General features: G+C 35.6%; 1 long non-coding RNA gene and 2 other non-coding genes across 4 annotated transcripts; 2 read left to right on the top strand and 1 right to left on the bottom strand.

Annotated features, from left to right (window-relative positions):
• The first annotated feature begins 38,856 nt into the window (after positions 1 to 38,856).
• Positions 38,857 to 38,963, top strand: LOC128285900 (small nucleolar RNA R71). Its single transcript, XR_008276447.1, has one exon. It is a non-coding gene; the product is annotated as a small nucleolar RNA R71 (small nucleolar RNA).
• A 2,548-nt stretch (positions 38,964 to 41,511) lies between these two features.
• Positions 41,512 to 41,618, top strand: LOC128286071 (small nucleolar RNA R71). The gene has a single exon (XR_008276616.1). It is a non-coding gene; the product is annotated as a small nucleolar RNA R71 (small nucleolar RNA).
• A 22,582-nt stretch (positions 41,619 to 64,200) lies between these two features.
• On the bottom strand, positions 64,201 to 68,021 carry LOC128285260 (uncharacterized). 2 transcript variants are annotated; one of them, XR_008275722.1, is made up of 3 exons: positions 67,750 to 68,017; positions 67,197 to 67,280; positions 65,252 to 65,447 (listed from the first exon to the last, which is right to left on the bottom strand). It is a non-coding gene; the product is annotated as an uncharacterized LOC128285260 (long non-coding RNA). The 2 variants fall into 2 exon arrangements; XR_008275721.1 differs by lacking the exon at positions 67,197 to 67,280 and having other exon boundaries at positions 64,201 to 65,447; positions 67,750 to 68,021.
• Between the last annotated feature and the right edge of the window lie 4,068 nt (positions 68,022 to 72,089).

The following is a 72,089-nucleotide window of genomic DNA, read 5'->3' as shown; positions in this document are numbered from 1 at the left end:
TGATGAATGGTAAAGATATGTTGTATATTTATTTATGTGCAACTTACTAAGCTTTATGCTTACTCCCTCTCCTTTTCCACTTTCTTATAGTGCCGCCTATCTAGCTCAAGGATCAATGGAAGTTAGAGATATCGGTCATACTATCAATCGAAGCTTTCGGTATAGTTTGATTTATATTTTTGAATATGGCATGTATAGGGCTTAGACTTTACTATTTTTGTGTCATTGAAAACTGGCCAAATGTGTTGGCTTGGGTTGGGAACCCTTCATTTTGTATTAAGCCTTGAATGATCGCTAATATTCATTTCGATTTATATGCAAAGATGTTATTTTCATAGATGAGTAAAATGCTCAAATGGAATGTTGTTTATTATGGCTGATTGGTTGCATGGGATAGTCTTATCTTAATTGTGGTTGCTATTATGCAGGTTGTGTAAGTAAGGGTTACAAATAGGCTTGGTAAATAGCCTTATATTGTCCACACGGGTAGACACACAAGCGTGTGTCTAGATCGTGTGTGACACACGGTCTGTGCCATGGGCGTGTGGTCTGGCCGTGTGTCCCCTGCACGTAAAAATTTCAAGTCAGTATGCATGATAGTAAACACACGGGCAGAGACACGACCGTGTGTCTCAGCCATGTGTTGGACACGGCCTAGCACACGGGCATGTGCATTGGCCGTGTGATATTTTGGGGATGCTGATGTCAGAAACAGAATGTCCATGTTTTTGCGCACGGGCTAGGACACGGGCGTGTCATGGTCGTATGAAGGACACGGGCCAGGCACAAGGGCGTGTGCCAAGCCGTGTGAAAGCCCCTGTAGGTGTGCATTTAGAATTAATTCCACACGAGCGTGTCCCTATATTACCTAGGCCTTGTGAGCCACACGGGCCATCAACATGACCATGTTGAAATGGCCATACGGGCGTGTGCCTTGTTATAAAGTCAAATTTTCATTAGAGGGTTTAAGGACCTAGGTTGATTCCGAACAGTTTTCAATGGTCGATTTGGGGCTCGTAGGCCCATAACAAGAAGTTTTAAGTAGAAATTGAAAATTTTCTATTTTGGATTAAGTCTCGGTGACTTAGGGAACGTTTGTGTGCATGAGATAGAGTTAAGTAATGCCTCATATTTTGCTCAAGCGTGGGTTACGGGTATGGGGTATTACAATTTGAATGTATGTGATTAGGCAAGTTTGCTAATTTGTTGGAAAGCATGATGCTGTTATGCTTATTTAAATAAATATGATTGGTAAGTTTACTTCCCGTTATATGAACTTACTAAGTATTAAATGCTTACTAGGTTTTATTTTCTCTATTTAATAGTGCTCAGAAGCTTGCAAAAGTTGGAGATTGGTCGGAGTATCATCACACTATCTACCAGCTTATTTTGGTAAAAATAGTAAACTTATTTTGGTATAATGGCATGTATAGATTAACTTGGCCAATTGATGGCTTGTAAATAGATGTTTGTAATCTATCCATTAGAATGGATAGTAATGGTTTGATCCGGTATATTATTATAAGTTTATATCATGTTAATATATATGTATATGGTATGGTTTAGTTGAATTAAAGTAAAATATATGCCTTTACAAAAAGGGGTAAGTTTGATTATATGAAAGGTGATGTTATATCACACTTGTTAATGATGTTGGCTTTGTTTAATGCTTGGAATTTGGTTGTTAAATATGTGCAAGTGTTGTTGTAGGTTAATGGAAAATTTTTGGTGAGAAATAAAGCTAGGAAATGACTTTATTTTCTCTACACGGGTAGACACATGGGCATGTGTCTTGACTGTGTGTGACACATGACCTGGCACATGGGCATGTGGTTTGGTCGTGTGTCCCCTGCATCTTAAAATTTAGAAACAGAATGCTTAGAATTGGGCACGTAGACAGAGACACAGGTGTGTGTCTCAACCGTGTGAATACACGGCCTAGAGTATAGGCGTGTGTCTTAGCCGTGTGAAACCTGCACCTAATTTGTGAAAATTAAATTCACCACAAGGCCTAGTACACACGTATGTGGCAGGCTGTGTGGCACAAGTCAGAGAGTTTCATGTGTAAAGACATGGGTTGGGACACAACTGTGTGCCTCACATCGAATGCTTACACGGCTTGAGACATGGGCATGTCATTTGGCCGTGTAAGCTACACGGCCTATTCACACGGACATGTGACCTTTGTATTAAAGAATAATATTTAAATTTTGCGAAGAATTCCCTGAGATCCTGATTTAGTCCTGATTTGATTCTAATGTTTAAATTGGGCCTTGAGGGTCCATTCAAGGGACAATTTGATTAGTTTCAGATATGAATAGTAAATGACATGAATTACATGAAATTATTCTGTGAACTTTGGTTAACTATCACACTCTGACCTAGTGGATTAGTAACTTGAACCTCATAATCAGTAGATTCAATAGGTAATTTCTTTTCCATTACTAATGCAATACAAATATAAGATTGAGTTGACCCAAGGTCAATCAATGCATACATAGTAAAATCAAAGAGATATAATATAACAGCAATCACATTTGGAGCAGTAGCTTCCTCTCTGGCTCGAATAGCATAAGTGCGAGCACGTGCTCTAGCCTCTGACAGAATGATAGTGTCTTTCATTCCCATACGAGTAGTTCGAGTAGCACTATTCTTACCTGGACGTCTACTTTTCTGATAGGTAGATATTTGTTTTTCTTTATATTTTCATCCTCTTTTGATGATTTAGGACAATTCTGAATAAACTGATCAGTCGATCCACATCTACAACAAGCTTTCGGTTTATCTCTACACTCGCAAAGATGATTTTTCCCACCATAATTAAAATTGGGCTTCGGAGCATTTCGTACACTTCCTACACTATCAGCTGGTTTAGTAGGTACTCTAAAATCCTTCTGAATTGTCCTGTGTTTGTTCTAATGCTCGAACACTAAAGTAGCTGGCTAAAATCATCTTTAGTCTTCTTCGTCAATGATACAAAATACGACTTAGAAGAACCTCTCTTGTAGAACTCTTGAATCCGTCTATCCCATTGTATCTTGCAATTGTACACTTCTTCCATTTTCTGTGCACCATCAGATAAAACAACAAACTCTCAAATTTCATTACCTCCGATCATCATTTGGATTTCATCATTCAAACCATCTTCAAATCGGATACACATCTCTTCTTCAGTAGGCACAATTTCTTGATCATATTTACTGAGATATACAAGTTCTCTCTCGTATTCAACTACCGACCTAGTTCCTTGATGTAACTCAAGAAATTCTCTCTTTTTCTTGTCCAAATACCTTTTCTCGACATATTTCTTTTTAAACTCGGTCTGAAACAATTCCAAAGAAATTTTCTCCCTCAGTACCATAGCTACCATCGTAGACCACCAACTATACAATTCCTCTTTCAATAATGAAACAACACATCTAAGAAAATCATCAGGAGAGAAAGCATTTCTTCAAAAACCCGTAAGATATTTTTGAAGCCAATACTCAGCTTTAATCGGGTCATCCTCTGATCTTTCTTGAAATTTTTCAGCACCATACTTTCTAAGTTTCTCAATCAGAATATGTTTATTAGGCTCAATTACATGGGGAGGTGGAGGTGCAACCGATGGTACAGCAGGTGGTATAACAGGTGGTACAATCAAGGATGGATGTCGTTGAGCCAGATTTTCATTTGCATAAACTTGTTGAATCACTGGTTTATATACCCAAAGAACATATTTTTAACCTCATGTTCTAGAGCCGGAGGAATCGGAACATTACTACTCGTCCCATGATCAGAAGTTGGTACATTATTGTTAACCTCATCATTGTCAGTACGATCAGATCCGTCTGACATCATTACAATCTATAAGAAAACAAAGGTTAGATCGGATCAAACATATCACACGATCACATATTTATATCACATGTAATTCTATACATTTCACACGCTACGTTCAGTTCGAGAATCGACTAAATTTTAGCTCTGATACTACTAAATGTAACACCCCTAAACCGTATCCGTCAATGGAATAGGGTTACGAAGCATCTCTGAACCAACAGAATAGTAAACCATTCAAATCATACATGAATACAAACATAATTAAATTTCATTCAAATACAATTATAATGTCCATTAATCAAGCCCTCGAGGCCCTAAAAATACTATAGAAATAATCCGGGACTAAAATGACAACATTTGGAAATTTTAGGAAAAATTTGAAAAATTTAGACTGCAGGGGTCAATGGCCGTGTGGCCAGGCCGTGTGACTCACACAGCTGAGACACACGCCCATGTCTCAGGCCATGTGGACATTCAAAATAGGGACACACGGTCGTGTCCCACCCGAGTCTCAGCTGTGTGAGTCATTCGAAATAGGGACACACGGCCGTGTCCCAGCCCGTGTAACTCACTGACTTGGGTTACACGGCCAAGTGACACGCTCGTGTGCCAAGCTGTGTACCCCTCAAAATGACCTCACACGCCCATGTGTCAGGCCGTTTAATTGCCCTACTTGCATGCCTTGAACCTAAAGGGACACACGACCGTGTCGCATAGCCGTGTGTCACACACAGCTAGGACACATGCCTGTGTCTCTGGTCCTAAAATGAACCTTAAAATACAAGTTTACCATTTCAAGTTGCTTGGATCTAAAGAAAATCAAGTACCAACCAAAATACAAATTCAAAATGACATTATTCGAGTAAAAAACACATCAAAACCATCCTAATAAGTGCCTAACTAATGTACCCTCATTGGTACCACATGTATATACAATTTTACAACAAAATAAATATTGATTCAATTCATCAATTCACACAAGCAATACCTAATCAAAATACCTATCAAAGGTACCACAATCACAACAATTCAATTATATATATACCAGACATACAAACATAACAACTATATCTCATTCTCATATAATATGTAAGTTGGTTATTTACACAAAATGTCATTCATAATATTTACATAAGTCAAACATTAACCAAAATCGCACAAGAGCCTATACATGCCATATAATCTAAAATAAATATTGCAAAAACTATCGAGATAAGTTTGATAGTGTGACTTGAGTGTCGATCCGATCGTTTAACCTTCCGAGAATCTACAATGACATTAAACAACACAAGTAAGCTAAATGAAGCCTAGTACGTTTGACGATTTAAATCATAAATCTTACCAGACTAACTCTAATAATTCAAACAATAATAATCATCCAAGAGAACTCCCTCTCATTCACAACCTCAATCGATAAATTCATCCATGTTCAAATTAATATGAAATAAATAACATAACTTTCAAATTCATTAAAAGATTACCTTACCAAAATTTTTCAATCGAAGAACCACTTACGGGTAAGAGTACATCGTCAACAGAAGCTCATAGAGATGGTCCACCCGAACATGCCAACAGAAGCTCGTGAGAGCTTAACAGAAGCTCATAAGAGCTGATCCACCCAAATCACGCTAAACAGAAAGTAAAACACGAGAAATCAAAACAAATGCTGAACCCAGATTTACTTGGGTAATATGCCAATATCTCTCTCTAATACCATCTCCACTCCAAACCCCTGTCATACACCAAACATAAATGTACTCAAATCCTGCGTTCAATCCAAACCAAGTATTAAAATCGATAATATAATTCCAAAAATAATTCATTTCCAACAATAGAACATATAATATCAATCAACCATACAAACTTACTTGGACTAAATTATAATCGTTGCAGAGGTTCAGGGACTAGTCTACTATTTTTCCTTTTCTACGAGTATATACGGGATTTTAATCTAAAATGTAAAATTCTTCATTTATTAGCACATATTTAATTTCTAAACCATTTTACAAATAATACCTTCTATTTTTCAAAATCAAACAATTGCCCCAAACTTGTACCATTTTTTGCAATTTAGTCCTTTAACTCGAATTTCATCAAATTAATCAATTTTCTAAAGTCAATATTTTATCCACAAATACTAGGCCCTCCAACAGCCCCTAATAAACATCAATTTCACTATCCAACCCTAATATTTTAACATTTTTACAATATAATCCTAAAAATCAAAATCTAACAAAAATCTCTTTACAAATTCATCAAATAACATAATCAAAGTTCAAAATACATGGTATTCATAAAAAATATCCAATATTAATCAATGGAAACTTCCAAATTTTTTAACAGAATCAAAAATGGAGATATGGGCTAGCTGGTTGATGACGTCACGAACTAACTAAAATATGAAAAAGGCAAGCGCACCTATTGAATGGTATTATAGCTATAGTGAGTCAGGAATATCGTATCCAAGAGGACTAAAAGAACTAATAGTTACTATCTTTTTATTATTTAGCTAAATAAATTGAAAGATTTGTTTTAAAATCTAATTCTAACTAAACTAATTACTAAGTGACAGAGAGCGAATTGGAAAAAATACTTGAAGAGAACTTATGAGGGAGACAACACCCAGGAAAGAATCCACCTAGACTTCAGTTATTATTCTAAACCTGAATTAAACAATTTATTCATTTGACTTGATCCGTAGAAATCCCTAAATTATATTAATATCTCTTTCGAGAGTAAAAATAGCTGACTCTAGGTTGATTAATTGAAATCTCTTTCTAATTAAAACCACTATTGTCGCATTAACTCGATCTATGGATTTCCCTATTAGATTTGACTCTAATCTAGTAGATTTATGTTGTCCTATTTCTAGGGTTGCATGAACTCCACTCAATTATGCAAGATCTACTCTGAGACAGGGACTTTTGCTCCATTGAATAAGCAAATCAATCATGATCCTGAAAACATTAAAAACATGGAATAAGAACATATAATTGAGATCAAGAACAAATATTTATCATTTAATTCAGAACAAATCAAATAATAAGATCCGTTTTAGGTTTCATCTTCCCTAGGTATTTAGGGAATTTAGTTCATACTGTGTAAGGAAAACATCACAAAAATAGGAAAATAACAAAACATAAAGAAACCCAAAAACTTCAAGAGAAATTGAATGGAGATCTTCAGTCTTGAAGGAATTCCTGCTACCGAGCTGAATCTGTAAAACCCCGTACCCGAGACCGTTGCCGGAGTCGAACACGAGGTATTTACAGACTTGTTTCATTGTAAAACACAGTTCATTTAAAATTTCCAGACAAGCTGGCTAACTGCATCACTGTAACCTTAAAAATCATATCTCGAGTTCCAAAACTCGAAAACCAGTTCCATAAATTTTTCCTGAAACTAGACTCATATGTACATCTACAAATTTTTTTCTAGAATTTTTGGTTGGGCCAATTAGTACAGTTTATTAGTTAAAGTCTCCCCTGTTACAGGGTTCGACTACTCTGACCTTCATGTAATACGACTTAGATATCTTCCTGTACAGGGCTTCACTACTTATGCCGTTTATTTCTAACGAAACTAGACTCAAAAAGGAATCTATATATATATGGAATGACTTCTAATTATCTCTGGTTAAGTTATAGTGAATTTCCAAAGTCAGATCAGGGGATCCAGAAATCGCTCTGGCCCTGTTCCACGAAAACTTAAATATCTCTTAAAATACGACTCATATGATCGTTTCGTTTCTTCCATATGAAAATAGATTCATCAAGGTTCGATTACATAATTTATTAACTATTTAATTCCATTCCTACTATTTTTAGTGATTTTTCAAATTCACAACACTGCTGCTGTCAGCATCTGCCTTTAAGGTAGACTTTACCTATTTCATAGTTTCCATGAATCAACTAGAACTTGCCATACATAGCACCAAAATGATCATGATTAACCATTCCAATGGCTAATCGTTACCAAACATTTCCATACCTCTCAATGGACAACATACAAAACGATTATAATGCTATGCTCAAAGTATATATAAGCCATTTTCGCATGGCTATCCAAATTTATACAAAACCAAAGGGTACATGACCAACAACAAAAAGGGGTAGTCCTATACATGCCATTTTCAGAGTTCAACCAAAATTGTACCAAAAGGGCTTTGATAGTGTGGACGACTTCGACTTCGACAATCCCAAGTCCGATAGCTGACGAACCAAAATCTATAAAACAGAGTATCTAAGAAACGGAATAAGCATTTAATGCTTAGTAAGTTTTGAGCAATGAAATTAGGCACAACTGAAGTATAGCATTCATATAACTAAACGGATAATCACATATACACATATTTTCAAAAATCAGTCCTACTTCACATTTCCAACCCTTCTTAACCAAAGGCCGGAAGCTCATTAATCGACTGAGCGAATAATATTTAAACGGAATCACTACTCAAATGCATATACGAAACGTACCTCATCGTTGGGATTTTACGAGCGTATTAATTGAAATTATTACAGCAAGATCGCTCATTCCCAACCAAGTACCTTCGGGGTTTAGCCGGATATAGCTACTCGCTCAAATGCCTTCGCGACTTAGCTCGGTTACAGTAACTAGCACAATTGCCTTCGGGACTTAGCCCGGTTATAGTAACTCGCACAAATGCCTTCGGGACTTAGCCCGGTTATAGTAACTCGCACAAATGCCTTCGAGACATAGCCCGGAATTAGTCATTAGCACAAATGCCTTCGGGACTTAGCCCGGTTATCATCCGAATATCCATACACATATCAATAAATCATGACACATCTCTATTTCAATTTCATAACTAGAATTCAAACGCAAGTCACTTATCAAGCATTATCATTTTCGGCTCAATAGCTACATACAAGAGCATGATTTTGATTTACTTAAAACATGATCTAATCGAATCATAATCTAAGCTCCATTACTCAAAGACTTACCTCGGATGTGGTCGAACGATTTCGGCGGCTATTCGATCACTTTTTCCTTTCCCTTATCCAACTTTGATCCTCTAAGCTCTTGAGCTTAATAAACAAATAAATTTATTCAATTACTTATCCAACTTTACTGTATACAAATATCTATTTATTTAGATTCATTTCGAACTAATATTAGGCAACCGATCATATATTCTCCCCATGGCGATATTCAAACATTGTAGCCAAAGAATCACAATTATTGAATGTTTAACTATGATCGGACATATGATATTACCTGTATGTCTTAAGCTAATTGCCGAACCTATTGCCTCAGTTCATGTACATATCAAATATAGTAATCCTTACTTGAACTATTAACCAACCTTATCAATGAACAATTATACTTAAAATACCATATATATATATATATATATTCATAAGTGCATAGATACTATGTTACCAACAATTATTTCCTTGCTTAGCAGCCGAACCAATATACACATTACTTCATATCTACCCGTCACGTTTACTCTACTTAGACCGAATAAACTTGCACATAAGGTCCTTGGCCGAACCTCACTAAAAACAAGTCAACCAAAATCTTAGTATTTATCTTGTGTATAACCTTATTTACCTTCCAAAAATCACAAAAACATCAAACTCTTAATGTTTATGTACAAGGCCGAATCTTAACATGATCCAACCTCCAACTCATTCATTTCAATCACTCACACGGCATTTGTTCAATTCTTTAGACAAATCTATGTTTGGCCATTGTACTCATGAGCATTAAAATTTATAATTTGACTACTTAAACCCTTCTCTTCAACAATTCTTCATAAAACATAAAGATTATAACCCAATCTCATCCTTAAATAACTAAAACTGATTCCTCAAGCCATCACCAAGATTTCGAAATTTTGCCATGGGTTGTGTAAGAAATTAGCTAATTAACTAGAAACAAGTTTAAAATTTAAGAATCTAACACAACATACTAACCTCCCCTTAAGCTCAAGGTGACTGAAACCTCTCTTCTTCCTTTCTTCAATTCGGCCAAGAAGAACCAAAGAATGAAGCCCCTTTTTTTCTTCTAGTTACGGCAAAATGGGGGAACAACCACACACATTTTTTTTGTTTCTCCTCCTACTAACACTAATATTTTATTGCCCGTGTTTTTTATTTTATTATTCCTAACATAAAGCATTAACCCAACATGTTTATGACATGTTTTAGCCATAACATTTTGTCCACCCTCATGCTCATGGTCGGCCACTACTAATTAGGGGGGAAATTGACATGCAAGTCCACCCTTTTGATTACATGCACTAATAGATCCTTATAGATTAACCTATCACATTTCAAAAGTGTCACACATAAGTCCTATTAACTAAATTCACATGCAATTAACTAAATCGAAGCTTTAAACTTTCACACATTCATATTCACATATTTTAGACAATAAATATCATATTTAAATAATTTGGTGACTCGGTTTAGCGGTCCCGAAACCACTTTCTGACTAGGGTCACTTTAGGGCTGTCACAACTCTCCCCCACTTAAGAAATTTTTGTCCCCGAAAATCTTACCGGTAGCTTCTTCGATTCCGTGTTTGAGCCATAACACTTTTACTAACGGAACCCTTCTGTTTCGCAACTCTTTCACTTCACGAGCTAGGATACGAATCGGTTCTTCTTCATAATTCATGTCGGATTGAATTTCAACCTCTGATGGATTAATTACGTGTGATGGATCAGATCTATAACATCGAAGCATCGAAACATGAAAGACGTCGTGAATCTTTTCAAGTTCAGGGGGCAAAATCAATCTATACGCAACTAGACCAATTCGTTCGGATACTTCATATGGCCCTATGAACCTTGGACTCAGTTTTCCCTTACGGCCAAATCTGAGTATCTTTTTCCAAGGTGACACCTTAAGAAATACTTTGTCTCCCACGATACTCAATATCTCTTCGTTTTAAATCCGCGTCGACTTCGACGATCCGATGTCGCCTTTAGACTTTCACGAATTATCTTTACTTTCTTCAAAGATCTTTGATTAAATCAACTCAAAATTTTACTTTCACCGAGCTCGGTCCAAAACAATGGTGTTCGGCATTTTCGACTGTACAAAGCCTCGTAAGGCGCCATCTTAATGCTTGACTGAAAACTATTGTTGTAGGCGAACTCAATCAAAGGTAGATACCGTTCCCATGAACCACTAAACTCAAGGATGCAGCATCTCAACATATCCTCGAGTATCTGAATTATCCGCTCGGATTGACCATCGGTTTGGGGATGAAAAGCGGTGCTAAAATGCAACTTGGTACCCAAGGCTTCTTGCAATTTCTTCCAAAATTGCGAGGTGAATCTCGGATCTCTATCCGATACAATAGAAATAGGTACCCCGTGTAATCTCACAATCTGAGAAACATACAATTCAGCAAGTTTATCTAATGAAAAATCCATACGCACGGGGATGAAGTGAGCCGACTTAGTCAGTCTATCAACAACAACCCAAATCGCATCTTTCTTACGTGCCGATACTGGCAACCCAGATACAAAATCCATCGTGACTCGATCCCATTTCCATTCAGGTATCATGATCGGCTGAAGTAAACCCGTCGGCACTTGATGTTCCGCCTTCACTTGCTGACATATTAAACACTTCGAAACAAAATCAGAAATGTCTCGTTTCATACTATGCCACCAAAACTGACGTCTCAGATCGTTGTACATTTTCGTACTCCCCGGGTGAATTGACATTCGGCTACAATGAGCTTCGTTCAGAATCATCGAAATGAGTTCTGAATTTCTTGGAACACACAAACGACTTCTGAACCTCAAACAATCGTCATCATCAATTTGAAACTCTGATTCCATATTCGGAACACATTCAGCCCGTTTTGCAACCAATTCATCATCGACTTTCTGAGCTTCACGAATTTGATGAATCAATAATGGTTTTGCCTTTACTTCAGCTACTAACACATTGTCGAGTAGAACATACAAGTGTGCATTCATCGCTCGTAAAGCAAACAGTGATTTCCAGCTTAAGGCATCCGCAACCACATTAGCCTTTCCCGGGTGATAATCAATGACAAGCTCATAATCTTTCAACAACTCAAACCAACGCCTTTGTCGCAGATTCAAGTCTCGTTGAGTCATCAAATATTTGAGACTTTTGTGATCCGAATATACATGGCACTTCTCACCAAATAAATAATGTCGCCATATTTTCAAGGCGAACACGATGGCAGCTAGTTCGAGATCATGGGTCGGATAATTTTTCTCGTGTGGCTTCAATTGTCTCGACGCATAGGCCACAACTCGACCTTCTTGCATCAATACGCAACCCAACCCAAGTAGGGATGCATCACTATAAATGACAAACTCTTTGCCTGATTCGGGCTGCACTAGAATTGGAGCTTCAGTCAAATAAGTTTTCAGTTGATCAAAACTTTTCTGACATTTTTCCGTCCATTCGAACTTAACATCTTTTTGAAGTAGCTTCGTCATTGGTGTGGCTATCATCGAGAAACCCTTTACAAACCGTCTGTAGTAGCCAAGAAGTCCCAAAAAGCTCGAACCTCGAATATTTCTGGAGGCTTCCGATTAAGTATGGCTGAAATTTTGCTCGGATGAACTCGAATATCCGATGCGGATACCACATGACCCAAGAAGCTCACCTCTCTTAACCAGAACTCACACTTACTGAACTTAGCGTATAATTGCTTATCTCGTAAAATCTGTATCAGTAATCTCAGGTGCTCAGCATGCTCAGTTTCGTCTCTTGAGTAGACCAAGATGTCATCAATAAACACAACTACAAACCGGTCCAGATACTGTCTGAAGACCCGATTCATCAGATCCATAGATACCGCAGGGGCATTAGTGAGCCCAAACGGCATCACTAAGAACTCGTAGTGACCGTATCTCGTTCTGAAAGCTATTTTGGGTATATTTGAATCTCGAATTCGCAACCGATAATAACCCGATCTCAAATCTATCTTTGAAAACACTGAGGCTCCCTTTAGTTGATCAAACAAATCGTCAATGCGTGGTATCGGATATTTATTCTTTATTGTCACCTTATTCAACTGACGATAGTCGATGCACAACCTCATGGTTCCGTCCTTCTTTTTCACAAACAATACTGGTGCACCCCAAGGTGAGAAACTTGGTCGAGCGAAACCTCTATCCGTCAACTCTTGCAACTGAGCTTTCAATTCCTTTAATTCTGTTGGTGCCATACAATACGGAGCTATCGAAATCGGTGTAGTCCCAGGTACAAGCTCAATACCAAACTCTACCTCCCGAACGGGTGGTAAACCCGATAATTCTTCGGAAAAACATCCGCTATTCACAAACCATCGCATGATTCAGCTTCTTTTCTAACTCTTTTCATCAAGTACATACGCAAGGTATGCTTCGCACCCCTTTCTTACATATTTCTGAGCCAACATCGATGATATTACAGCTGACGACCCCTTCAAGTCAGTAGACTCAACTCGAATCATCTCATTATTTGCACACCTCAAATCGATAGTTTTTCTTTTGCAATTCACAACTGCATCGTGAACGGTTAGCCAATCCATACCGAGGATAACATCAAATTCATCAAACGGTAAAAGAATCAAATTGGCCGGAAAGCAGGAACCTCTGATTTCTAAGGGACATTTCTTACACACTTTATCGACAAGCACATAACGGCCCAAGGGATTTGACACCCGAATTACGAACTCAGTAGACTCAACAGGTAAAGTCTTATTGGTTGCTAAGGTTTCACATATATAAGAATGAGTAGAACCAGGGTCAATCAAAGCAATCACATTAGTATCAAAGAGAGTAAAAGTACCGGTAATAATATCTGGCAGGGAAGCATCCCGGGTGCGCATATGGCATAAGCTCTGGCAGGAGCACGAGCCTTAGATCTGGTTGTAGCATCTCTAGATCCTCTCTGACCACCACTAGCATTGCCCGTATTCCTAGATGGTCTACCCCGAGCAGTAGTAGCACCAGGTTTCCCACTCTGATTTACGTTCTGTTCAGACAATCTCGGGCAATCTTTAATAAAGTGGTCAGTTGATCCGCACTTGTAACAGGAGCGGTCATGGAATCTACAACTCCCCGAATGCCATTTACCATAATACTGACACTCCGTTCTGTCTCGACGATCATTTCCAACACTGGTGATCGAAGTGACTCTTGCACTCATAGGGGGTCGATCACGATCTCGTCTAGAAAAACTCGAAGTGTCTCTAGAAAGGCCTAAATCATCTCTAAATTTCTTCGATGACTGTTGAAAGGGCCTCCCCGAAGACCTCTTAATAAACTCCTTTGCTCCCATATCAGCTTTTCTTTTCTCCATACTGAGCTCCTCGGCTTTGCAAGCTCGCTCGACAAGTACCACAAATTCTCGGTTTCTAAAATGCCAACATACAGCTTTATATCATCATTCACCCATCCTCAAACGCTTACACATCACGGCTTCAAGAAATACATTCTCGGCGTCTGGCTAAGCCTTACAAACTTTCGTTCATAATCGGTAACCGACATGGAGCCTTGTTTGATTCAAGAAATTCCTTCCGTTTTGATCCATGAATCTCGATCGATATACTTTTTCCAAAACTCGGTTTGGAAAAACTCCCAAGTTACTTGCTCTCTGGGCTGTGAAGTCAACGTATTCCACCAATAGTAGGCGTAATCACGTAGCAAGGAGATAGTACACTTTAGGCACTCATCGAGTGTGCAAGATAGCTCATCGAGTACCCGAATAGTGTTGTCCAAACAAAATTCAGCTTGCTCGGCATCATCGCTGTCCGTAGCTTTAAATTCAGTTGCCCCGTGTTTTCGGATTCTGTCAACTGGGGGCTTATTTGACCTTATTTGGTTAGTTACCGGAGGTATTGTAGGTGCTTGAGGGTGGTATTAGTCGGGAATGGAGGTTGTGGAATCGCCAGTATTAGTTCGAATGTATTGGTTGAACCAATCATTCATCACGCTATAAAAAGCTTGCCTAGCCTCATCATTCGGATTGCTAGCAATAGGTTGAGAGTCCGCTGTTGTGTCCCTTGCGCGGAGCAGCGCTACACTCTCAAGATCATCACTACCGCTTCGGTCGGGATCGGGATCCATTACTATAAATAAACACATTTTCAATTGTCAGAAATCACCACACTATCAAATAATCACATAATGGCATGTATAGCTAGACCCAAACGTATTACGGTAGTCCTAGAATCGACTAAACCGTAGCTCTGATACCAATAAAATTGTAACACCCCGTACCCGAGACCGTTTCCGGAGTCGAACACGAGGTATTTACGGACTTGTTTCATTGTAAAACACAGTTCATTTAAAATTTCCAGACAAGCTGGCTAACTGCGTCACTATCACCTTAAAAATCATATCTCGAGTTCCAAAACTTGAAAACCAGTTCCGTAAATTTTTCCTAAAACTAGACTCAAATGTATATCTACAAATTTTTTTTCTAGAATTTTTGGTCAGGCCAATTAGTACAGTTTATTAGTTAAAATCTCCCCTGTTACAGGGTTCGACTACTCTGACCTTCATGCAATACGACTTAGATATCTTCCTGTACAGGGCTTCACTACTTATGCCGTTTGTTTCTAACGAAACTAGACTCAAAAAGGAATCTATACATATATGGAATGACTTCTAATTATCTCTGGTTAAGTTATAGTGAATTTCGAAAGTCAGATCAGGGGATCCAGAAATCGCTCTGGCCCTGTTCCACAAAAACTTAAATATCTCTTAAAATATGACTCATATGATCGTTTCGTTTCTTCCATATGAAATTAGATTCATCAAGGTTCGATTACATAATTTATAAACTATTTAATTCCATTCCTACTATTTTTAGTGATTTTTCAAATTCACAACACTGCTGCTGTCAGCATCTGCCTTTAAGGTAGACTTTACCTATTTCATAGTTTCCATGAATCAACTAGAACTTGCCATACATAGCACCAAAATGATCATGATTAACCATTCTAATGGCTAATCATTACCAAACATTTCCATACCTCTCAATGAACAACATACAAAACGATTATAATGCTATGCTCAAAGTATATATAAGCCATTTTCGCATGGCTATCCAAATTTATACAAAACCAAAGGGTACATGACCAACAACAAAAAGGGGTAGTCCTATACATGCCATTTTCAGAGTTCAACCAAAATTGTACCAAAAGGGCTTTGATAGTGTGGACGACTTCGACAATCTCGAGTCCGATAGCTGACGAACCAAAATCTATAAAACAGAGAATCAAAGAAACGGAATAAGCATTTAATGCTTAGTAAGTTTTGAGCAATGAAATTAGGCACAACTGAAGTATAGCATTCATATAACTAAACGGATAATCACATATACACATATTTTCAAAAATCAGTCCTACTTCACATTTCCAACCCTTCTTAACCAAAGGCCGGAAGCTCATTAATCGACTGAGCGAATAAGATTAAAACGGAATCACTACTCAAATGCATATACGAAACGTACCTCATCGTTGGGATTTTACGAGCATATTAATTGAAATTATTACAGCAAGATCACTCATTCCCAACCAAGTACCTTCGGGGTTTAGCCGGATATAGCTACTAGCTCAAATGCCTTCGGGACTTAGCCCGGTTATAGTAACTCGCACAATTGCCTTGGGACTTAGCCCGTTATAGTAACTCGCACAAATGCCTTCGGGACTTAGCCGGTTATAGTAACTTCGCACAAATTCCTTCGGACTTAGCCCTAATTAGTCATTAGCACAAATGCCTTGGGACTTAGCCCGGTTATCATCCGAATATCCATACACATATCAATAAATCATGACACATCTCTATTTCAATTTCATAACTAGAATTCAAACACAAGTCACTTATCAAGCATTATCATTTTCGGCTCAATAGCTACATACAAGAGCATGATTTTGATTTACTTAAAACATGATCTAATCGAATCATAATCTAAGCTCCATTACTCAAAGACTTACCTCGGATGTGGTCGAACGATTTCATGACTATTTGATCACTTTTCCTTTCCCTTATCCAACTTTGATCCTCTAAGCTCTTGAGCTTAATAAACAAATAAATTTATTCAATTACTTATCCAACTTTACTATATACAAATATCTATTTGTTTAGATTCATTTTGAACTAATATTAGGCAACCGATCATATATTCTCCCCATGGTGATATTCAAACATTGTAGCCAAAGAATCACAATTATTGAATGTTTAACTATGATCGGACATATGATATTACCCGTATGTCTTAAGCTAATTGCCGAACCTATGGCCTCAGTTCATGTACATATCAAATATAGTAATCCTTACTTGAACTATTAACCAACCTTATCAATGAACAATTATACTTAAAATACCATATATATATATATATATATTCATAAGTGCATAGATACTATGTTACCAACAATTATTTCCTTGCTTAGCAGCCGAACCAATATACACATTACTTCATATCTACCCGTCACGTTTACTCTACCTAGACCGAATAAATGTGCACATAAGGTCCTTGGCCGAACCTCACTAAAAACAAGTCAACCAAAATCTTAGTATTTATCTTGTGTATAACCTTATTTACCTTCCAAAATCACAAAACATCAAACTCTTAATGTTTATGTACAAGGCGAATCTTAACATGATCCAACCTCCAACTCATTCATTTCAATCACTCACACGGCATTTGTTCAATTCTTCAGACAAATCTATGTTTGGCCATTGTACTCATGAGCATTAAAATTTATAATTTGACTACTTAAACCCTTCTCTTCAACAATTCTTCATAAAACATAAAGATTATAACCCAATCTCATCCTTAAATAACTAAAACCGAATGCTCAAGCCATCACCAAGATTTCGAAATTTTTCCATGAGTTGTGTAAGAAATTAGCTAATTAACTAGAAACAAGTTTAAAATTTAAGAATCTAACACAACATACTAACCTCCCCTTAAGCTCAAGGTGACTGAAACCTCTCTTCTTCCTTTCTTCAATTCGGCCAAGAAGAACCAAAGAATGAAGCCCCTTTTTTTCTTCTAGTTACGGCAAAATGGGGGAACAACCACACACATTTTTTTTTTGTTTCTCCTCCTACTAACACTAATATTTTATTGCCCGTGTTTTTTATTTTATTATTCCTAACATAAAGCATTAACCCAACATGTTTATGACATGTTTTAGCCATAACATTTTGTCCACCCTCATGCTCGTGGCCGGCCACTACTAATTAGGGGGGGAAATTGACATGCAAGTCCACCCTTTTGATTACATGCACTAATAGATCCTTATAGATTAACCTATCACATTTCAAAAGTGTCACACATAAGTCCTATTAACTAAATTCACATGCAATTAACTAAATCGAAGCTTTAAACTTTCACACATTCATATTCACATATTTTAGACAATAAATATCATATTTAAATAATTTGGTGACTCGGTTTAGCGATCCCGAAACTGCTTTCTGACTAGGGTCACTTTAGGGCTGTCACAGAATCCATTGGCATTCTTTGAGTAATTTCTGCATTCTACTCTACGTCCCCCATTTAGGTCCTCTTCTAGTGTGTATTTATAAACTTTTGAATGCTTAGAAACCCCAAAAATTGGCTTTTTCTTCGTGTTTTGGAAATAGAGAGTGATATCGACACTGGCTGGCACATGGGCATGTGGCCATCCCGTGTGGTTCACACGGGCATGTGCTCAGCCCCTGTGGGATTGGCTTGCCCGTGTGGATCCTTAAGGCAATCCATTTTGTCTGATTTTGGCCCTTATTTGCTCCTTTTGCTCCCTTGTGCTCACCTAAGTATATAAACATGAAATTAAAGGATTAGGAGCATCAAATTCACTAATTTATGTAATAAATCATCCAAAAACATGCCAAGCATGGGATTAAAACATGCTACATTTATGTTTTATCAAATATCCCTACACTTAAGCATTTTCTTATCCTCAAGCAAAATCCTCAACTCACAATTAAAATTAAACTTTGATAAACCGTAATTTATACATATTTATATCCCATGCTTAGCACATTTTATGGATGATTTTTCCTCAAAATTGGTGAATTCGATGATCTTAATGCCATAATTTCATATTTTATACTAAGGTGAGCATAGGAGAGTGAAAGGAACGAGAAACAGGCCAAAAAAGGAGAAAATGGGCTAACGTATGAAATCAACATGGCCTGGACCTCCTCACACGGGCAGACCACACGATCGTGTCAATTTGGCAGAATCGAAGCATGACTCACACGGGTGGACCACACGCCTGTGCCTATTTAGCAACTTGACCACAGCCTGAAGTAATCGCACACTAGCGTGTCACACGGGCGTGTCTCTGTCGAGCCCAAATTGAGGCTAATTCAGAAAAGGTCAATTTTGAGGGTTCTTAGGCATTCTAAAGCCTATAAATACACTCTAGAAGAGGAGGAAAAGGGGTGACAAAGAGAAGGAAGCTGGGAACTGCTCAAGGAAAGCCGATTGATCCATTTCAGAAGCCGGATTCATCATCAAGACTGAAGATCTCCCCTCAATTTCCCTGCAGGAGTTTTGGGTTTTTCTTTATGTTTTGTATTCATTATTCTTCTGAGATGTTTACCTTTTTAGTTATGAACCTAAACCCCTAAATACCTAAGGGGAGTGAAACCTAAGACAGATCTTGTTATTATTATCTAAATTGTATGATAAATATTTGACTTGTTCTTAATTATGTGTTCTTAATTCTTGTCTTGATATTCCAGGATATTGATTCAAGTTAAGCTCTTATTCAGAGGAGGAATAGACCCTATCTAAGAGTACATTTTTCATAATTAAGCGGAGTTGATTGCACGCCTAGAGATAGGGTGACAAGATTTTGCTGGATTAAGGTGAAACCTACTAAGGGGATCATAGATCGAGTTAATGCAACCCTAGGGAGTTAATTAGAAAGAGATTTCAATTATTCAACCTAGGGTTAGACATTGTTAGTCTCGAGAGGGATAATAGTATAACTTAGGGTTTTCTACGGATCAAGTCAAATGAATAAATAGTCCGATTCAGAGTCAAATAACAAGTGAAGTCTAGGTGGATTTTTCCTTAGGTATTGTCTTAATTCAATCGTTTTTCCAAAAGTAATTCCCTAATTCTATTTTCTGTGATTTCTTAGTTTAGTTAATTAGTTAGATAAACAAAACCCTTTTATTTTTTAGGCTAGATAAAAAAAAAGTTAATACTAGTACTTTTAGTTCCTTTGGGTTCGATAATCCGGTCTTGCTAAAGCTATACTATTGTTCGATAGGTACACTTGCCTTCATCGTGATAATAGTTAGTTTCAAGAACGATTCATTATAAATATTTAAAACCTGTCACGAATATCACGTATCAAACTTTTTGAATTCATAATTCTCATCAATATGTTTTATCATAATTCACAAATAATTACACATTAATAAGTCAACTAAAAGAGCCCTAAAGATTCAAACAATCCAGGTCACACAATTTTTTTTAGACATGAAGACATAGGTATCTCCCCTTATCTAAGTAATTATCTTTAATTCAAAATCACAAGATTTTACATCCTCACTAAAGATTTACTCAAATCACTCCAAGTGTTTAAGGTTCAAAAATTAAGCACTCAAAAGTTAATTATGAAAAGTCATTACCATAGGCTTGCACGAAAATCAAATCTCCACCACTATAAAATGATGTGACACATAAATCAAAAGGTCTTTAAAGGGTTGTAACGGGGCTTGGGTTAAATGTGTGGATAAAAGCTGAAAAAGAGGGTTAGAATCGAGATCAAATTGATAAATTACCTAAGTAGAAAAATAAACTAATACTGAATAATTACATCAATCAAAATTATTTAAGAATAACACGAGCTTCTTCTCAGAATATGAAATTAACTACTTAAGCTCAAAAACATAGAACTAGTAATAATCAACATAACTTCTTTTTTTTTTTTTAGATCAATGGATAATAAGAGAAAATTTAACAACTGAAATAGAAGAACATAGTTAAGCAACTAATCAAATAAAATCTCGACAAAAAAGGAGTCAATAAGACAAGAAAAATTCTCAGTGAATCAAAAAATGATTTATGGGTTAATATTAAGGGTAAATTAAAAAATGGTTTGTTAGGCTCAAAGGGTTCACTAAAGGTTAATTATGAAGGTACGCTTTTTATGGTATAAGTGGGGTAGAACCTAAGTGCCTTTATCATCTCAGTATATCAAGTCAAAGGTATGATCTCGACATATATAATCGAAGCAATAATAAAGTGAATATGTGCTCTAAAGGTTCAAAATCTCACAAAAATTATGGTTTTTGATGTCGATCTTGTAAATTTTAAACTTCAAGGAAATACCTCAATTTAGGGAAACAACCTAAAAAATTTTAATTCTAAAAATAGGCTTATCATGCTTGATTCTTTAGTATCTTAAAGTTTAAACCATCAATGCACAAATACCTATGAAATTAATCTAAAACATATCAATAAGAATCATAAATCAAGGAAAAATTCATTCTAATAGTAATATGAAAAAATTATTTAAGTAGAAGGCATAATTCAGGGATTTTCAAAAATAATCATATAAATAACCTCCCCACACTTAAGATGTATATTGCCTTCAATGTACAAACAAATATAATCATAATATAAACAGAATATCATAAGAGAGGGAGAAAACTGAAACTGCCCTGAATAATGGATGAAAGTCCCGAAATAGTGAAAAGCGGAATTGTAGATAAATGTAGAGGGAGTGCATGATTTTGAGCAACTGATAAGAAAATAAACACAAATACTGAAGCAGATTAAAGGGTTAAAACTCGAATAGTCTGTACTGGAATAGTCTGGAATAGTCTGTACTGGGGGGTCCACTCCACGTCGCCGCTCGATCATCCTCATGTGGATCATGCTCAAGATACCCTGAGGAGACATCTGGCTAACAAGGGTAAGTGTCGAGGACTACTTTGGTGTGTCGAGTAAATCGAAGTATCGAGCAAAACAAGTCACGTAAGGGCCGAGATAGATGGGACCCTTCTTGTGGCGAAAGGCGAGAGTGATGAAGTACGCCAAATCAAAAACATGTCTGGTAGCCATGCTTCATAGAAAGTAGGCATCATAGGTACTAACAACTCCTATTCTCTCTCTCCATCTTGTCAAAGTATAAGCTAGGAGGGCGTAAAGGTACCGTAGGGTCAGAGAGAGAGACGTCACCTTCGAGCGACTCGTGTCATAAAGTATCTGACTCTTTGTAAGCTCGATCCAACATTGTGATGGTGAATAGTGGATGTGTCAATGGAGTCTAAGAAAGTTTTCGGTGCTCATAAATTCTTCAGTGTAAAGTCCCATAGTTGCGTCGAACTCGGGAACACTCATGTGGCGTATCAACCCACCAAGTCGAAAACTGATGGTACCAGGCTCATCGTGAACCGTCATAACTTGCTGAACCATAAACATTGAATATAACTCTAATGTCAGCTCCATGTAGGTGGGCTTGACGATGGCAAAGAATCTGTCCCACGAACTGTAGTAATGAAGGTGTGAACCTCGTCAGCTAGGCAGACCTGCTCCAGTGCGGCCCAATCAATGCAGCAACCTAAACTAAATGGTCGCTGTCAAAGTAACTGAAATAGATCCTCCTAGGGGCCCACTGGGAATCATAGATAAAGGTAGCAGGCTTTGACAGATGCACTTGAGGAAGAGGTCCACCAGGACCCTTCCGCTTTCTCGAAGCGGGGACTGCAACCTTGGACTTGCCACGAGTGTTCTTCATGATGTACCTGTAAAAGTAAAAGAATATGTCAATAAAAAAAGTAGCACCCAATTAAAAATTCAAGTAGGCCTAAAAAAAATACACTCCTAAACAATAAAGAAGCATGAAAATCAGAAAATGGAATGACAAAAGGAAAAATAAATAATTCCAAGCTAAGAATAAAGAACAATAGAAAAAGAACAATGGACACATAACCAATGAGCAAGGAATTGAAAACAATTATCTAAAATAAACCAAAACAGTGAAAGAAACAATATGATTTTAATCAACAACTAAGCATAAGAATGAAGGCTAACATATTCGTACTGTAACAAATAGAAGAGAATGACATTAAACAAGAACAAAAATATATAATGGAAAACTAATTAACAACAACTGAAAATCACATAATGTGTAAGCTGAAAATAAAATAAGAAATAAGAAATAAAGATATAAAATAAAGAAATAAAGAATAAAAATTAAAATAAAATAAAGAAAAGGTTAGTAAATAAAAAGAAAATGACAGGGCAGTAGTCAAAGGTACAGCTGGTTGACGGAGAGTGATGGCCGAACGGAAGAGGGTTGGGTCTGCTCGAGTTGTCGTTGTGCGCAAGGGGGCCGAGGGTGGGTCCTGGGTGATGGAAGGGTGAGCGGGAATAAGAATGGAGAGGGAGGAGAGGGTTTGTGGCCGTGGAAAGGAGGAGAGCAGAGGGAAGAGGGAATAAAAGAAAAAGGGTGTTGGTCAGAGGTTTGACGATGACTGCAGTAATCGAGATTAGGTCAGAAAAGAAGGGCGGCAGCTAAAGGAAGGAATTTGAGAAGAAAACAAAATAGGAACGGAAAAAAATGAAAGGGGGATTAGGGTTTAAATGGGGACACGGTCGTGTGAGCCCCATGTTGGGCCACACGGCCATGTCACACGCCCGTATGGTCTGTCTTCTAGCCTGTGTGCGTTTAAAAATTTAAGACTAGTCTTCACACGGCCTCGGGCAAACCTATGTGTCCAGGCCATATACTTCACACGGTCGTGTCACACAATCATGTCAGATCTCCTTCGTTTCTCCCATGCATGTGTAGCCTACCACACGCCCGTGTGACAGAACACACTGCCGTGTGCTTTGCCCATGTAGCTCTCTAACTTATTTTAAATTTGAACAATTAACCTCCAGTTTTCACACGGCCTAGGACATGCCTGTGTTTCCAGGCCGTCTGGTTCACATGCTCTTATGGACCCTGTTAAGCTGTGTCTCTTCCGATTTGTGGGGAATTAAGCTTTAGGGCTCACATAGCCAAAAACACGCCCGTGTGTCCTGGCCGTGTGGGTCACACGGCCGTGTCGCCTGGTCGTGTAACTCTTTGTCAATTTCCTTTAAAATTAAAAACTAAGTTCCAAGATTCACACGGCTAAGGACATGCCCGTGTGTCAAGGCCCAGTGGGTCACAGGGCCATATCGGACGGCCGTGTAACTCATTATCGCATCTATGTTAAGTCACACGGCTTAGGACACATCTGTGTGTCCAGGCCAAGTCGGTCAAAAACTTTCATTTTAATGTTTAGTTAATTTTAAAGAAATAATATGAAATAAAAATGAGGAAATTATCAGTGTTAGTACTCAGGTTGCCTCCTGAGAAGCGCTTATTTAAAGTCTAAGCTCGGCTTACCTCGTATTCACATGATTACGGTGGTTTACGGAGTCGAGACTCCTCTTTCTCACTGTCAATTCTTTTATTTAAATAAGGTTTAAGTCGAGTAATGTTTACCTTAAAAATGTCAAAATGAGAATGAGATACCTCGATTGTACCGTATGGTAAAACATTGAGTACTATGAAAGGAGTCGCTCCAGTTGTAATAAGCTTTGAAGTGACTGTTCGGGGGTCCATTTCATCTAGTAATCCATTGTCCCCAATCTTAAATTGATTTGTTCCATTCTCTTGTTTTTCATGATGTAGTTTTGGCTTCGCATCGTGTATTATTGGTTTCTCATTGACATGTGACCACCATTTGTCTTGTTTATTGATCTGAAGCCTTTGTTCCTCATAAGTTGCTTTGTTTTTGTCGTAAAGACTAAATCGTGACTTTATCGAGTTTTTCTTAGGAGATTCCTACAAAAAAGTTTGAGCCGTAACATTACTCATATTAACATAACTTAAACAATCATCTTGATTACTAGATATTTTAGCAGAATCATGAGCTTGGAGTTTTATTGTGTCATCACCTACACGAAGTATCAACTTATCTGTACCAACATCTATAATGGTTCTAACAATTGCTAAAAAGGGTTGTCCTAGAATTAACGGTACGTGACTATCATCATCCATGTCTAGAACAACAAAATCCACTGGGAAAAGAAATTTATCAATTTTGATGAGAACGTCTTCAACAATACCCCTAGGAAATCTAATGGTTTTATTTGCCAATTAGATACTCATCCTAGTTTGTTTGGGTTTCCCAAGACCTAGTTTGTTTGGGTTTCCCACCTTACCTTTACTTACCATAATTTCTTGCCTCGGTTTTGGTTTATGTTCTACTAATCATTCTTCATCTCTTACAGTGATTGCATGAAGTTGTTCTCTTGAGTTAGTTTCAGATTACTTGGCAAGCTACCTTATGGTCTTTTTGAAATCATCTTAGCCAACTGGCCTATTTGATTCTAGAGCCCTTGAATCAATGCTTATTGATTTTTAAGTGTTGTTTCGGTATTTTGGAAGTAAGTTTCTGACACCAAAATAAACTTCATGAACATCTCCTTAAGGTCTGACTTCTTTTCCTGCTAGTAAGGTGGTTGTTGAAAGCCTAGAGGGTGTTGTGGTCTCTGGTTTCCTTGACCACCCCAAGAGAAGTTGGGATGTGATATGCTTGTCATGATAAGTTTTAAAAATTTATAATTAACGTTTCTTGAAACTAACTATTATCCCGATGAAGACAAGTGTACCTATCGAACAGTAGTATAGCTTTAGCAATACTGGATTGTCGAACCCAAAGGAACCAAGAGTACTAGTAATTACTTTCTTTCTATTATCTAGCCTAAAAATTAAGGGATTTGTTTATCTAAACTAATTAACTAAGCTAAGGGTGGACAGAGAGAAAATTGGGGAAAAGCTTTTGGGAAAACTCGATTGATTAAGACAATACCTAAAGAAAAATCCACCTAGACTTCACTTGTTATTTGACTCTGAATCAGACGATTTATTCATTTGACTTGACCCGTATAAATCCTTAAGTTATATTATTATCTCTCTCGAGACAAATAACATCTAACCCTAGGTTGATTAATTGAAATCTCTTTCTAATTAACACCCTAGTGCTGCATTAACTCGATCTATAGACTCTCTTATTAGGTTTCACCCTAATTCGGCAAAATCTTGTCACCCTATCTCTAGGCGTGCAATTACGACAAATTTACTCTTAGACAGGGACTTTTGCTTCGTTGAATAAACACATTAACTTGAATCAATATCATGGAATATTAAAACAAGAATTAAAAACACATAATTAAGAACAAGTCAAATATTTATCATACAATTTAGATAATAATAACAAGATCCGTCTTAGGTTTCATTCCCCTTATGTATTTAGGGGGTTTAGTTCATAATTATGAAAGAAAACATATCAAAAGAATAAAGATAACAAAACATAAAGAAAACCCAAAACTCCTAAAGGAAATTGAAAGGAGATCTTCAGTCTTGACGATGAATCTGGCTTCTGAGATGGATCAATTGGCTTTCCTTGAGAAATTCCTTGCCTCCTACTCTGTGTGTCCTCTAGGTGCCTCCTCAGGTGTTTAAATAGGCTTTAGAATGCCTAAAAGCCCTCAAAAGTGGCATTTTTCGAATAGAACTAAATTTGGGCTCGACAGGGACACGCCCGTGTGTGATTTCTTCAATTCGTGTTCAAGGCTGTTACATAGGCACGGGCGTGTGGTCTACCCGTGTAAGTCGTGCTTCGATTCTGCCAAATGGACACGACCATGTAGCTTACCCGTGTGAGGAAGTCCAAGTCGTGTTGATTTCCCATGTTGGTCCATTTTCTTCGTTTTCGGCCCGTTTCTCGCTCTTTTTACTCTCTTATGCTCACCTAAATATAAAACATGAAATTAAAGGATTAGGAGCATCGAATTCACCAAATCTAAGGATAATTCATCCAAAAATATGCTAAGCATGAGGTAAAAATATGTATAAATTATGGTTTATCAAATACCCCCACACTTAAGCGTTTGCTTGTGCTCAAGCAAAATCCTTAACTCACGATCAAAACTCATTTTTCTCAACTTATAATTTCTATCAATAATATCTCAAAATAATCCATAAGTAATCATACATTGAGGATTCAACTAGAAGAATATCAAAGTTTCAAAAATTCAAAGTTGAGCATTTTATCACAAAAACCTATGTGTCTCCCCTCATCTAAGTGATTACCTTTGATTCAAAATATCACAAAGTTTAACATCCTCACTAAAGATTCACTCAAATCACTCGAGGTGTTTAAGGATGATAAATGAAGCACTCATTAGTCAATATAAAAATTTACTACCATAGGCTTGCATGAAAATCAAATCTCCACCACTATATATTGAGATGATACATCAATCAAAAGGTCTTTAGAGGGTTGTACAATGGCTTTGGTTAGGGGTGTGGTTACAAGCTGAAAAATAAGGTTAGAATCGAGATTGAATTGAAAAATTACCTAACTAGAAAAATACTACAACTTGATAAATTACATTTCCAATTTAGAAAATCCTAGAATTGAGCTTTTGTTTATGGGATAAGGAATTTAAATACTTATGCTCAAAGAACAAAGAATTACTACTAATATGTATGTATGTTTTTTTTTTTTAAGAACAAGTCAAATAACATAGAACTTTGCTAATTATTGCAACGAAAAATAAAACATAGCTAAGCAATTAATTCAAATCAAATCTTGGCAAAAATAGGGATCAAATTAGGGGATTTCAACAATAATGGGCTATGGGTTAATATTGAGGGTAAATCAATTAATGGCTTGTTAGGCTCAAAGGGGTTCACTAAGGGTTAATTATGAGGGTAGCCTTTTATGGAGTAAGTGAGTTAAACCTAAGTACCTTTATCATCTCGACATATCAAATCAATGGTGTGGTCTTGACATGCATAATCAAGCAAATTGTAGAATGACGATTCGCTATTGACGCACTCAAAGTAACAATAAAAGTGAGCATGAAAGAAATAATATATGCTCTAAGGGGTCAAGATCTCACAAAAATTATGGCTTTTTGATGTTAAACCTATGAATTTCAACTCAAGATAATACCTAAACTTAGGGAAACAACATAAAAAAAAAATTATTCTTAAAAAAAATCAACTTATCATGCTTGATTCTCTAATTCCTTCAAAGTTTAAACAATCAATGCATAAGTGCCTATGTTTTAATTCAAGACATATCAATAAAAATCATAAATTAATAAAAAATCATTCTAATAATGATATGAGAAGATTATTTGAGAACAAGACAAAATTCAGGGATTTTTTTGATAATGATATAAATATCCCCCCCCCCACACTTAAGATGTACATTGTCCTCAATGTACAAAGATATATAATAGTGATATCAAGATAATATCAGAAGAAAGAGGGAGAGAAGTGAAACTTTCTGAATGTTGAATGAAATCCTTGAATTAGAGGTATGGAGAATAATCGGCCAAGGCAATGATAAGATTGGAGGAGGATACTCCGGTGGTGGTAGAGGTTGGGTTCCACAACCACAATGTCCAGCGAAGAGGTTATCGTGGTGGTCAGGCAACACATGACAGTCGTGGAGAACCTTTTCTAGTGGAGTTTTGAGTTCCTAAGTGATGATGAGCTTTGGAGCTCTTTATAACTGTGATAACATCAAACACTCTTTAGGAAATATAGAGAAGCATAATTACTCGTAATGAAATAGTCGAATACTATAAATTGTTCAATAAAATTATAAAACCTAAAAATGAAATAGTATTAAATGAAAATAAAATAAAAAGTACTTAAAGAAGATAAATAAAGATAAAAGTGAAAATAAAAATAAAAATTAAAAATTCTTTAAACATCATCATCGCCAAATGGTTTCCGAGGTGATGGTCACGATGAGATGTGAAAGTGCTGATAAATCTGATGTAGAGTAGCATCAATGTGATCAGAGTGCTAAAAACATTGCTGTTCAAATTAAGTAAGGCACTCAGAGATGTCAGAGTATGAAGTCGCCGCATGAACTGGACGATGGATGGGTGGTGGCTGAGACGGTGGGTCTTCATGCTGTGGAGGGACATCATCAGTAATGTCCTCTAGGTCCTCCTCCTCGGCGGTACTGGGGTGGGTCAACTCCATGTTGACGCTCGATCATCCTCATATGTAGCATACTCGAAATGCCCTGTGAGGACATCTGACCAATGAGGGTGAGGGAAGATGCTTGCGCCGCCATGTTCAGCAGGCCGAAATACCGCGCCAGGCGAGTCACATAAGGGTCAATGGATATGGCTCCCTTCCTAAGCCGCTCCGTCTAATGGCGAGGACAATGAAATAGGCAAGGTTGAAGACGTGGCCTTTCACCATAATCCATAAAAAGTAGGCGTCATGAGTGTTGACGATGCTGGTGCCCTCCCACCACCCTGTCAGAGTGTGGGCCAAGATGGTGTGTAAGTACCTCAGGGATGGGGCAAGGGCCGATGCCTTGGAGGGGCTAGGGTCATAGGTGGCCGAAGCAGGAACGAGGCCCTTCAGCAGTTGGAGGGGGACAAGTGAATGTGGCAATGGAGGGTGTCAAAATCATCGTCGTCCATGAACTCCTCTGTATAAAGCCCCAAAACGACGCCAAACTTAGGTACGCTCAACTGTCGGAGTAAACCGTCTAGATGGAACTGGACCATTCCAGGATCATCGAACTCTGTCATAACTGTTTGGAGGTGGAAGGTCGAACAGAGTTCGAGTGTGAGCTCGAGGTATGTCGGCTCGACGATCTCAAATAATAGCCCCCACGGGTCAGTCATCAGGAGGGCTTGGACCGCGTCAGCCAGTTGGATTTGTTCAAGTGCGGCCCAGTCAATACAGCAGCTCGTACCTAGGGTTGGGCCCGTAGTATTTGAAAAATTCCCTCCTGTGGTCCCGGTGGGAATTGGAGGAATGGGTGCCTGATTTTAGCTGTAGGACCTAAGGATGACATTGCTCCTTTCCTCTTCTTTGAGGCAGGAATAGCAGTTTTCTTACCGCGTGGATTTGACATAGTATATCTAATGAAAACATGAAGTTATAAGAATAATTCGCACGAATGGAAAAACATGCAAGTATGTTAAAACTAAATACCAATATTTCATGGGAGCTTTCTAACTAAAGGAAAAATCTACTGAAAAACAACCAAGTCCTAATAGATATATCAAATCATTATTATGAATATAAATATGAGAATGATGCTAAGGGAAATAACTAGTGGATGCATGCATATGAGAATGATAATGAATGAAGGTTTCATAAAAAATGGCAAAGAACTATCATTAAACTATGAAGATAACTTAAAACAGTTAAATAAAACAAGAATAGATCATAAATTTTGAAAAAGGAATGAAGATAATAAAGAGAAAAGAGTGAACAAACGCAATAGGTTGGTGGAGGGAGGAGTTATTCGTCTGAGGAGAGCTGTCGGCCGGCCACGGGCGTGGGATTAAGGGCGTGTGAAGAGGTTACGATGGCTAGGGAAGGGTTTTTGAGGTGCATGGCCATGGGGCACGCCCGTGTTCCTTCATTTTAGCCCATGCATTTCATGACTTTCAGATTTGGTCACATCTAAAATTCAGCCCACACCCGTGTTCTTTGGGCGTGTTGATGCACACGGCCGTGTCGCATGGCCGTGTTCTGCTTCGTTCGCTTCTCCCACGCCTGTGTGTATATGTCCACGCCCGTGTTGTTTTGTTAGTCTTGACCATGGGTAGTGAGCACGGGCATGTCGCACGCCCGTGTTGTTTTCTCAGTTTCAACCATGGTATCTAGACATGGGCGTGTCACACGCTCGTGTTTTTTTGTCAGATTCACCCACGGCCATGTCGCACGGCCGTGGCAACTTATCGACTCCCGTGTTGGGGAAATTTTTTTCCCTATTTTCACACAGCCGTGTTGCCTTATGTGACATGGGCAAGGCCTAAGGCACGCCCGTGGGCCTAGCCGTATGGTTCTGGAAAACCTATGTTCAATGTCTCGGTTAGTGGACTTAAATGTTAAAAACTAAAATTTAAAGAAGTTAACAACATTAGTGCTCGGGTTGCCGCCCGAGAAGCACTTATTTATAGTCTAAGCTCGACTTATCTCTCTGTTGCATGGTCATGGCAGTGCGAGGAGTTTACACTCCTCGTTCTTGTTATCAATTTTATCAAAATAAGGTTTTAGACGAGTACTATTTACTTTGAACATACCAAATTTGGGATGAATTATCTCGATTGTACCGTATGGGAAAATGCTGAGTACCGTAAGAGGGATTGCTCTGTTAGGTTCAGGAGTGGCAATACGAGGGTCTGCTGCATCTAGTAGTACTTTTTCTCCAACCTTAAGTTGATTTAGTGAAATATTGAGCTCGTCATGGCGTGGTTTTGGTTTATCGTGTGTCCTTGGTTTATGTGTTCGCCATTCATCTAGTTCCTCAATTTGTAGCCTTCGTTCTTCATAGATGGGTTCTTTGTTGTTACTTGAACAAGGCTAATGTGTGCTCTTCGAATGTGTTTCCTATAAAGAAGGTTGCACCACATGGTCAGTATTAATAGGATTACGAGCTTGAAGAGTAACTCAGTCATCACTCACACGAAGTGTGAGTTCACTTGTACCAACATCAATAACGGTTCTAGTAGTTGCTAAAAATGGCCTTCATAGAATTAGAGGTGCGTCACTACCCTCTTCTATGTCTAAATTCATCAATTTTTACAAGTACATCTTCAATGATACCTCTAGGAAATCTGATAGTTTTATCGGCTAACTGAATACTCATCCTAGTTTGTTTGGGTTTCCCAAAACCTAGTTGTTTAAACATTTTGTAGGGCATGACATTAATACTATCCCTTAAATCAACTAAAGCATTTTTAACATTTAAGCTACCAATTAAACAAGGAATCGTAAAACTCCCTAGATCTTTCAATTTGTTGGCAAGCTTGTTCTGTAGAATGGCTGAGCAAACTGCATTTAACTCCACATGTGATGCCTCATCCAACTTCCGTTTATTTGCTAAAAGCTCCTTTAAGAATTTGACTGTGTTTGGTATCTGCAAAAGAGCAAATAGTTCATCTGTGCATCTTTCCTTGTCGCATTGGGGTATGGCACTCATGGTTTGTACTCTTGACTTACCAGTTTCTACTCACTGTGGTTTGCCTCACCTTTACCTTTACTTACCATAATTCCTTGCTTAGGTTATGGTTCAGGTTCAACTAACCCTTCCTCGTCTTGGATGGTAATTGCGTTGAGTTGTACCCTTAGGTTAGATTCAGTGTTACTCGGCAGGCTACCTTGTGGTCATTCAGAAATCAATTTGGTGAGTTGGCCTATTTGAGTTTCGAGCCCTTGGATCGACTCCTGTTGATTCTTAAGTGCTATTTCGGTATTTTGAAAGTGAGTTTCCGACACCGAGATAAACTTTGTTAGCATCTCCTCAAGGTTCAGCGTCTTTCCTGTCGGTAAGGTGGTTGTTGGAAGCCTGAAGGCAGTGGTGGTCTCTAATTCCCTTGGCCTTGTAACACCCCTTACCCATAACCGAGGCTGGGATAAGGTACGAGGCGTTACCGGACAAACATACAAACATTAAACAAAAATAAGGGCCATAAAATTTCATTCATATTTCAAAACGTTCATTCACTTACACATAGTCCCTTATTTGAGTCTACGAAGCCCAAAACATACTTTAGAAAGGGTTCGGGACTAAACTGAGAACTTAAGAAAATCTTGGAAATTTCATGCTTTAAGGCTCCACACGCTTGTGTCCCAAAGTCGTGCTTCATACACGGCTGAGACACATGGTCGTGTCTCTACTTGTGTGGAATATACCTAGGCTATTTTCCAAGCTTTGGTCAACCTTAATCTCTTACACATTTATACAAAATCAAAAGCATATAACATGGTATTCATTTAATGATTAAATATTCTCAATTAAACCACAAACATAGCATTTGTATGTCATCATACATGTGTCTCTCATACTCATTTTACCTTGTTTATTATAGTACCACTTATACATTTATACCAAGATTATCATCTTACAAAATATCTTTAGCTTAATCATCAAGCATTCATATTTAAAACTAGATCATATCTTTATAAAATACCACAATTCAGATACGCAAAATAACATGTTTTCCTGAAACATTTCAATTCAACTCCATACCCAACAAGCATTACATTGAGACTAGTCATATATATATATATATACATGTCATGATACATATCATTCTCTTTCTGCTTTTCTTATAAACCCATATCATTTATTTCATTATATCAATATTTCATATACCATAGTTTCCATGTATTCCACATATATTTATTTTCCTCCTCCTCCTCTCCATTCCACATCCTTAATGTATATAGCATTCTTGTAAGTACGATTTCACAATTTACTAATAAATGCTCACATCAAACTATCCACACGAGTCATAGTCACTTAATTATTTATAATTCAAGCTACAGAGTCCCAAATTAAGATCTGTAAATTTCCCTAAAACTAGACTCATATGTATTTCCACCATAAAATTTTCATAATTTTGGTTTACCCAATTAGTACAGTTTATTCATTAAAATCTCCCTATTTCACTTTCGACAGTTCTGACCTCTCTTCACTAAAATTAATTATCTCACAGTACAGAACTCGGATAATGTTCTTGTTGATTTATCTTGAAAATAGACTCATTAGGGATTTTAAAATATAAGTTTAAGACTCTAATTATTTTTATCCAAAATTTTGTGATTTTCCAAAGTCGAACAGGGGATCACGTAATCATTCTGAACCAATCTCACAAAACATAAATATCTCAAAATATAGAACACCTTTTCTTGCTATGCTTCTTTTATATGAGAATAGACTCCTTAAGATTTAATTTGATATCTTATTCAGTCTCTGATTTAATTTATACTATTTTTGGTGATTTTTCAAAATCACATCATTGCTACTGTCCAAAACAGTTTTATTGCTAATTCACTCTTTCACACTTTCTTTGTATTAACCTCATTTTAACATACATATAACAAATCATTTTCACCACATTTCATACATCACAAGTATAGGCCCATGATCACAAGGTCACCATAAAATCATCCTCATGTATAACTTACTTGTTTATAACCTTACCACAACATGGCCGTGTCTCTACTTGTGTGGAATATACCTAGGCTATTTTCCAAGCTTTGGTCAACCTTAATCTCTTACACATTTATACAAAATCAAAAGCATATAACATGGTATTCATTTAATGATTAAATATTCTCAATTAAACCACAAACATAGCATTTGTATGTCATCATACATGTGTCTCTCATACTCATTTTACCTTGTTTATTATAGTACCACTTATACATTTATACCAAGATTATCATCTTACAAAATATCTTTAGCTTAATCATCAAGCATTCATATTTAAAACTAGATCATATCTTTATAAAATACCACAATTCAGATGCGCAAAATAACATGTTTTCCTGAAACATTTCAATTCAACTCCATACCCAACAAGCATTACATTGAGACTAGTCATATATATATATATATACATGTCATGATACATATCATTCTCTTTCTGTTTTCTTATAAACCCATATCATTTATTTCATTATATCAATATTTCATATACCATAGTTTCCATGTATTCCACATATATTTATTTTCCTCCTCCTCCTCTCCATTCCACATCCTTAATGTATATAGCATTCTTGTAAGTACGATTTCACAATTTACTAATAAATGCTCACATCAAACTATCCACACGAGTCATAGTCACTTAATTATTTATAATTCAAGCTACAGAGTCCCAAATTAAGATCTGTAAATTTCCCTAAAACTAGACTCATATGTATTTCCACCATAAAATTTTCATAATTTTGGTTTACCCAATTAGTACAGTTTATTCATTAAAATCTCCCCTATTTCACTTTCTGACAGTTCTGACCTCTCTTCACTAAAAATTAATTATCTCACAGTACAGAACTCGGATAATGTTCTTGTTGATTTATCTTGAAAATAGACTCATTAGGGATTTTAAAAATATAAGTTTAAGACTCTAATTATTTTTATCCAAAATTTTGTGATTTTCCAAAGTCAGAACAGGGGATCACGTAATCATTCTGAACCAGTCTCACAAAAACATAAATATCTCAAAATATAGAACACCTTTTCTTGCTATGCTTCTTTTATATGAGAATAGACTCCTTAAGATTTAATTTGATATCTTATTCAGTCTCTGATTTAATTTATACTATTTTTGGTGATTTTCAAAATCACATCATTGCTACTGTCCAAAACAGTTTTATTGCTAATTCACTCTTTCACACTTTCTTTGTATTAACCTCATTTTAACATACATATAACAAATCATTTTCACCACATTTCATACATCACAAGTATAGGCCCATGATCACAAGATCACCATAAAATCATCCTCATGTATAACTTACTTGTTTATAACCTTACCACAACATGGCCGTGTCTCTACTTGTGTGGAATATACCTAGGCTATTTTCCAAGCTTTGGTCAACCTTAATCTCTTACACATTTATACAAAATCAAAAGCATATAACATGGTATTCATTTAATGATTAAATATTCTCAATTAAACCACAAACATAGCATTTGTATGTCATCATACATGTGTCTCTCATACTCATTTTACCTTGTTTATTATAGTACCACTTATACATTTATACCAAGATTATCATCTTACAAAATATCTTTAGCTTAATCATCAAGCATTCATATTTAAAACTAGATCATATCTTTATAAAATACCACAATTCAGATACGTAAAATAACATGTTTTCCTGAAACATTTCAATTCAACTCCATACCCAACAAGCATTACATTGAGACTAGTCATATATATATATATATACATGTCATGATACATATCATTCTCTTTCTGTTTTCTTATAAACCCATATCATTTATTTCATTATATCAATATTTCATATACCATAGTTTCCATGTATTCCACATATATTTATTTTCCTCCTCCTCCTCTCCATTCCACATCCTTAATGTATATAGCATTCTTGTAAGTACGATTTCACAATTTACTAATAAATGCTCACATCAAACTATCCACACGAGTCATAGTCACTTAATTATTTATAATTCAAGCTACAGAGTCCCAAATTAAGATCTGTAAATTTCCCCTAAAACTAGACTCATATGTATTTCCACCATAAAATTTTCATAATTTTTGGTTTACCCAATTAGTACAGTTTATTCATTAAAATCTCCCCTATTTCACTTTCTGACAGTTCTGACCTCTCTTCACTAAAAATTAATTATCTCACAGTACAGAACTCGGATAATGTTCTTGTTGATTTATCTTGAAAATAGACTCATTAGGGATTTTAAAAATATAAGTTTAAGACTCTAATTATTTTTATCCAAAATTTTGTGATTTTCCAAAGTCAGAATAGGGGATCACGTAATCATTCTGAACCAGTCTCACAAAAACATAAATATCTCAAAATATAGAACACCTTTTCTTGCTATGCTTCTTTTATATGAGAATAGACTCCTTAAGATTTAATTTGATATCTTATTCAGTCTCTGATTTAATTTATACTATTTTTGGTGATTTTTCAAAATCACATCATTGCTACTGTCCAAAACAGTTTTATTGCTAATTCACTCTTTCACACTTTCTTTGTATTAACCTCATTTTAACATACATATAACAAATCATTTTCACCACATTTCATACATCACAAGTATAGGCCCATGATCACAAGGTCACCATAAAATCATCCTCATGTATAACTTACTTGTTTATAACCTTACCACATCCTGGTCCCTTAATGAACACATCATTCACATAATCAAGTTCCTGCACTTATTCATCACAAAACTCACAAAGCAATACATAGAAAGTCTCCCGTTGAACACTTCGGATCAATCCTCGATACTTGGTGGTTTCAGCACATAGCTCCACCCATCATATAGTTCGGCTCTCTTGTACACATGGTGAACATTCGGTACCACCCATGTGACCTAGCCAATTTATTTCGTAGCTCTCTTGTCTACATGGTGTCCTTCACCTGGAACCACGCATGCGACCTAGCTACATATATCCCGTAACTCTCTTGTCTACATGGTGTACACATAGTATCACCCATGCGACCTAGCTACATCATAATGTCTTGTAGCTCTCTTGTACACATGATGTGCACTCAGCACCATACATGTGACCTAGCTACATACTATTGTATCATCCAATCTTTCCAAAGGTTCAACCGGGATTTCTCATTGATGTATTACTTACATATAAACTTACATCTCATTTAATATCAAGGCAATAACATTAAATTACACATTGCCTTATTAAAAATCATATGAACTTACAATTTTCCATATTATCCATAATCATAGAAATCACATTTATGTATGATAATTCAATGCACTTCATGTACCATAGACATATTTTTAAATCAATTCATAAACTTGACACCATAATCATTTAATTTAATATAATTCAATTAATTCACTAAATTTAACTTTCAAATATAAATTACAACATTATTGCTGTATTATTATCATACCAACTTACAAACTTTCAACACCTTGGAATTCATAATGAATATATCAATTTTACATTGAAACATGCATAAATTAATGCTTATTATACATATGAACTTACCTCGATACTAAAACGACCATTTTACCAACTTTCTCAATTTTCGATTTTTCTCTCATTCTAGGTTCAAATCTCATTTTTCGGGATCTAAAACGTCATATTTTACTTATTTAATTAATGTACTATTCAAAACAGTCCTTAACTCAAATGTTTGAAAAATTACAATTTTGCCCCTAAACTTTTACATATTTACACTTTTGCCACTAGGCTCGGGAATTAAACTTCATCCCTTAGTCTTATGTTTTATGACATGCTGATCACTTTTCCCTTCTATGGTAACATCAAATTCTCACTCTAACATATACTTATGACTATTAGGTATTTTTACCGATTAAGCCCTTTTACTCGTTTTCACTCAAAACCGAGTAGCACAAGTTGTCTAACATAATTTAAAACCTCATATTCTATTATAAAACAGAAAAATAAACACATTTCACCTATGGGTATTTTTCCAAATATGAACCCTAGCTTAAATTATTGCTAGAATAAGCTTAATCAAATTACCGAGATTCCAAAAACGTAAAGAACTTGAAAAAGGGGGTTATAACGGACTTACTATTGAGCTTGGAAAGCTTGAAAACCCTAGCCATGGCTTCCCCCATGCTAATTTCGGCCTCCATGAGAAAGATGAGTCAATTTTGGCTTTATTTTCCCTTTTTATTTCTTTTAATTACCAAATGACCAAAATGCCCTTCCTTACTAAACTTTCAAAAATTCCATCTATGTCCAATTTTTTTCCATCACTTAAATTGGTCAAATTTCTATTTAAGACCTCCTAATTAATATTTCAAAGAAATTTCATACTAGAAACTTCTAGAATGCAAGTTTTGCAACTTATTCAATTTAGTCCCTAACTTCAAATTGAGCACTTTATGCATAGAATTTCTTCACGAAATTTTCACACAATATGCAATCATATCATAGACCTCAAAATAATCATAAAATAATTATTTCTATCTCGGATTTTGTGGTCCCGAAACCTCTGTTCCAACTAGACCCAATTTTGGGCTATTACAGGCCTCCCCATGAGAAATTTGGGTGGTTCCTCCATCCTGCATTGTAAGTGTTACTATAAGGATTATTTTGAGGTCGAGGATTATTACCCATATAATTTAATTACTCGTTTTCCATGATGTGGCCATAAGGTGGGTATTCTAAATTGCTCATCCCTCCTCCACTCGCATTGCATTGCATTACTGAATGAACCTGTGAAGAACCAAGAAAACCATCAATTTTTCTATTCAAAAGTTCTACCTGATTAGAGAGTATGGTGATCAAATCGACGTTAAAAATGTCAGTTGCTTTCGTTGGCTTTGTCCTCATGACTTGCCACTAATAATTATTCAGTGACATCTCTTCTATAAATTCATAAGCATCCTCAGGTGTCTTATTATTGATAGTCCCACCAGCGGCTGCGTTAACCATCTGTCTAGTTGAAGGATTCAGGCCATTGTGAAAAGTTTGAACCTGTAGCCAGGGTGCTAAACCATGGTGAGGGCACCTTCTCAAAAGATCCTTGTATCCCTCCCATGCATCGTAGAGTGTTTCTAGATCCATCTACACAAAATAAGAGATATCATTCCTTAATTTAGCCGTTTTAGCCGACAGAAAATATTTTAGTAAAAACTTTTCGGTCATTTGTTCCCAAGTAGTGATTGACCCTCGTGGTAACGAGTTCAACCACTGTTTAGCCTTATTCCTTAATGAAAAGGGAAATAATCGAAGACTAATAGCATCATCAGAGACGCCATTGATTTTAATTGTGTCGTAGAGTTCCAGAAAGTTCGCCAAGTGAGTGTTTGGATCCTCATCCTACAAACCATCAAACTGAACAAATTGCTGTATCATTTGAATCGTGTTAGGTTTCAGTTCAAAATTATTTGTAGCAACAGCAGGCCTAACTATACTTGTCTCAGTTCCTGTTAAATTCGGTTTAGCATAATCATACATAGTGTGTGGAGCATGATTTTGATTTACTGGATCAGCAGCAATCGTAGAAGGTAACGGATTTTCCTGATTTTCAGCCATCTCCTCGGTTGTGGTTTGAATATCGTCCTCTTGCTTTTCCTCTGTGTATCTTAAGCTTCGCCTTATTTCTCTTCAGTTTCTGCGAGCTGTGTGACCGATCTCACGATCAAAAAGTAAAGGTCTCGATGGGTTTTTTCTAGTCATACACTATAAAAAAAACCTGTCAAAAGCGAATAAAAGAGAAAATTAGAAAATAAAATAAAAATTTAAATTGCAAATAAAGTAAAATGGCTAACGTAATAAAAATCGAGTGTTCCTAATATCTTAGTTCCTCGACAACGGCGCCAAAAACTTCATATGCTCATCGCGATAAGTTTTAAAAATTTATAATTAACCTTTCTTGAAACTAACTATTATCCCGATGAAGGCAAGTGTACCTATCGAACAGCAGTATAGCTTTAGCAAGACCGGATTGTCGAACCCAAAGGAACCAGGAGTACTAGTAATTACTTTCTTTTTATTATCTAGCCTAAAAATTAAGGGATTTGTTTATCTAAACTAATTAACTAAGCTAAGGGTGCACAGAGAGGAAATTGGGGAAAAACTTTTGGGAAAACTCGATTGATTAAGACAATACCCAAGGAAAAATCCACCTAGACTTTACTTGTTATTTGACTCTGAATCAGACGATTTTTTCATTTGACTTGATCCGTAGAAATCCATAAGATATATTATTATCTCTCTCGAGACTAATAACGTCTAACCCTAGGTTGATTAATTGAAATCTCTTTCTAATTAACACCTTAGTATTGCATTAACTCGATCTATGGACTCCCTTATTAGGTTTCACCCTAATCTGGCAAAATCTTGTCACCCTATCTCTAGGTGTGCAATCAATTTCGCTTAATTACGACAAATTTACTCTTAAACAGGGACTTTTGCTCCTCTGAATAAGCGCATTAACTTGAATCAATATCCTGGAATATTAAAACAAGAATTAAGAACACATGATTAAGAACAAGTCAAATATTTATCATACAATTCAGATAATAATAACAAGATCCGTCTTAGGTTTCATTCCCCTTAGGTATTTAAGGGGTTTAGTTCATAATTATGAAAGAAAACATCTCAAAAGAATAAAGATAACAAAACATAAAGAAAACCCAAAACTCGTGAAGGAAATTGAAGGGAGATCTTTAGTCTTGACGATGAATCCGGCTTCTGAGATGGATCAATCGGCTTTCCTTGAGTAATTCCTTGCCTCTTACTCTGTGTGTCCTCTAGGTGCCTCCTCAGGTGTTTAAATAGGCTTTAGAATGCCTAAAAGCCCTCAAGAGTGGCCTTTTCCGAATAGAAGTAAACTTGGGCTCGACAGGGACACGCCCGTGTGACACGCCCATGTGCGATTTCTTCAATCCATGTTCAAGGCTGTTACATAGGCACGGGCGTGTGGTCTACCCGTGTAAGTCGTGCTTCGATTTTGCCAAATGGACACGGTTGTGTGGCTTACCCATGTGAGGAATCGAGGCCGTGTTGATTTCCCATGTTGGTCTATTTTCTCCATTTTCAGCCCATTTCTCGCTCTTTTTACTCTCCTATGCTCACCTAAGTATAAAACATGAAGTTAAAGGATTAGGAGCATCGAATTCACCAAATCTAAGGATAATTCATCCAAAAATATGCTAAACATAAGGTAAAAATATGTATAAATTATGGTTTATCAGGATGGTTCCTCCAACCTGCATTGTAAGTATTACTATAGGGATTATTCTGAGGTCTAGAATTATTACCCATATAGTTGACTTGTTCGTTCGTTGTGCTAGGATCGCAGGCTAGGCATTCTGGATTATTCCTCCCTCCTCCACTTGTATCGCACTACATCAACGAATGTACCTGTGTAGAACCATACAAACCATTAATTTTCTTACTTAAAAGTTCTACCTGGTTTGCTAATATGGTGACCGCGTCTACGTTAAAAACACCAGATATTTTTGTTGGCTTTGTTCTCATGACTTGCCACTAATAAATTATTCAGTGACATCTCCTCTATAAACTCATAAGCCTCCTTAGGTGTTTTATTATTCAGAGTCCCATAGCAGATGCATCGATGAATTGCCTACTTGAGGGGTTCAAACCATTGTAAAAAGTCTGAACCTGTAGCCATAGAGGTAACCCATGGTGAGGGAACCTTCTCAATAAGTCCTTATATCTTCCCCATGCATCATATAATGTTTTCAAATCCATCTGTACGAAGGAAGAGATATCATTCCTTAGCTTTGCTGTCTTAACTGGTGGAAAATACTTTAACAAAAATTTCTAGGTCATTTGCTCCCATGTAGTGATAGAACCTCGTGGTAGGGAGTTCAACCACTGTTTAGCCTTATTCCTTAATAAGAATGGAAACAACCGAAGGCGAATGGCATTATCAAAAATGCCATTAATTTGAAAAGGGTCGCAGAATTCTAAGAAATTAGCCAAATGAGTATTTGTGTCTTCGTCTTACAAACCATCAAACTGAACAAACTGTTGAATCATTTGAATAGTGCTAGGTTTCAGGTCAAAATTTTTGCAGCAACAACAGGTCAAACAATACTCAATTCAGCTCCAATTAAGTTGGGCTTGGCATAATCGTACATAGTACGAGGAGCAGGATTCAGATTTACAGGATTTTCAGCAACCACAAGAGGTAACTGCTTATTTTGATTTTCTGCCATCTCTCAGCAATAATGTCCTCTTGCTCTTCTAGTGTACTCTATCGACTCTGCCTTGCTTCTCTACGATTTTTTCGAGTTGTACTTTTGATCTCACTGTCGAATACTAGAGGTCCTGATGGGTTTCTTCTAGTTATAAACTAAAGAAACCTGCCAGAAGCAAATAAAAGAAAAGTTAGTAAATTAAAATAAAAACAATAAAAAATAAAAATGGCTAAAGTAATAAAAATTAAGTGTTCCTAATATTTTAGTCCCCGACAAAGGCGCCAAAAACTTGATGACATCACGAACTAACTAAGATACGACAAAGGAAAGTGCACCTATCGAATTTTAGTATAGCTATAATGAGTCAGGAATATCGTATCCACGAAGACTAAAAGTACTAGTAGTTACTATCTTTTTATTATTTAGCCGAATAAATTGAAGGATTTGTTTTAAAATCTAATTTTAACTAAACTAATTACTAAGTGACAGAGAGCGAATTGGGAAAAATACTTGAAGAGAACTTATGAGGGAGACAACACCCAGGAAAGAATCCACCTAGACTTCAGTTATTATTCTAGATCTGAATTAAACGATTTATTCATTTGACTTGATCCGTAGAAATCCCTAAATTATATTAATATCTCTTTCGAGAGTAAAAATAACTGACTCTAGGTTGATTAATTGAAATCTCTTTCAAATTAAACCCCTATTGTCACATTAACTCGATCTATAGATTTCCTTATTAGATTTGACTCTAATCTAGTAGATTTATGTCGCCCTATTTCTAAGGTTGCATGCAACTCTATTCAATTATGTGAGATCTATTCTTAGACAGGGACTCTTGCTCTACTGAATAAGCACATCAATCATGAATTAATATCCTGAAAACAGTAAAAACATGGAATAAGAACACATAATTGAGATCAAGAAAAAATATTTATCATATAATTCAGAAGAAATCAAATAATAAGATCCGTCTTAAGTTTCATCTTCCCTAGGTATTTAGGGAATTTAGTTCATACTGTGTGAGGAAAACATCTCAAAAATAGGAAAATAACAAAACATAAAGAAACCCAAAAACTTCGAGAGAAATTGAATGGAGATTTTCAGTCTTAAAGGAGATTCTACTTCCGAGTTGAATCTGTTGGTGTTTTTCAAGTAATTTCTACGTTCTACTCGGCGTCCCCCCATTTAGGTCCGCTTCTAGTGTGTATTTATAAACTTTTGAATGCTCAGAAACCCCAAAAATTGGCTTTTTCTACATGTTTTGGAAACAGGGAGTGATATCGACACAGGCTGCCACATGGGTGTGTGGCCATCCCATGTGGTTCACACGGGTGTGTGCTCAGCCCGTGTGGGATTGGCTTGGCCGTGTAAATCCTTAAGACAACCCATTTTTTTCCAATTTTGGCTCGTTTTCCTCTCCTTTTGCTTCCTTATGCTCACCTAAGTATATAAACATGAAATTAAAGGATTAGAAGCATCAAATTCACTAATTTATGTAATAAATCATCCAAAAACATGCCAAGCATGGGATTAAAACATGTTACATTTATGGTTTACCACTGGACCTAGTTGCAACAATCTCAAAAACATAAAAATTACAAGAATCAAGATCAAAATGGACTTACATGCAAGCTTTTTAAATGCTAGCTGAAGCTTCTCCTCACCCTGGCTTTGGCTTTTGGCCATTGAAGAAGAAAATGAAAGTGACATTTGTTTCTTTCATTACTTAAATTTGTTTTAGCTTAGTTTAATTTATAAATTTTCCATTATAATTACTTTATATTGTCATTTTTCTTTATTTAACCATCCAACTAAATTCTTTTGAAACTAATTGTTATATTGGTCCTTCCCCATATAATTTATAAACTATTTAATCATTTAATTAAATTAATCACTATCTTTTGCACCTTTTTCAATTTGCTCGTTTTTCTTTAATTAACTATCTAAACGTTAATATTTCTAAACCAAATTTTAATAAGAATCTAATGACTCTATAAATATTCTAAAAATAATATTTATGAGTCAATACAACAGAAATTTATGGTCCCGAAACCATTGTTCCGTCACCACTGAAAATCGGGTTGTTACAAAAGGAAACATAAATTTTCTACTTAAAGCATCAGCAACAACATTAGCTTTTCCCGGATGATAGTCAATGATCAAATCATAATGTTTTAGCAATTCAAGCTATCTACGTTGTCTCAAGTTCAGATCTTTCTATGACATCAAATATTTCAAGCTTCTTGATCCGTGAAGATATGACATTTCTCTCCGTACAAATGATGTCACCAAATCTTCGAAGCAAGGATAATAGCTACAAGCTTTATATCATATGTCGAGTAACTTTTCTCATGTGGTTTCAACTGTCGAGACGCATAAGCTACCACTTTGCCTTCTTGCATTAAAACACAACTCAAACCATTCAATGAAGCATCGCTATAAACCACAAATTCTTTACCAGACTCTATCTAAACCAACACAAGGGCCTCAATCAACAAGGCTATCAGCTGTTCAAAGATTTGTTGACACTTTTTGGACATTCGAACTTGACATCTTTCTAAAGAAGCTTTGTTAACACCGTAGCAATCATAAAAAATCTCTTTATGAATCTTCGATAGTAACCAGTCAAACCCAAAAAAATTTTGATTTCTGAAACATTTCTCGGAGGCTTCCAGTCAATTATGGTCAATATTTTACTTAGGTTAACCCTAACACCATCTGTTGATGCCACGTGCCCTAAAAATCCAACTTCTCGGAGCCAAAATTCATATTTTCTAAACTTAGCAAATAATTGTTTTTCATGCAAAGTTTGCAAAATGATTCTTAGATTCTGAGTATGATTATTTCATCTCGTGATTAGATCAGGATATCATCAATGAATACAACAACAAATTTGTCAAGATACGGCTTGAATATTCGATTCATTAAATCTATAAACACACTAGGTGCATTGGTCAAACCAAATGGCGTAACAAGAAATTCATAATGACTGTGCCTAGTTCTGAAAGAAATTTTCGGTACATCTAAATCTTTAACCCAAAGCTGATAATATCCAGAATGGAGATCAATCTTTGAAAATACTATTGCACCTTTCAGCTGGTCAAACAAATCACTGATACATGGCAATGAATATTTGTTCTTAATAGTGACTTTGTTGAGCTGTTGATGGTCGATACACAATCACATAAACAAGTCATTTTTCTTAACAAACAAAGCAGGAGCACCCCAAGGAGAAAAATTAGGCCAAACAAATCCTCAGTCTTTCAACTCTTTCAACTGTGCTTTTAATTTTTTTAATTCTGTAAGCGTCATTCTATACGAAGTTCTCGATATCGGATATGTCCCCAGCACTAAATCAATAGAAAACTCAACCTCTCTAACTGGCGGTAAACCTGGTAACTCTTCTAGAAACACATCTGTGAACTCACAAACAGTCAAAACCAATTCTAATTTCAATTTTGAAACCTTGGAATAAAATATGTAAGCTAGATACGCCTCATAGCCCTTTCTAACATATTTTTGTTGCCATCATAGCTAAGATAACATTAGATGTACCATCCAATCTATCTGATTCAATTCAAATCTTTTCACCATTCTCACATTTCAACTCCATATGCTTTCATCTATAGTTCACAACGACACCATGCAAAGTTAATCAGTCCATACCCAAAATTACATCAAACTTATCAAATGCCAATAACATCAAATCAGCCAGAAAGTTGCAATCCCGAATCATGAAAGGACAATTTTTACAGACTTTATCAACTAACACATACTAGCCTAAAGGATTTGTTACTTTAATCATAAATTCAGTAGACTTAAAAGGTATTTTCTTATTCAAAACTAAAGTTGTGCATGCATATGAGTGCGTTGACCCTAGGTCAATCAAAGCATTAACATTAGTATCAAAGATAGAAAATGTACCAATGATCAAATCAGGTGCTGAAGCTTCCTCTTGAGCCCGAATCATATAAGCCCTAACTGGTGCTCATGCCTCAGATCGAAAGCAGAATCCTTTATTCTACATCGAATATTACCCACATTACCACTATTTCTGGATGGTCTCCCTCTCGCAGATGTATTACTCGAACGAGTATTTTGAGCTTTTCTTTATTTGATCTTTCAGGGCAATCTTTGAGAAAATGATTGTAAGAATCATATTTGTAACATGACCGTCTTTCAATCAGCATTCTCCAAAGTGTCATCTATTACATTGTTGACATTCAGGTTTGTTGTTTCTGACACTATCCACACTCGTTACAAATATAGCCAAAGGTTTTGAACTCGAATATTGTTTACCTTTGACTCTCCTCAAGAAACCTACTGAAGCTGATGAACAACTGTGGAATTCCTTTAATTTATTTGATAAATATGAAAATGATTTTTCCATAGGCCGTTTACCAGTGTCCCGAATTTCAGAATCTGCTTTCTTTTTTGCTTTGTTGAGTTCTTCAGCCTTCTATGCTCTATCAACCAGAACTATGAATTCTTTCAACTTTAGAATCCCAACTAACAACTTGATATCTTCATTTAAACCATCTTCAAATTGGGTACACATAGCAACCTTTGTTGGTACACATTCCTAGGCATACTTACTGAGTCGCAAAAATTATCTCTCGTACTCAGCTACTGACATACGACCTTGCTTCCATTCTAGAAATTCTTTGCATTTCTTGTCGACAAATCTCTAGCTAACATATTTCTTTCTGAGCTCTATTTGAAAGAATTTCCAATTCACACGATCTTTAGGCATTACTATAATCAAGGTGATCCACCACTGAAATGCTAAGTCTTTCAATAGAGAAACAACACATTTTAAGCATTCAATTAGTGTACAAGATAATTCAACAAAAACTCTCACTATGTTTTCTAACTAGAACTTAGCTATTTCTGGATCGTCTTCGGCTAAACTGCGGAACTCTTCAGCCCCATACTTTTGAATTTTATCAACTGGAGGCTTGGTTGCTTGAACTTGATCCAATCCTCGAGGAATAACAAGGATAGGTTGGGGTCAGGGTGGACGTGGAGGTTGTTGAGCCAACGGGTTCATTCTCACAAACTCTGTAAACTATTCAAACATCATCTGGAAGAAGGCTTCTTTAGCCTCCCCTCCCTAGCCCTCAGTTACGAGCCAACTACTAGAGACTACTCCATGAACGGAGGCCTGCGCGTTACTTTCAACCTCATCAAAATCATCTCAGTTGAATGAAATTATATCTATATGAAAACATAATTCAATTTGTGTAACACCCCTCACCGGTATCCAACATCGGGACAAGGTTCGAGGCGTTATCGGACTTAAACATTCACAACATGCAAAACCGGGCCACAAAATTTCACCAAAAATTAAAACATCTCGAACACATGCATATCGTCCCTTACATAGCTCTTCAAAACCTATAACATACATTGGGGTGATTCGGGACTAAACCAAGAACTTTGAAAATCTTTGGGCAACTTAACTAATTTTCTTGCTTCGGAGAGTCACACGCCCGTGTGGATTGGGCTGTGTGGTCAATTTCAAGGCTATTTTTCAAGCAAATTGTCACCCTTAATTACCTACATACACTTATAAATTTTCATAGAAATTGAGATGACATATTTGAGAAATTATATATTCACAATCAAGACACAAGATGACATTCTTACAACAACACATAACATATTACCCACCATGCATGGCAAACAAGTATATGCATATCACCAATATCAGACATAACATGAATAGCTAGATTTATAAGTCAGAATCATTAGCTCACTAAAGACCAATATATTTGGCCAAATTATAACAACACATGTTATAAAACTAGGTCCCTATACATGCCACTCACTTGATAATTCTAGCATATGTGTTTGTACTATCAAGGTGTTGGTTGATAGCATAATGCTGCCTCTGACGATCTCCAACCCCGAGTTAACCTGACAACACTAAAAGAAATGGAAAGGAGGGGGTAAGATTTACGCTTACGAAGCTCGCATGAAAATAATAAGCAATTTACTAACATGTTTTCCATAGTAAAACTATCCCAATTGTACATTTACACATGTTCTGGTTAAGCTGTTTTCTTGGTCACAGTCACTAAATCATTTATATCTGGTGCTATGGAACTTGAAATTAAGATCCATAAATTTTCCCAGAAACTATACTCATATATCTTTCCACCATAAAATTTTTAGAATTTTCAGTCTTGCCAATAAGTACAATTTATTATTTAAATTCTCCCCTGTTTTTCTATTTGACAGCTTCAACCACTCTTCACTAAAATTTAATTATCCTTTGATACCAAATTCAAATGAGGTTCTAGTTTCTTTATTATAAAAATAAATTAAATAATAAATCCAACCATATAAAGTATGTTCCTTATAAATCCAACCATATAAAGTATGTTCCTTAACTATCTTTGTACAATTTTTAATGATTTTTACAATTTAGAATAGCGGATCAGGAAATCAATCTAAACCAGTCTTACAAAAATATAAATATCTCAAAATACAGAATACCTTTGTTTTCTCTATTTCTTTTATATGAAAATAGATTCAATAAGATTTAATTAAATATTGCATTCCACTTCTAGTTCAACTTCTATTATTTTTGGTGATTTTTCAAAGTCACTCCCCTGTTGCTGTTTTAGACTGTTTATCCCAAATTTCATTCCTTCAGTGAAATTTCTTATTATCAACTTTCAAGATAATACTTATCCATATTCATCTTATCAAAAATTCAATCACCTATCTAACTCATAATTCAAAACTCATATATTCATATTTCAGTATTATCCCACATTTTTTTTCACGTTATATTTCATTTAGCAAACTTGTTTCTCCCGGTGAACACTTCATAAAGTAACAATATCCGGTGGTTTTAGCACATAGCTCCACACTATTGGGCTAACATGTAATTGTGCCATACACACTTAGCACCACATTTCAAATTAACATGTATAACCGTGGCATATCCACTTAGCACCACATTACATGTTTAAACGTGGTATATCCACTTAGTACCACGTTAATGAATCAATATATGTAATCATGGCATATCCACTTAGGACCACGTTACATGTTTAACCATGGTATATCCACTTACACCACGTTAATGAATCAATATATGTAACCGTGGCATATCCACTTAGCACCACGTTTCATGTTTAACCGTGGCATATCCACTTAGCACCACGTTTCATGTTTAACCGTGGTATATCCACTTAGCACCACATTAATGAATCAATATATGTAACCGTGGCATATCCACTTCGCACCACGTTACATGTATAACCGTGGTATATCCACTTAGCACCACGTTTTTTCATTCTGAAGATTCAACCGAGATTTCCTCATTTAATCTCAATTCATCAACCACAAATCACCGTTTGTGTCCATTAATTGACCAATACTAAAACTTATTTCATTTGCACTCTCTTCACAAGTCCATTTCATTTCACATGTCAAACATGTACTCATGAGTTTTGAGTATGTACCTGTGCTATCTCTTAGCACAACCAATCATGCAAACAGGACAATCATATGCAAGATCTCATATTCTCGGTAATCACCCATTTCTTTTAAATATCATATCCCATTAAATTTCTATTAACATCAAATTTAATACAGTTTAACAAATTATATTTCACGTATATCAATAATAACATGAATAATAGGCTTATTAAATCACGCAAACTTACCTCGGATCTAGAAATGACAATTTACCATTCTAGTCCATAACCTTGTATTTTCCCGATTTAAGCCCAAATCTCGATTTCCTTGATCTATAATATCACATTTAGCCTACTAATTAGTCACACTATTCATATGGGTCTAAAAATCATATTTTTACAAATTTTCATTTTGATCCCTATTTTTACAAATTTTCATTTTGATCCCTAAACTTTTGCATATTTGCACTTTTGTGACAGCCCAAAATTGACCTTAGTCGGGATGTGGTTTCGGGACCACAAAACCGAGGCATAAAAATAATTTAAAATTTATTTTGATGCCTATAATATGTGTGTGCTCATGTGTGACATTTTTGATGATTGATTTAGTGTTATAAAGGTGAATTTCACTAGAAGGGACTTAGTAGTGAACTTTGAAAGTACGATAGGGAAATGTGTGATGACTAATTAAAGCATGCATGCAAAACTATGGACTTGCATGTCAAATTTCCCCAAAACAAGCTAGTGGCCGGCCATGACATGGTTTATGGGCAAAGAAAACATGTTGAAACATGTTTTGTTAATGCATGATGAATTAAATGATAAAATAATTAATGATGTTGGATGAGAAACAAAAAAAATCAAAAAATAGCTCATCCTTTCCCCATTGCGGGCAAGTGAAAGAAAAACAAGAAAAAAATTGTTCATCCTTGTTCTTTCCTTTTTGGCCGAAAATACTAAGGGAGGAGATAGGATTTTTGCTTCATGCTTGGTTTAGAAGAGATCTAGAAGGAGATTTGGCTAAATTTGCATCAAGATTAAGCTCAAGAGCTTAGAGGGCCACAATTGGATAAGGGGAAGGAAAAAGTGATCGAATAGCCGTCAAAGCCGTTCGACAACATCCGAGGTAAGTCCTCAAGAAATGACCCTACTCGAATTATGTGAAATGAAAAATTGATGTGTAATGACTATTGATTTATGTGTGTATGAGTATTTGAATGATACCTGGGCTAAGTTCCGAAGGCGATTATGCTAGTGATATGTTTGTGTTTGAGCCTTAGTAACGAAAATGAAATATGAATGGGAAATGATTATTGATGTATATGTGTGCATGAGCAATTGAATGATATCCGCTAAGTCCCAAGACATTTATGCTGGTAATTACATCCGGTTAAGACCAAGGCAATTGTGCTAGTGACTACATCCGGCTAAGACCAAGGCATTTGTGCAAATTGTGAAATCTAGGTTAAGTCCCGAAGGCCTTTGTGCGGGTTACCATAACCGCTATGTCCCAAGGCGTTTGAACGAGTAGCTATATCTGGTTAAACTCAAGGTATGTGATTTGAAAATTATAAGCTTGCTGGAAAATTTTCAGCTAATGCACTTGTGAAACTTCCCAATAACAAGGTATGTGTTGTGTGTGCTTTATGCGCTAGGAGTAAGAGCGTATGAATATTCGCTCCTATGATGGAACGAGTTATCGGCCTTAACGAAGCTGTTATTTGTGTATGAACATAAGAGTTGGGATGGTGAAGTAAGTATGATTATGTGAATGTGTATTAATGAAATGATTCATTTGGCTATGTGAATGTAATGCTTTGGTTAAAGCTGATTTTATTGCTTGAGACTTACTAAGCATAAAATGCTTACTCCGTTGCTTTGGCTCTCTGTTTTATAGATTTTGCTCGGTAGCAAGCGGATTCGGGATCATTAAAGTCGAAGTCATCTACACTATCAAAGCCTCCATTTTGGTATAATTTTGGTTGAACTTTGAAATGGCATGTATAGGACTACCCTAATGTTGAAGGTCATGTACCTTTCGGTTTTGTGTAAGCTTGGATAGCCATGCGAAAATGGCTTATATACGTTTTTAGTATGATTCTATAATAGTTTGTATGATAATCATTATGGGGTATGAAATTGTTTGAAAGGATTAGCCATTGGAATGGTTAATCATAATCACACTTTGTGCTATGTGTGCAAAAAGGGCCATTTGAATCGTGGAAATCATGAAATAGGTAATGGTTACTTTGAAAACAGATGCTGGCAGCAGCAGTGGTGTGGTTTTGAAAAATCACCAAAATTTGTAGGAATGGTATTAAATAATTAATAAATTATGTAAATTAACCTTAATGAGTCTACTTTCATGTGGAAGAAACGAAACGGTCATAGGAGTTACATGTTAAGAGATATTAAAGCTATTGTGAGATAGGGCCAGAACGGTTTCTGGGTCCCCTGTTGCAACTTTAATAATTTATTATAAATTATCCATAAAGAATTAGGAGTCATGCCTTATATTTACAGATTCCATTTTGAGTCTAGTTTCATTAGAAACAAACGGCACCAGTATTAAAGCCCTGTACAGAGAGATATTCAAGTTGTAACGCGCGAAGGTCAGAGCAGTTGATCCCTGTAACATGGGTGACTTTAACTAATAAACTGTACCAATTGGCCCGACCAAAAATTATATAAATAAATCCATGGATGGATATATGAGTCTGAATTCAGGGAAAATTTACGGAATCAGTTTCTGAGTTTTGAAACTCGAGATATGATTTTTAAGGTGACAGTGACGCAGATTTCCAGCCTGTCTGGAAATGTCAAATTGGTGGGTGAAATATGTGGATTTGGCTTGTTAACCCCTCGTGTCCGACACCGGCGATGGTCTCGGGTTCGGGGTGTTACAACTTTTGCCCCAAGGTTCAGAAATTAAACTTCTTCCTATTTTCTTATGTTTTATGACATGCTGATCATTTTCCCCTTATATAGAAACATCAAATTCTCACTCTAACATGTACTTATGAACATTAGGTATTTTTACCGATTATGTCGTTTTACTCATTTTCACGTAAAATCACTTAGCAAAAGTTGTTTAACACAATTTCAAGCTTCATATTCTACCATTAAACATTAAAATACATGCATTTCATTCATGGGTAAATTTTTAAACATAAATCCTAGCTCAAAATAATGGTAGAAATGAGCAGATCATGTTACCGAGATTTCAAAAATACATAGAACATTAAAAACGAAGCTCAGAATCACTCACTATTAAGCTTGGAAGCTTGGCCAAACCCTAACCATGGCTGCTCTTGGTACATTCTGAGGTAGAAAGAAGAAAGGGACACATTTTGGGTTTAAAATTTGTCTTTTAGTTCATTTTACCCCTAAATGACCAAAATGTCCTTTTTACTATTCTTTCAAATTTTACCCAACAAAGGCCATTTTTGTCCAAAAAGTTCTAAAATATTTTAATTATCATTTAAGGACCTCTCATTTAAATTTCATGACAATTAGACACATCTAACATGTCAAACTCAACTTTTGCACTTTTTACAATTTAGTCCTTTTTACTAAATTGAGTGCCCAAACGTTGAAATTTTTGAACGAAATTCTCACGAAATCATTCCGTGAAATCGTAGACCATAAAAATATAATAAAAATGAAATTTTCCTCATCAGATTTGTGGTCCTGAAACCACTGTTCTGACTAAGCCCAAAATCGGGATGTTACATTTCTCCCCCCTTTAGGATTTTTGTCCCCGAAAATCTCACTAGAAAAGTGGTTTTGGTTTTTCACTTGGATTCCTAAATCCTATAATCAATGTCAAAGAACTTTCACTCAGGCTAAACTTTTACTACCTATCTCTTTAACTTTTACATACAAGAATCATAAGTGGTATTCACTTTACAGTACCTTTACAGAAACTTAATCTGTACCAGAAAGCTCATGTACTCAAAAGTCCTATCCATACCTTCATGTTACATATACATTCGCACCCAAATCTTTTCGGATTCAAATAGTAAAACTATTCAGTTCATCTCAACCTCATACTCTTTATAATTTCACACAGTCCAATTATTTGTCAATTCAACCCTCAGCTACTTTTTAATTCAAGCCTCTTCTGGCTTTCCAAAGAAATCATGATATGAAACTCGGATCTCAATCTGATTAGTGGAGATTAAAATTCCATGAGATCCAAAATTCATAAAGACACGAAATTCTATGAATCTGGTAAGCAGACATTCGGGTATACCAGCATAATTTACACATCTTATAACTTTTAACAACGCTACATATCACTTTCCTCTTTCAAGGACAGGAATGATCTAGACAAGAAAATCCATATTAACCTTTTCTATTTCCATTCTAATTCCCAAACGGAAAAAATAATTCTAATGATTCTTGCTATACATCTTTAAACTTCAACATTTCAAGAATTTGTACTCAAAGATAAATAATGATCGTTTCAGCATTTTTTTAATACCCAGATTATCTTCACATTATCAATATCAGATCTTCTTATTGCATACGATTCTTCTAGGAAACATACACTTCTTAATTAGACTATTCGTCTTTTTACCCGTAAAGAAATAAAATCTTATTCTTAAGCATGCACATTTCATTAAATTCTAGACATATATTCCATACAGATTGAACAATCAAGTCGACCTTATTCATCCGTAATTGATATTTTAAGAAATTCTCTCTTTTAGTCAACAGAATGATTCAACATGCATCATTCCAAATTCACTCATCATGCCAATCGAAAACCATAACAAATGCATTAGCATAAGTAATACTGATACCTCAACTGGATACATTAACTCTGATTAACTTACTTGAGAAAGGAAATCCACCATACACATTGGGACTTGAAATTTCACCACATTATCAGGATCATGTCAAAGGTATAGTCATACTTGTTCTTTATATACATCAATTACAAGTTGGAGGTCATACTCTAAGTGCAAGTCATGATCAACAAGTTACAAGATAAAATATCCAGAAAACCCAAGATAGAGAAATCTGAAACGGAGAACCCAGAATAAGGAAATCCAAGATAAAGAAATCCATGATAAGGAAATCCCATTTACAGCATTTCATCAGAAGACCGAGAACTAGACTCATAAAAATACGAAAGACCCTAATGTTTTTTTTTCAAAGAAAAGAAATCCAGAATATCATCATTCCAAACCACTGACAACAAATACGACCGGAACTATATGCTTCTCAAATATGTAAAATCAATCAAAGCAATGATCGGTAGAAATAGAATCATGGCACCATACACAATTTCTCATCGATTCCTAACAGGCAGAATATAACAAAATACTAGAGAAAAATAGAACCATGCAGATTATAATCTAATCAGACTGACAACAAATTCGTCTAACGTTAAGATCAGGGAACATTTTCATAATATAAGAATTCATCAGGGATTAGATAGCCCCAATAATATTTCCGGTGTCAGATAGTCTCATACCATATCTCTATAGAGACAATCACAAATTGTTCACTGTAATTACCATGCTTGGACATTTCATATTTCGAACATGTAACACCCCAAACCAGGCCCAGACGTTATGACCGGATCCGACATGCCACATCGAAGCATTCAAAACATTTTATATTGTTGATCCAGAAAAACTTACTTAGTGTTTTAAAAGATAATTTCATTATAGGTTAAAGTGAATGGAAGTCGTGCACCGGTAGGAAACCGAAAAGAGGTGGTGAGTCCATCGGATGCTTAAGTACCAAGCTCCTTCGGATCCAATCCTAGACATGCATACCGCCATTGCCACACCTTAACGTCATGGATATTTCTAGGAAACCGATTTGATTAAGTCATTTTAGGAAAAGTGATTAATTTTGGAAAATACTTTCATTAAGGAAGCTTTGTTTGTTGTCGTGTTATTTTGAAATCAATTGTTGTTTTTGAAAACGCCTAAAGCTATCCAATTTCAACAGTTAAAATAAGTAATACCTATCTTAGTAATACATATTAAAACCATCAAAAATAATTAAGCGGCCTTATTACATTTAAAACCTAAAACTTCAAACGTAAATAAAAGGATGTCCAGTTCACGGAAGAAAATCAAACTTTCGAATGGGTGGCCACTCAATTCCCTCACGACTCCAAGCCCACTATGGTTGGGGATTACTGCGTGGATGAAAATAAAAGGGTGAGTTTGGGGAAACTCAATGTGTAAATTAACCCAACCATAGCCTATATCAGCTCAAACCACAGAAATAGAATAAGTTGGCCTTAGCCCAGAACAGAATTCAGAATAAAGCCGATAGGCCCATAACAGAACAGAAAAGATATTACATGTTTATCCAGAAACCCAACCCAGATTCATCCATAACACCCCCGTACCAGCCTTACACCATATGGGGAGACTACTCGACCCACCCAACCGCTACACACCACAGAAATAGCAGCAAGGCTGCCAGATATTGTGACGAATTCACCAGATACAGATATTGTGGCAGAGCCACCAGAACAGATATATGTGGCAGAGCCACCAGATCAGATAATTGTGGCATAGCCACCAGATGAATATATGTGGCGAGCCACCAGATCGAATAATTGTGGCATAGCCACCGAACGCTTCCTCCATAGTATAACCCAAGTCCCCATGCAATGATATATAATCATGGCATACATCATACGTAATTAGATCGTCATGCTTTTCATCAAAAAGTAACCCTAGGGTATAATGGTAATTTTGCATACATAGGGGTATTCAAGTAATTTAACTATTCTTAAGGTTTTCATACATAACATAGCCATTTACGTATGATCGAAACACTTATCGCATTTTCTTACCAATTTGGGCCGTTGGCCCATTATCCGTTTTGGCCCATTAAGCCCAAAAATATCGAAATGCATGTAATCGCGCTCTCTGCAGTCTTATCACTTTAATTTACCATATACATCAAACTATTAATCTCATGAGCATTCACACACTCGTAAGATCTCAAAATATCGGCTTTTCGGCATTTCGGCTTTTCGGCTTGTGCCGATCTAGTCTATAAGAGGGTGTTAGTTACACACCTGTTTGCGACGATATGCTGGCGAGATCCACACACGAACCGCCTACAATTGGATTACTAACATGTTAATCTAACTATTCAAATATGAACTACGTATTAACCCCTTACAATATTCGGCCAACCACACCTACAGATCAGAGTAAGCTTATAAGAAATCAATAAGCAAATCATTAACAAATTTTTGTCAGTGTTTACCACATAATCATAATTTCACTACAAGCTGTCTTCCTGAGCAACAGTGACTAAATCATTTATAAATAGAGATACGAAACTCAAAATCAAGTGTCGTTAATTTTCCCTGAAAATAGACTCATATATCTTCTATCCAAAAAATTTTCAGAATTTTTGGTTTAGCCAATCAATACCAGATTTTTCTCAAAGTTTCCCATGTTTCACTGTTTGACTAATCTGACCACTCTTCATTACGAATCAAATTTCTCATTGTACAGAATTAAAAATATGTTATTGTTTATTTCATTTGAAACTAGACTCAATAAGATTTGATTAAATAATTTATTCAGCTTCTAATTCATCTCCCACAATTTATGGTGATTTTCCAAAGTCACGTTACTGCTGCTATCCCAAGCAGATTTATTACCAAATCACTCTTTCACACATACCTTGCCTGCATGTTATTTAAACATGTATATCACCAATCAATCATCACATATCTATGATTTTACTTAAGTATAATCTCCATTTCATCATTTTAAAGCACAACATGTTAGCCGATTTTTCCCTTTAGCATCTAAGGCACATGCATGCTCATTTGTTTGGCTCAACTTCACCTATCTTCCATTTTTCATTAAAAGAACATGAAACAACAACCATTTCCTTCATTTTAATTCATGACTAAATTCTCACAACACAACTAAAAACCAAAATCTGCTTCAAGAGTTAAGGTAGAATCAAGAAGAACTCATAAACCTCAAAATAGAAGCAAGGTACCAAGAACTTACCTTTAATTTTCCTCCTCCTAGTGACCGAATACTCAAGAGCTTTCTCCTCTCCTTTCTCTTCTCTAACTTTTGGCTATGATGAACAAAGATGGACAAAACTTTGTTCTTTTCATCCTTTTGTTATTTTATTACCCAACATTTTATGACACAAAATAACCTATATTATTTGTGCCATACCTATGCCATAATGTCAATAAAAAAAATGCCCATAATGCTTATCACGCCCATCATGGAACATTTACCTAACCCATTATCAATTTTTTATCAATTTGTACCATAAATTATGGATATCAAGTGCACATATTGTCTTCAACAACATGATGGCCGGCCACTTCTTGTAAAATGGGAGGTTTGACATACAAATCCTCCTATTTTGCACTACTATTTATTTGGCCACTACAAATTAGCCTATAGCATTTTCAAACATTTTCACATAGGTCCTATTTCATAATTTCACTCACAAATGACAAAATCAAAGCATGAAATTTTGTCAACATTCACAGAATTCCCAAAAATTGGGGCGTTACAGAACATTATTCTTTTAACTATTTCTGATGTCCCAAATTCCATAAATTCCCTTTACCAAGAAAACCAATTCATGAGGGAATTTCAATCAATACATTTCTCGAAATCATACCAGGATAGATCGTTTTACCAAAATTAACCCTTTTCGCTAACTGCGATTTTGCTAAAATTAAACAATCTTTCGGTCAATCCGATATCTTTGTAGCTCATGTCTATACTTATCAACCCATTCTCAATCTCTAATCATGCTTATAACCATTCCATCATTAAACTCTTTGATTTCTCACCTGGAAACTCATTCAACATAAATCTCAGGAATTTCCATTATAAAACGCCACTTTGGTAAGGGGGAGGTGGTCGTAGGACCTCTGACTCAACTCTCATATACATGTAACACAGTTTTCATCATAGCAATCATATTTCAATCATGTCATTCATTTCGAGTAACTAACATTCATATTGATTTTACACTCACTTTCCAGTTATCTCATTTAAACAAGTGTACTTATACTTGTATTTCCATGTTTCTTAGATAATATTACTTATCCATTCATTAAATCAGACAAGTCAAGCACATAATATCATATAAAGGCCAAAAAAACATGGATAAATATATCACAGTCTAAACTTTCATCTTACACATCATCATATACATATCATTGAAATCATATATATCAGTCTAAGCAATTTAATACATTTACTCAAGTTATACGAGCTTACCAATCATAATCATCCCAATCAATATACATGAATATTCATCTTATCAATATTTTTGATAAGTTACTCAAACACATGCACTTGTTCAAATAAATCGATCATATACATCATGGAATTATCTATTAATCATAGATAAGCTCATTTCATAATGTAAACATTTCATGAATCCTCATTTGTACCTTTCCAAGTTTTAGTTCGTCATAACTATACTTTACTCGAATATTTTAGCTTCACATTCAACCTGGTCGGTGTAGCTCGGTTGGAGAATACCTTTGTCTAAACAAAGTGGCTCTCATACATGTCAGGAGGCATCACACTATCACGGATTGGTGGCATGTATAGTTGAACTTTTACACATGCTAGGTTAGCACGAGAACCGACTAAACCATAGCTCTGATACCACTAAATGTAACACCCCTCACCCTTATCCAATGTCGGGACAGGGTTCAAGGCGTTACCGGACTTAAACATTTATAACATGCAAAACCGGGCAACAAAATTTCACCAAAAATTAAGACCTCTCGAACACATGCATATCATCCCTTATATAGGTCTTCGAAACCTATAACATATATTGAGGTGGTTCGGGACTAAACCAAGAACTTTGAAAACCTTTGGGCAACTTAACTAATTTTCTTGTTTCGGAGAGTCACACGCCCGTGTGGATTGGGTCGTATGGTTAATTTCAAGGCTATTTTCCAAGTCAATTGTCACCCTTAATTACCTACATACACTTATACATTTTCATAGCAATTGACATGACATATTTGAGTAATTATATATTCACAATCAAGACACAAGCATGACATTCTTACAACAACACATAACATATTACCAACCATGCATGACAAACAAGTATATGCACATCACCAATATCAGACATAACATGAATAGCTAGATTTATAAGTCAAAATCATTAGCTCACTAAAGACCAATATATTTGGCCAAATTATAATAACACATGTTATAAAACTAGGTCCCTATACATGTCACTCACTTGATAATTCTAGCATATGTGTTTATACTGTTAAGGTGTTGGCTTGATAGTGTGATGCTGCCTCCGACAATCTCTAACCCCGAGTTAACCTGACAACACTAAAAGAAATGGAAAGGAGGGCGTAAGCTTTACGCTTAGTAAGCTCGCATGAAAATAATAAGTAATTTACTAACATGCTTTCCATAGTAAAACTATCCCAATTGTACATTTACACATGTTCTGGTTAAGCTGTTTTCTTGAGTCACAGTCACTAAATCATTTATATCTGGAGCTACGGAACTCCAAATTAAGATCCGTAAATTTTCTCAGAAACTAGATTCATACAAATTTCCACTATCAAATTTTCAGAATTACATTTTATTATTTAAAGTCTCCCCTATTTTGCTGTTTGACAGCTTCGACCACTCTTCACTAAAATATAATTATCTTTTGCTACCAAATTCATATGAGGTTCTCATTTCTTTTTTATGCAAATAAATTCAATAAGGAATCCAACCATGTAAATTATGTTCCTTAAATATTTTTGTACAATTTTTAATGATTTTTACAAGTCAGAACAGGGGATCAAGAAATTAGTCTGAACCAGTCTTACAAAAATATAAATATATCAAAATACAGAATTCTTTTGTTTGCTCTATTTCTTTTATATGAAAATAGATTCAATAAAATTTAATTTCATATCTCATTCCACCTCTAGTTCAACTTCTACTATTTTTGGTGATTTTTCAAAATAACTCCCTTGCTGCTGTTTTAGACTGTTTATCTCAAATTTCATTCTTTCACTAAAATTTCTTATTATCAACTTTCAAGATAATACTTATCCATATTCATCTTATTAAAAATTCAATCACATATCTAACTCATAATTCAAAACTCATATATTCATATTCCGTTATTATCCCACATTTTTTTTCATGTTAAATTTCATTTAGCAAACTTGTTTCTCCCAATGAACACTTCAGAAAGTAACAATATCCGGTGGTTTTAGCACATAACTCCACACTATTGGGCTAACATGTAATTTTGGCATACGCACTTAGCGCCACTTTTTAAATTAACATGTATAACCGTGGCATATCCACTTAGCACCACGTTACATTTTTAACCGTGGTATATCCACTTAGCACCACGTTAATAAATCAATATATGTAACCGTGACATATCCATTTAGCACCACGTTACATGTTTAACCATGGTATATCCACATAGCAACACGTTAATGAATCAATATATGTAACCGTGGCATATCCACTTAGCACCACGTTACATGTTTAGCCGTGGTATATCCACTTAGCACCACGTTAATGAATCAATATATGTAACCGTGGCATATCCACTTAGCACCACGTTACATGTATCAATATGTCTAATCGTGCACCACGTATATCCAGATCCACTTAGCACCACGTTAATGAATCAATATATGTAACCGTGACAAATCCACTTAGCACCACGTTACATGTATCAATATGTGTAATCGTGGTATATCCACTTAGCACCACGTTACATGTATAACCGTGGTAAATCCACTTAGTACCACATTTTTTCATTCCAAAGGTTCAACCAAGATTTCATCATTTAATTTCAATTCCTCAACCACAAATCACCGTTTGTGTCCATTAATTGAACAATACTAAAACTTATTTCATTTGCACTCTCTTCACAAGTCCATTTCATTTCACATGTCAAACATGTACTCATGAGTTTCAAGTATGTACCTGTGCTATTTCTTAGCACAATCACTCAAGCAAACAGAACAATCATATACAAGATCTCATATTCTTGGTAATCACTCATTTCTTTTAAATATCATATTCCATCAAATTTCTATTAACATCAAATTCAATACAATTATAACAAATTATATTTCATGTATATCAATAATAACATGAATAATAAGCTTATTAAATCACACGAACTTACCTCGACCCAGAAATGGCAATTTACCATTCAGTCTATAACATTGTCTTGATCTATAATATCACATTTAGCCTACTAATTAGTCACACTATTCATATGGATCTAAAAATCATATTTTTACAAATTTGTATTTTGACCCCTAAACTTTTGCATATTTGCACTTTTTCCCCAAGGTTCGAAAATTAAACTTCTTCCTATTTTCTTATGTTTTATGACATGCTGATCATTTTTCCCTTCTATAGAAACATCAAATTCTCACTCTAACATGTACTTATAAACATTAGGTATTTTTACCGATTATGTCGTTTTACTCGTTTTCACGTAAAATCACTTAGCAAAAGTTGTTTAACACGATTTCAAGCTTCATATTCTACCATTAAACATAAAAATACATGCATATCATTCATGGGTAAATTTTTAAACATAAATCGTAGCTCAAAATAATGGTAGAAATGAGCATATCATGTTACCGAGATTTCAAAAATATATAGAACATTAAAAACGGAGCTCAAAATCACTTACTATTAAGCTTGGAAGCATGGCCAAACCCTAACCTTGGCTACTCTTGGTACATTCTGCTGTAGTGAGAAGAAAGGGACACATTTGGGGTTTAAAATTTGTCTTTTAATTCATTTTACCCCTAAATAACCAAAATGCCCTTTTTACTATTTTTTCAAATTTTACCCAACCAAGGCCATTTTTGTCCAAAAAGTTATAAAATGATTTAATTATCATTTAAGGACCTCCCATTTAAAATTTCATGACAATTAGACACCTCTAACATGTAAAACTCAACTTTTGCACTTTTTACAATTTAGTCCTTTTTACTAAATTGAGTGTCCAAACATCAAAAGTTTCGAATGGAATTTTCAAAAAATCATTCCTTGAAATAGTAGACCATAAAAATATAATAAAAATGAAATTTTCCTCATCAAATTTGTGGTCTCGAAACCACTGTTCCGGCTAAGCCCAAAATTAGAATGTTATATTTATCCCCCCTTTAGGGATTTTCGTCCCCGAAAATCTCACCAGAAAAGTGGTTTTGGTTTTTTACTTGTATTCCTCAATCCTATAATCGATGTCAAAGAACTTTCACTCAGGCTAAACTTTTACTACCTATCTCTTTAAATTTTACATACAAAAATCATAAGTGGTATTCACTTTACAATACTTTTACTGAAACTTAATCTCTACCAGAAAGCTCATGTACTCAAAAGTCCGATCCATACCATCATGTTACATATACATTCGCACCCAAATCTTTTCAGATTCGAATAGTAAAACTAGTCAGTTCATCTCAACCTCATACTCTTTATAATTTCACACAGTCCAATTATTTGTTAATTCAACCCTCAGCTACTTTTTATTTCAAGCTTCTTCTGGCTTTCCAAAGAAATCATGATATGAAACTCGGATCTCAATCCGATTAGTGGAGATTAAAATTCCATGATATCCAAAATTCATAAAGACATGAAATTCTATGAATCTGGTGAGCAGACATTCGGGTATACCAACATAATTTACACATCTCATAACGTTTAACAATGCTACATATCACTTTCCCCTTTCAAGTATAGGAATGATCCAGACAAGAAAATCCATCTTAACCTTTTCTATTTCCATTCTAATTCCCAAACGGCAAAAATAATTCTAATGATTCTTGCTATACATCTTTAAACTTTCAACATTTCAAGAATTTGTACTTAAAGATAAACAATGATCGTTTCAGCATTTTTTTAATACCCAGATTATTTTCATATTATCAATATCATATCTTCTTATTGCATACAATTCTTCTAGGAAACATACACTTCTTAATTAGACTATTCGTCTTTTTACCCGTGAAAAAATAAAATCTTATCCTTAAGCATGCACATCTCATTAAATTCTAGACAAATATTCCATACAGATTGAACAATCAAGTCGACCTTATTCATCCATAATTGATATTTCAAGAAATTCTCTCTTCTAGTCAACAGAATGATTCAACATGCATCATTCCAAATTCACTCATCATGCCAATCGAAGACCATAAAAAATGCATTAACATAAGCAATACTGATACCTCAACTGAATACAATAACTCTAATTAACTTACTTGAGAAAGGAAATCCACCATACACATTGAGACTTGAAATTTCACCACATTATTAGGATCAATTCAGAGGTATAGTCATACTTGTTCTTTATATACATCAATCACAAGTTGGAGGTCATGCTCTAAGTGCAAGTCATGATCAACAAGTTACAAGATAAAATATCCAGAAAACCTAATATAGAGAAATTTGAAACGGAAAAGCCCAGAATAAGGAAATCCAAGATAAAGAAATCCATGATAAGGAAATCCCATTTACAGCATTGAATCAGAAGACCGATATCCAGACTCATAAAAATATGAAAGACCCTAATTTTTTTTTCAAAAAAAAAGAAATCTAGAATAACATCATTCCAAACCACTGACAACAAATACAACCGGAACTATATGCTTCTCAAATATATAAAATCAATCAGAGTAATGATCGATAGAAATAGAATCATGGCACCATGTTTGTTTGGGTAAAATTTGAAATAGAAATAGAAATAGAATCACAGTCTAAACTTTCATCTTACACATCATCATATACATATCATTACCCTAAAATCAATCAGTCCAAGCAATTTAATACATTTACTCAAGTTATATGAGCTTACCAATAATAATCATCCCAACTAATATACATGAATATTCATCTTATCAATATTTTTGATAAGTTACTCAAACACATGCATTTGTTCAAATAAATCGATCATATACATCATGGAATTATCTATTAATCATAGATAAGCTCATTTCACCATGTACACATTTCATGAATCCTCATTCGTGAACCCATTCCAAGTTTAATCATGCTTATAACTATACTTTAAACTCTTTGGTTTCTCAAAATTTTAGCATCACATTCAACATGGTAAGGGGATAGCTCATAAGGCCTTGACTCAACTACCTTTGAAAAGTGGCTTCATCATAGCAATCATATTTCATCACAATTCATTCACGAATAACTAACATGTATAGTTGAACTTTTACACATTCTAGGTTAGTCCGAGAACCGACTAAACCATAGCTCTGATACCAGTAAATGTAACACCCTTCACCTGTATCCAACGTCGGGACAAAGTTCGAGGCGTTAACGGACTTAAACATTCACAACATGCAAAACCTAGCCACAAAATTTCACCAAAAATTAAAACATCTCGAACACATGCATATCGTCCCTTATATAGGTATTCGAAACCTATAACATACATTAGGGTGATTCGGGACTAAACCAAGAACTTTAAAAATTTTTGGGCAACTTAACTAATTTTCTTGCTTCGGAGAGTCACACACCCGTGTGGATTGGGCCGTGTGGTCAATTTTAAAGCTATTTTCCAAGCCAATTGTCACCCTTAATTACCTACATACACTTATACATTTTCATAGCAATTAACATGGCATATTTGAGTAATTATATATTCACAAGCATGGCATTCTTACAACACATAACATATTACCAATCATGCATGGCAAACAAGCATATGCACATCACCAATATCAGACATAACATGAATCGCTAGATTTATAAGTCAGAATCATTAGCTCACTAAAGACCAATATATATAGCCAAATTATAATAACACATGTTATAAAACTAGGGCCCTATACATGCCACTCATTTGATAATTCTAACATATGTGTTTATACTGTTAAGGTGTTGGCTTGATAGTGTGATGCTGCCTCCGACGATCTCCAACCCCGAGTTAACCTGAAAACACTAAAAGAAATGAAAAAGAGGGGGTAAGTTTTACGCTTAGTAAGGTCGCATGAAAATAATAAGCAATTTACTAACATGTTTTCCATAGTAAAATTATCCCAATTGTACTTTTACACATGTTCTGGTTAATCTATTTTCTTGAGTTACAGTAACTAAATCATTTATCTCTGGAGCTACAGAACTCCAAATTAAGATCTGTAAATTTTCCCAAAAACTATACTCATACAAATTTCCACCATAAAAGTTTCATAATTTTTGGTATTACCAATAAGTACAGTTTATTATTTAAAATCTCCCCTATTTTGTTATTTGACAACTTCGACCACTCTTCACTAAAATTTAATTAACTTTTGCTACCAAATTCAAATGAGCTTCTCGTTTCTTTCTTCTGAAAATAGATTCAATAATGAAACCAAACCATATAAATTATGTTCCTTAACTATTTTTTTACAATTTTTAATAATTTTTACAATTCAGAACAAGAGATCACAAAATCATCAACGAACAAGTCTTACAAAAGATAAATATATCAAAATGAAGAATTTCTTTGTTTTCTATGTTTCTTTTATATGAAAATAGTATCAATAAGATTTAATTCCATATCTCATTCCACTTCTAGTTCAACTTCTACTATTTTTGGTGATTTTTAAATTCACTCCCCTATTTCTTTTTTTAGATTTTTTATCCCAAATTTCATTCTTTCACTAAAATTTCTTATTATCAACTTTCAAGATAATACTTATCCATATTCATCTTATCAAAATTCAATCACATAACTAACTCATAATTCAAAACTCATATATTCATATTCGTTATTATCCCACATTTTTTTCACATTAAATTTCATTTAGCAAACTTATTTCTCCGGTGAACACTTGAAAAGTAACAATATCTGGTGGTTTTAGCACATAACTCTACACTATTGGGCTAACATGTAATTATGGCATACGCACTTAGCGCCACTTTTCAACATGTATAACTATGGCATATCCACTTAGCACCGGCATGTTTAACCGTCCACTTAGCACCACGTTAATGAATCGTTATGTTTATCCACTAGCACCGTTACATGTTTAACCGTATATCCACTTAGTACCACGTTAATGAATCAATATATGTAACCGTGACATATCCACCTAGCACGACGTTACATGTATCAATATGTGTAATCATGGTATATCCACTTAGCACCACATTACACGTTTAACGATGGTATATCCACTTAGCACCACTTTAATGAATCAATATATGTAACCGTAACATATCCACTTAACACCACGTTACATGTATCAATATGTGTAATCGTGGTATATTCACTTACCACCACATTACACGTATAACGATGGTATATCCACTTAGCACCACATTTTTTTCATTCCAAAAGTTTAACCGAGATTTCCTCATTTAATCTCAATTCATGAACGACAAATCACCGTTTGTGTCCATTAATTGGATAATACTAAAACTTATTTCATTTGCACTCTCTTCACAAGTCCATTTCATTTCACATGTTAAACATGTACTCATGAGTTTTGAATACGTACTTGTGCTATTTCTTAGCACAACCACTCATGCAAACAGGACAATCATATGCAAGATCTCATATTCTTGGTAATCACCCATTTCTTTTAAATATCATATTCCATCAAATTTCTATTAACATCAAATTCAATGCAATTATAAAAAATTATATTTCATGTATGTCAATAATAACATGAATAATAGGCTTATTAAATCACGCGAACTTACCTCGAATCCAGAAATGGCAATATACCATTCTAGTCTATAACCTTGTATTTTCCCGATTTAAGCCCAAATCTCGACTTCCTTAATCTATAATATCACATTTAACCTACTAATTAGTCACACTATTCATATGAGCTTAAAAATCATATTTTTACAAATTTACTTTTTGATCCCTAAACTTTTACATATTTTCACTTTTCCCCAAAGTTCAAAAACTAAACTTCTTCCTATTTTATGACATGTTCATCATTTTTATGTTCTATAACAACATCAAATTCAACATCAAATTCTCACCCTAACATGTATTTATGAATATTAGGTATTTTTACCCATTTTGTTGTTTTACTCATTTTCACGTAAAATCGCTTAGCAAAAATTATTTAACACAATTCAAGCTTCATATTCTGCCATTAAACATCAAAATACATGCATATCATTAATGGTTAAATTTTGAAACACAAATCCTAGCTCAAAATAATTATAGAAAGGAGGAGATCATGTTACTGAGATTTCAAAAATACATAAAACATTAATAACAAAACTCAAAATCACTTACTATTAAGCTTGAAAGCTTGGCCAAACCTTACCCATGACTGCTCTTGGTACATCCTACTGTAGCAAGAAAAAAAAACACATTTAGGGTTTAAAATTTATCTTTTAATTCATTTTACCCCTACATAACCAAAATACCTTTTTTACTATTCTTTCAAAATTTATCCAACCTAAACTATTTTTTTTCCAAAAAATTATACAATAGTTTAATTACTATTTAAGGACCTCCCATTTAAAATTTCATAACAATTAGACACTTCCAACATGTAAAATTCAACTTTTTACTTTTTACAATTTAATCCTTTTACTAAATTAAGTACCCAAACATCGAAATTTTTGAACAAAATTTTCACGAAATCATTCCATGAAATCGTAAACCATAAAAATATAATAAAAATGAAATTTTACTCATCAAATTTGTTGTCCTGAAACTCTTTTTTATTGAGCCCAAAATCGAGATGTTACAATTTAAGTCAGGAGTTATCACACTATCACAGGTTATATAATGGCATGTATTTCTAAACCACATACATGCTACGTCTAGTTTAAAAGCTGACAAAACTGAAGCTCTGATGCCACTAAATGTAACACCCCTAACCCATATCTTTAATCGAATCAGGGTTACAGAACATTATTGATAACCAGAAACCTTTAAACATCATCACATTTAAATAGACTAATCATATCATAATCCATTCAAACACATGCACTTTGTCCCTAAATCGAGCCTTCGAGATCCTAAAAATAACTTAGAAGCAATTTGGGACTAATTTGAAGCAAATTGGAAGGTTTAGGAAAAAGTAGTAAAATTTGAAAATAGGGGTCATACAGCCGTGTGGCCAGGCTGTGTAGAATCACCCCAGGCTGTATAACATTCGAACAAGAGACACACGACCGTGCCCTAGCCCATGCCCTCACATTTGTAACTCTTTGAGTAGGGTCACACGCCCGTATGTCAGGCCGTGTAACTCTCTGAGTTGTTCGGCATGCTCGTGTGCCAGGCCGTGTGTTAGGCCGTGTAACTCACTGACTTGCACCCTATGAAATCCTCAGATGGCCAACGGTTATGCTGCCAGGCTGTGTGTATCACATGACTGAGTCACATGCCAGTGTCTCAGACCATGTGAACCCAAAATTTACCTAAAATCAAGCCATTTCATACCCTAACCAAGCATGAACATTCAATCCATTGACATTGTAACGCCCCAAATCTTGAATGATTATTTTTGTATGGTTGTGACACAATTGTCTGTCTGTTTCAGTGGTTATGTGTTTTGGGAGTGTCTAAGAAGTCTTGGGTTCAAGCCTTGGCTTGTGCAAAATTTAGTTTCTTTCTTGAATAAGCCCTATCTCTAGTTAGTAGGCTTTTAATTAAAATTGGGTAAAACATGACAGAAAAGGCCTGCTGGTTTAGGGGATGAGTGGCGTGTTGTTGATGCCAGAGGACTGAGGTTCGAATCCTAGTGGGCAGTATAGTGTTTTATTTTGCTGCAAGTGCGGTGGAAGTGTTCTTGGTTGGCGAAAACTCTAAAGAGTTTGAAAGAGGTTCAAATTGGTTGGTTGAGATTAGAGGAGAGATTTGGGGAGTAGATCAGGGAATGGGGGAGTGGTGGTGCCGAAAGGGGATTCTCCTCAACCATTCGTCTTGTCTTTGGTGTCCCTAGCCATTCGGTCATGCTTTTCTCCATTTGCTGAATCCCTTGAGGTCATTTTTCCGAATATTTTTTTGCTACTTTCTCAAATTCTTCCCTTCTTCTTATCTTTCCTTTCCTCAAGCATCTATTTTTCTGTTGTTTGCACTAGGGGTTTGGGTTCCTATCCCGATTGTTTCATCCTCTTTACTATCTACTCATCTTTGTCTCTCTTCTACCCTCGTTAACCTTTGCCAAACTCGTGTTCTTCCCCTCTCCCAATCGATCCTTAACATTCACCTTCTTCTTTTGTCACCGGCCGAATACCACTTTCTCTTCTCTCTCAATTCCTTCGGCTTTTATCGAGTTCCCCCTTACATTGTTAAAGCCGAATATTTTCTTCCCTTCTCCTCTTCTGCTTTCAATTTCTCTCAAAAGGGGGGATCAACTTTGGTTTTTCTCTATTCCATTGGCTGAATATTTGGTTTTTCCCATCCTTCCTCTTCTATCGACTTTTCTTCTCCTAAGCAGTGGGTTTTGTCAAGCGCGAGTTACTGTCGATTGGTAAGTATTTTGGTAGGGATAGAAGTTATGTCTCAAGTGTTGTGAGTAATGTTGTTATTGGTTAATCTGTTAAGGTTCTAATCATTTGTTATGTCAAATGTTATTTTGACAGTGCCAAATTGTGTTGAACTTGGTTTACTTGAGGAGTGATAGGCTACATAAGTTAAAGCAGTGGAAGTAAGTAATACTAAATGCCGTTGTTTGGGGATTGTTTTTGGTACAGTTGGTTCTGAGCATGACTAATGTTGGTCATGGATTTTTCATTTGTTTTAGGTGCAATTCATCTCAAGAGGGCTTGCATACCTAGAATCCTAACAAGTGTGTAACAACATTGCCATAATCGTAAATCTGCAAAAGCCGAAATAAGTGACCGTTAACGCTATATGAGTGTGCACTCGTTCGTGTGGTAATCTGAATGCCTAAACGTGGCATAAAATCGTTAAGGCCATCCATGAGTGATCTCATGGCCTAAGGCTAAATTGGCCATAGTAGGCCGAAACGGGCTGTGTGGGCCCCACGAGTACGTGGGCCCTACACAGATAAACCACACTGACGTGTGGTGAATATTGGGCCAGGCTGTGTAATCCACATGGCCAAGGCCATTTCTGGCCTAGGAGGGCCACACGGGCATGTGGGCCCACATGGGCCCGCATTATGGTTCTTGGGCCTATTTTCACTGTTTGACTGTTAAGGTTGCACTGGTCGCTCGAGATGACTGTGGACCTACTGTGGGGCCAGTAAGCATACCTAGACCCTAACTTGATAAATGATTGTTATGCCCCTATGAGGTAAAATGACATTATGCTCTTATGAGATGTATGACTAGTTGAGCGTGCCATTTTATATTTATTGCATACATGTATGATATTATGATATGTTGCATGGGGATGGGTTATTATGATTAGAGGAAGTGTATTGTACTAGAAGCTCTGCTGCAAACACTGTTTAATGCTACAACCGGTGCTATTTTAGAGTGTAAGGATAGGTGGGTTGATTTTATCCCCACATGGAGTGTACGGCTGGACGGAGTGGAGTGTAGAGTCTGGTTGGGTAGGATTTCTGATTGCATATCTGTACTGTTACCGACACTAAAATGGGCTAAGGCCCACACTGATACTAATACTATAATGGGCTAAGGCCCTAACTGAAACAGAACTATTACTAATACGGGCTTAGGCCCAGACTGTATTTGCTCACTGCATGATTGACTATATGTTTTGAAGGGATTACACACTGAGTTTTCGTAAACTGACCGTTCTATTTATCTGTGCAGGTAATCCCCAGTCTTAGGCGGGTCGGTGCTGCGAGGAATTCAAAGGTGGCCACACAATCGCATGGACTTCCTTATTAAATTTTAAATTATAAGTATTTTAATTTGGGTATTTTTTTCATGTAATAAGGCCTCTATAAATTTTTAATCTTTAATTTGGGTTTTTAATTATTTTGATTCATATCTGTTAGTAGTAGGACGAGGGTTTTCAAAAGATAAATCTTTTTCAAAACACCACGTATGTGTAACATAGTTTAAAAGCTTCTGCAACAAACAATGTTTTAAAAAGTAATAACAATTTTAATATGCTTAACATTTTGCTAAACAACTTGAGTTTTAAATTAAACGAACATCTTTAAGATCGCATAAAGAGGGTAAATTGAGAATGGGTTTTTACGATATCATACTTTACGAAAAACACTTCAATATGACATCACCAAATTCGATGATAATGTTTAGGCCGGGTTTGGGTTGTTACACAAACACACATTTAAGGTCCCTAAGCATCATTCAAACACGCATAAATATGTCATTTAAAAAACCTAATTCGACTAACCAATATGCCATTCAAAGGCACCACAATTTGCATCCAAACATTATTTTACCTAAACATAACCATATGTTATATTTCATGCATGCATACATACCTAGTCCATATAGGTACTAAACATACCACATATAACTATTTTCTAACCATTCAAAACATACCATAAAAGCTTTGTTTACAAGCCTTAACAAATTATCAAAGTGACATAGTTTATCAAACATTACAAATCCATCAATTAAACATAATCTTCAAAGAAAAACATACCAAATCACCATTACATAACATCCTATACATGACACAATAAACCTTGGCTAAAATACTCAAAAACTATC

This window comes from Gossypium arboreum, chromosome 12 (genome assembly GCF_025698485.1).
Source record: "Gossypium arboreum isolate Shixiya-1 chromosome 12, ASM2569848v2, whole genome shotgun sequence".
Classification (NCBI taxonomy): domain Eukaryota; kingdom Viridiplantae; phylum Streptophyta; class Magnoliopsida; order Malvales; family Malvaceae; genus Gossypium; species Gossypium arboreum.
The sequence above is the reverse complement of the archived record's forward strand: the minus strand, read 5'-3'. Positions and strand labels throughout refer to the sequence as shown.